This window comes from Punica granatum, chromosome 8 (assembly GCF_007655135.1).
Source record: "Punica granatum isolate Tunisia-2019 chromosome 8, ASM765513v2, whole genome shotgun sequence".
Lineage (NCBI taxonomy): Eukaryota > Viridiplantae > Streptophyta > Magnoliopsida > Myrtales > Lythraceae > Punica > Punica granatum.
The window spans coordinates 19,871,690-19,942,795 of NC_045134.1; the positions used below are offsets into that span (position 1 = coordinate 19,871,690).

Sequence of the window (71,106 nt, forward strand, 5' to 3'; positions counted from 1 at the left end):
TTCATTCCCTCCTTCATCTTCATGAGCTTCATCATTCCCTTCTTCATAATCTACAGACCATCTCCATTTACCAATATCATCATCCTTCAAATAAGCTTTTAGATACACATGCATAATTTCATGTTTGACCCCAAGAGCAGCCATCTCCATAACCTAAAAATCAGTATTCATCTTTTTCAAACCCACATCCAAACTGTTATTAGGAACCACATACCACATTCTCTTTGGTGGCATGTAACCAAAGTCATAATGTTCCTTTAAGCTCATGTCATGACATTTTATCTTGATCAATAGGTATTACAATTTCAGTCCCTCTAACATCACTTGAGGTTGAAATTGCATGTAATCTCCATGATGTAAAGCCAAACCAAATTATGTTCCCATCCTATTAATATATATTAAGCAATGCACTAAAACCATTAAAAAACTAACCATACATATTATTTTAGCAAAGTCAATAAAAAATGAACAAGTAAGACACTTAAAAGGGAAGAAGTTATTGCAAGTAATTATATTGATTTAAGAATTCATGCAATATTAAATATACTTAGAAATAAAAAAAATGATGCTAAAAGATTTTATTTATATAAAGTTCATAAAAAACTTTTAAAAATTCTATGCGAATCTAAAATAAGCTCAAAATTAAAATAAACTACAAGTAAATTTATATAAGGATTCTTACCATTTAGGAATAAATATATCATTTTGAACTCAATTAATTAGATTTATTTTATTTTTGCAATTTTCAGTTCTATAAATCTATAAATCTATATACAATATATAATAGCAAAACAATGAGGAAGCCACTCGAATTTCCAAATGTACAGTTCATTATTGCATGACTTCTCATTGGCCTTATGGAAGTAGCTTCACCCACAAGTCCCTGTCATTAAATATTTACTTCGATTGTTGCAAAATCACACATTAATTCCCACATAAATCTCAAATGACGTTGTTTATTTAAGACATTTCAATCCAAACATGTCTTCGACACAGCTTTCACTTCATTATTATTTTTATTATTCAAGTTAACGACCCAGTATTGTAAAATATTATAATATATAGAGGTATGTGCGTCAAAGGAATTGTTGGATAGGTAATATGTTGATTTTTTTCATCCTTTCGGAATATAAATGATATTAATGTAATTATCGAATGTTACAAATAAATCTTTTAATATGTTCTCCAATCAATTTATTTCCCTAGGATATCCCGAAGTTTTTTATATTAAATCTTGTGAACGGATAAAATCCTAGATTGAAAGAATTTTACCCCTTAGTGGTATGACTCGATTCAAACTTGATTAGTCGAGCCCCATTGATTTTCAGATATCGGAGCACATCCTGATAAAATTTTAATTCATATCAAGTTAATTAATCTCGATCAAAAGTCTTCTCGGTTGAATAACTAAGAATCATTAGTTTATATCTAATTAATCCATTCCCTCCTGTGTGTATTGACTCTTCTGGTATTTATACATAATAAAAATATAATTGCAACACGATCAAGGAATGATTAATGTCGTCATTCGAATTTCGTCAAAAGTCCAAATTCTTCGTCAGCTTTTGGTTGACCGCTTCTCAAGTCGCCCATGGGAGATAACTTTACCTCCGAGGTATAATTAATTATTATTTCTTGAAAAAAAAAGAAAAGGGGAGGCACGAATTGTTTCAGAATATTAATCGTTGATAAAAAGAGGGTCGGAAACATTTCCTTAGCATGAATAAATGAAAGAGTTTTGCTATTTCATCTGATTCGACACTTCCGAATCAGAGACGAGTGTGCGATGAGGTGTGCAAGGAAACAAATATTGCCCGCCACCTTTAATTGTATCAGAATATTAATTGTTGATAAAAAGAGAGTCGGAGACATCGACTATTCCTCAAGAGCACATACGATTTTCATTCGGTATTGCACGATTTAGAAATATTGCCCGCCACTTGCCTTTCCTCCTTCCTACACCATCGACCTCGCCAACCACCGAAATATTGCCAACGGCCATCTCTTCCCTACAGACTTCTCTTTGAGCGTATCACTCATTCTCTAGCCTTCCTTTTCTCCTCTTCCCTACACCACCTCTGTATGATCTTACCCCTGCTGCTTTTAAATTCTCCCTTCACTCTCAGTGTATTTCGCAAAAACGTCACACGTTTTGTGTAGGTGGAGGGGTGTGAGAAGTTTTAATGTTAGTTCACCTCGTTTCTCTTTGTCACTTCTAATTTTCTCAAGAGTCAAATAGGTTGCTCTGAGAAAAATATATTAGAAAAATAAGAAATTTAGGTTTATTGAAAGGGCATAAATGGTAGTTACAAGTACAAAAGCACACAATTGTTAGTCTTAAGCACGTGCCGAAATATTTTGATGAGTACAAACTTTTGATATAGAGTTGTTTTTGTCTATATGAGTCTTTTCTGAAGGGGCACGTTGCAGTAATGTCTTGTATCTGTTAGGGGTATTTTAATAATACAAAAAATCGAAAAACAATTAGATGAACTAACTCTTTTATAAGGGTTATTATATTATATAAAATATAACCACGTGAAAAAGTACGTTGTATATTGGGTATATTTTATATGAAAAAGTAGATTAATTATAAAAATATAATTGAAAAAACATGTAAAGGGATATGAATGCATATTTTTAAAAGTTACTTGATATTTTTTAAAAATAAAAATTGAGAGACATTTTAAGAAGTTTTACACGAATATATATGTTAGTTATATACATGTAGATAATTTTTATAGAAAGGGCACAATCAGTAGTCATATGTATGAAAAAGAGTGAAGAGTTTCCACCCGAAAATGCATTTCAATTATAATAATTGCAGCAAAACATAAAAAATGTGTCTAGATATATTAAATGGGAAAAATAGACATTTTAAAGAATGTCCATGTACTGAAATTTTAAAAAATTAATAAACACTATTATGAGTTTCACACTTTTATATATGTTATAAATGATAGAGTAAATTAATGATGTGGTCATGGAGAGATGTATGTTACATCAAATCTGCTCTCAAAAATTTTTTTACATCAAATTTAATCTTGAAAAATTGAGTGTACATCAAATTCAACATTTCGTCAATATTTCTATTATTTAAACGGAAATGCTGATGCGTACCTAAAAGTGCTACGTGGCACACAATGATTGGACAATAAAAAAATTCTATACTTTTATGTGTGTATATATATATATCTCCCCCGTCCTCCGCCTTCCCCTTAACCCACTCCTTCCTCTTCTTACCCTCCCCCCACTGTGCCCTACTCTTTCCACCACGCCTAGAATCTCCCTCACCCCCCCGCCGCAACCTCACCTCCACCACCTCCACCAGCATGACCACTATTACCATTGATTTGAAAACTACCGCTTAGCACTTTAACAGATATCAGACCACATCCTACAGTTACTAGGTTAGCTATGATGATAAATGATACATAATGGATTTGGTGACCGGCGGGAAGTCGGGGGACCGGTGGGGAGGATTGGGGAACACCGGGGTGGATAAAGAGGAGGAAGGGGTGGGGTAAGGGGAAGGGGAAGGGGCAGCGGATTTGGGGGGAGAGAGATTATATTATATATGTATATATGTATATGTATACATAAAAATATATATGTATAAAAAATTTTTATTGTCTAATTATCGTGTGTCACGTGACACTTTTATGTACATGTCAGTATTTCTGTTTAAAGTTAACAAAAATATTGATGGAAGATCGAATTTAATGTACACTTAATCTCTCAAGGTTCAATTTGATGTAAAAAAAATTTTGAGGTTAGATTTATTGTAACATGCATCTCTCGATGACCAAATCATTAATTTACTCTAGATTATAGAGTCATAGATATATACGTGGAATTATAATAATGGTAGAAAAGGTATGTGTGAGAATTTATTATTAAATTGAGTAAGATGATAAAAACGTAATGATTATGTTATTAAATTGTTGTAAAAGTAATGAATAGTTGAGATAATTTAATTTTAAAAATTTGAATTGAATGGTAGTTAAGAAAATGTATATAAGAGAATTTACTGTTATATTGAAGAATATAATAAAAAAGTTATGATTATATTGTTAAATTGAAAAAAAAAAGTAAAGTGAAATAGAATAGAATTAAGTGAAATATTTTTCACTTCACAATCAAACATAGCATAAGCCACTTAATGAATTTTATTGCCATAAAGACCTATAACTTTCTTACGACCTCTAAAGCTTAAATATATAAAATTTTCTGGCGAAAAACAAACAAGTCAGAGAATTGCCTAGCCCGCCAAAGAATTGGTCCAACACAGTTAAATGAACCCGACCGACTTCATGCTTGGAGGACGAGAATCCAGGCGAATGTTTAATACATATCTCTTAGTTGGTTTTCTTTGTTTAAACGAGCCCGACCCATCTATATATAATTATAAAAGCTGAAATGATACGTTAAATAATGCCACATACAACATAAGTGGTTTATAATTGAGTGACTCTTGAAGTTCTCATCTATCACAATGTAAAAAATGACGTAATATTATGGAGTCACATCATTATTATAGAATTCTAATGGCCTATTTATTTTCACGGTTAAAATCACAAAAACTTTAACTTTAATTTTAACTCAACCCACTGCACAATAAAATACACATTTTCCAAGTCAAAAATTTTAACTTTAACTTTAACTCAACACAGTACAGAACATTTGTCATTTTCCAAAATCAAAATCAAAATTACTTTAACTCTGAAATCAAACGCACCGTTAAAAGCTCTTAAAGTTACTAAAAATGAAAAGTAATCCAATATAGTATTCGAAATAAATTTAAAAATAATTATTTATTTATACGTGTTTTTAGCAGATTCACATTAACAAAGCATAAATTTTCATACTAAATGAATAATGGAAATCTAACTTTTTTAAGCATAAAAATATTAGTTAACTATTTTATAGCACATCATCAATTTATCGAGAAACCAAAATTAAGAATTTTAATTGTAAAATTAATAAAAAAAATAAATCATAATTAAATATCAACTTTTTTTTTTTATAGTTAACTCTGCTAATGTAATTATGGATAAATTTTTATTATTCGTCAATATTTTATATAATTTATAAGTTTATACCATCAATAGTCGGCCATCTTTTCAATACAAGGCCACGCATATGGGCGGGCCCTCCATCTTGTTAGACTGAAACTGCTACTTTTCCTATGGTCGTGTTATTTTTTTTTTTTCAATCTCTTTTTCCAATTTAAGCCACGTAAAGATGTTTTCGGAGCTTCTTCACAGATTTTCTCTTCAGAATTTCCACAGTACTACTGATTTGTTCCTCCGCTCTCTGTCGATCGCGAAGCCCGAAATCGCCGAGGGTAGTGAGGTGCCGATGAGACGGCGATACCCTCTCTCGTAATCGTAAGCTTGCATTTTGTTCCAGGTTTTGGTCTTGTTTGTTGTTTCTGGTCTCGACTTCCTCTGAGGCTAGGGTTTCCCCTTATTGCTTGTTCAATTCATGTTTCACTGGCTGCCGGGATTGTTTTGAAGATAACAGACAGTCAGAAGCTGCATTTTTTGGAATTGGTGGTTTTTTCCTTTTTTATGATTGGAATTTGTGGAATTGTTGATGTAATCAACCAGGAAGTGGGTCTGGATTTCGAGGTGTTTGGAGGTGGCATTTTGGGGTTTTTCAAGTTAGGATTTTGCTCGAATAAATGCGGCTAGTTCGGTGATTTTGATAAGGGAAGGCAGGGAGCACGATTTGCATAAGTGCCCCACATTGTTGAGCCTTGAGCGATGCTGCACACCCGAGGAGCTTCGAGGGACGTCTGCGGTCTACTTGCGGTTAAATGCTGTAAAGTCTCTCAAAGAAGTGAGACTGAAGGCATTGCTGAAAACAAGCACGGTTATGGTTGCCCTTTTCCTGAACAAGTGTCTTCTGGGCATCTAGAGGTGCACTTGCTTTGGCCCTTTCAATAACTCTCTTTTGAGTAGCTAAAAGGGGTAGTTAGGACCTAATCTCAATCTCAATGGGTGCAGGTTCATAGTCTTACAAGTCCCAGCAAGGATGAGTTCTGTAGAGCTCTTGAGTCATATAAACCGAGCTTCGTGTACTTTCGAGGGGAATATCTCGAGGATAATGAAGTCGGCTCTTTGGTTTTGGGAGGGGTTGATTATACTTATCCTGAAGCCATATCCGAGCTCTTTCCCACTGCATTACCTGTCGGTGTAAGTACCATCATTTGTTTTCCCCTGGGCTTTAAACTGTGACTCTATTTGCACCACCAGAAGCTGTTCAGATTAGGATACCCGGCGCTCTGTTCTGTTGGAATTTCAATTATCCCAATAGAAATTATGCACACGAGGAGCTCAAGATTGAACTATCTATGTGTTCTCCAGTCAAAACCTCTTTATCTTGCTTCTAATAGCGGTTTGCATGTTAGATTTGGTTAAATGCAAGCCTTCTAAGTTATTAAGTGTTGGTTTGTCTGTCAAACTTTAGGTGCACTACTGGTGTTCGATGCGTTTTGCCATCTGACTAGTGTCAAACTTAAACCGTTTCTAGATAAATGAGTTTATTATGTTAGGTGAAGAAATTGAGAATTAAATATCCCCAGATACCAAAAGAGAAGCTAACTGAAATTTATCTTTCGCTATAATTCCCACTTTTAAGTGCATTTTAAGTTCAGTGAATTGTTCTTAAAGGGCGAACAGGAGAATCTAGGATAGTTGACTTCAAGCATTTCTGTGCAGGTCTATCTGGAAATCCCAAATGGAGAAGAACATGCAAAGGCACTTCAGTCTAAGGTTGGTCTACTTTGTCAATAACTTAATCGTCACATTTTAAGTCAAAACAAAAGGAGTCATATGGCACCTTATGTGTTCCCTCTTTCCCCAATTTGCACTTCTACTGGGAAAACGTTGATCGGGATGCGTTCTCTATGCAGGGGGTTCCTTATGTGATATACTGGAAGAATTTCGTTCCCGCTGTTGCTGCTTCCCATTTTTACTATGCTTTATGCTCATTACTAAGGAGGCAAGTTCTATTTATCTCATTTTTGGCTTTGTATTGAAATTCTCTAGAAAATACCCATACTTGTTATTACTTTCATTCCTAGTTAGATCTTCATTGTTTTCTCTATCTGTGGTACATGTTGGATATTTTAGTATCTGCTTGGCTGTGGTAACCTATTTACAATCTTTTTTTTACGCATTTTCTTTTCTTGAAAAGCACAAAAGACAAGAGTGTGGAAATTTCTCATATAGTTTATATTTAATAAATAATTTATTAAAGAGAGAAACTGGTATCTAAATGCATTTTGTTTCGCGCAGAATTGCAATGTAAAAGGTCTCTCATGCTATTGTTTCTTGTACAGTTCGGCTGCCCATATATGGGATGCTTTCCAACTTGCATATGCATCCTATAGGTTGTACTGTCTTCGGAAGCTCAATGTCTCTTCTGAGGATGACAACTTTGGAATTCATCTTCTGGGGAATGCTCCAGAAATTGATGTTTTTACCCCTGAGGTAGAAGTGGAGGAAGACAGAGAAGGCTCTCTAAGCACTCTCCCAACTATTAAGATACATGATGACGAAGTGAACGTAAGGTTCCTTGTCTGTGGAGGGCCATGCACTTCGGTGAGCTTAGATGATTCATCATGTTGCTGTTATGTTCTTTAGTTAATTTTCTTTTTGGGTTAAAGTGGAAATTCCTTCAAAACTTAGCAATTGCTAAAGTTAAAAGTGACTTTCTCCAGGATGAAATATCATTAGGATCATTGGAGGATGGCCTCAATGCCATATTAACTACCGAAGTAAGTACGAAGAACAAAATTGTCTGCATTAATTCTTTATTTCTTATTGCATTACAAATTACATTAGTTAACATGTCTCTCTTGGCATTTTATTCTTTTCATTATACTGTAATTTGGTTCATTTAACATAAAGGAAATGAGGTCAACAAATATTTAATATTTACTAGATTTGGGTTGCTAATTTTCTAATTTTAGTGCACGTTTTTCACTGCCCGGTGAGTTCATTATGTTGCTTAGTTTCGTCTGACTAAAGTGAAATTTAACATTGTCTTGTTGACCTCATCTCAGATACGTGGCAGCAAACTTATCGGGAAGTTTAGGTATGTAGTATCTTCAATCTACTCAATGTGAATCTTTAACATATATATGATATGTTATTAATCATATAATACTTGGATGTGCGACTGTTTGTCCAGTGTGCTCCAACCACTTATTCAGACAGAGACATTCTCTCGTGACGTTGTGACCATGCGATGTGATGTATCAACCAGCAGCTGTGCACATGTCTCGTTCTTGCTATCGGGTAATGCACAAATATGCTTCGACGATCAGGTATTCCTGATAATATGAAACTTTGTGATTCGAGTATTATGAAACTTTCTGGATCTGTGTGATGATCTTAACATTTTGTTCTCTCTCTCTCTCTGTCTGTCTGTCGATCTCTCCCAGCTGCTTGAGAACCACATTAAGAAGGAGATTATCGAAAAGAGCCAACTGGTCCACGCCCCTACCAATTTTAATGAAAATAGAGTGCCAACCTCTGAGCCTAGATTATCGGCTTCAGTGGCTTGTGGGGCCAAAGTCTTTGAAGTTATCATGAATGTGCCAGCATGGGCTTCACAGGTTACATTTGATGTCTCTGCAATACTTTTTCATATCTGGATATCGTATAATCTGATAAATATTCTTTAAAGAAAAATTTACTTCGCATCTATTATATATTTTGGGAAATGATGTAATGTTCTTCTGACCCTTTTTTTTATTTTATTTTTTTTAACTCACGTAGTGTATCTTTGTAGGTTTTGAGGCAGTTAGCCCTAGATCCATCTCATCACGGCTTGGTTGCTCTGGGTATTGCTAGCATCCAGGGAATGGCTGTTGCCTCCTTTGACATGGATGATGCTGAGCGCCTCCTCTTCTTCTGTTCGGCCGAAACCGAGGACAGTGTCTCCCCGACTGATTTTGGTCTCTCCCCTAGGAGCACCCCCGTTTGGTTGAGGCCTCCTGTTCCGAGCAGGAAGAGACCTGAACGGAGTCAAACGACGAGCCCTCACTTCAATAGCGAGCAGGCATGTTCAAATGGGAGTCAAGAGGATGGGGAGAAGAGCGAAGGGAGGGACTGGGCTCGACAGAGGCTGAAAGCGGCTGCTCTGAGGCCAATTCCTCGTATTCATCCTCGTAAGATACAGCTGTTCCTACGGACCTCCCAGAGAGATGGATTTGATGAGGGGCAAGCAAGAGATGGGTCGGCTGTTCCACCTGTGAGGCAGAGGGTCATCAGGCCAGCCTCTCTGGCATACCGGAGATCATCTGCCAAGTCATTCCAGTCTAGGCAGATGATTTCCCTGAATCCCTTGCCGCTAAAGAAACACGGGTGTGACCGAAGTGCAATTCAGCATTGTTCTGAGGTGAGCTTCTAATTGTCTGTATATTTTTAATATTAATGAGATTGCATTTTTTTCTTACGCAAATTAAAAAGTTCCACCCACTTTTTCTTGGATTGCTGACGTGTCAATCTATTTCCCGTAATAATATGGCTGATGTGACTGGAGAATGAATTTAAAAAAAAAAAAAAGGACCGATTTTGTCCTTCATTTCACGATGCTGGTAGTTTTGGCACGAAATGATGAGTAAAAGCTTTGGCCCGGCATGAATTTGCCAAGAGAGCTGAACCTAGACAAGACCGGAGTCAACCTGTTTTAACGATTTAACAATTAAAGTAGTTATTGAAATGGTTGACGTCACACTTTTCTTCTGGCAGGAGGAGTTTTTGAAGGATGTGATGCATTTTCTGACCATTCGAGGGCATTCCCGCCTGATACCTCAAGGTGGGTTTGCGGAATTTCCTGATGCCATACTCAACGCCAAGCGTCTCGACCTGTACAACTTGTACAAAGAGGTGAGAGTCATCTTATATAATCTAGCGTCATTACCTATTTTTCCTTAGGTTTGTGAGAACAAATGTGCAAGTGAAAGACCTAAAATTTTCTTAGGTGGTTTCAAGAGGAGGCTTTCATGTGGGCAACGGCATCAACTGGAAAGGCCAAGTATTCTCGAAGATGTCCAACTATACCACAACCCATAGAATGACTGTACGTCCCATAACAGGAAGATCAAAGCAGCTTATATCTTGATAACTGTTTCTTTAGATACAAAAACAAATTTTCTTTCTTTTCCTCTTGTAGGGTGTGGGCAACACACTTAAAAGGCACTATGAGACATACCTTCTCGAATATGAACTAGCCCATGATGACGTTGATGGGGAATGTTGCTTGATATGCCACAGGTACTTGCTTATTCATTATCTGAAGTGTGAACTTCGTGATAATACCTCTTTAAGGAATTGTAAAATTAAGTATTCCCATGAACATATGATGATTATAATTAATTTGCTTTAACTTCAACAGTGGTGCTGCCGGTGATTGGGTTAACTGCGGAGCGTGTGGAGAGTGGGCCCACTTTGGATGCGACAGAAGACAAGGTCTTGGAGCCTTTAAGGTAATTCCTTGGAAACTGAAGAGGTCGGTAGTTTTCCCTTTGTAATTTTTCCCCGAATACGGGAAGTATGGTGAAAAACAAATTCAATCGCATAAACAGGAATTCATGCTGGATTATGTCGTCTTTTGAATTGCTAAAACATATCTTTTTTGCCGTGCCCTCTTTCCTTTGGGAAGGGAGACTGCAATGATCTCATTCTTTTTGCATGTGATTCCCCCCCCCCCCCCCCCCCCCCCCCCCCCTTTCAGGACTATGCAAAGACGGACGGCTTAGAGTACATTTGCCCTCAGTGCAGCATGACTAACTCGAAGAAGAAGCAGCAGCTTCAGAGACCGACCAACGGGTTCTCTAAGGCTTACTAGGGTTATGAATCACTTCCCTGCTCTTTTCCACCCTATGAGGCCGCAGATTCTGGCAAATGGTGAAAGAAGCAGGTCCCGCATCTTAAACTGTCTAGCAATCCCCGTAAAGTGGGTCATAGTTGAGACTGACGGATCGGAGCAAAATATATATGAGAAATGTGTACAGGGTGCCTCCATTTTGTTCTTAGAGAAGGGGCGAAGGAGAAATAGAAGTTTACCATATTTTTATCGTAGAATGAAGTTTTTGTAATCCCAGAGAACAGCTGAATGAAGTTTTTATTTAACAGTCTGAAAATTAGAATTTTAATCATAATTATTCCTTGAAACTTGGAAATCACGGACCGTTAGCAATTTTATTTGCAATATGCAGTGATTCAAAATTCATTGAAAGTATGTTATAATGGAGGTTGAGTCATCTTTATAATGAGTACTAGTTTTAGTCAATGGGCTGAGAATATTTTATAATTTCATCGAAAAGAAGAAAAAGCATAAGACAGCTATTAATGTATCCCCGAGATCAATTGAGCACCCTTGATAGTTTTACATCGAATGCTTCATCTTCTTTTTATTTTATTAATTTTAGGTACTTCCAAATGCTCCATGGGTTATCCGTTACTACATTTTCTTTCTTGAAGGTGGAAGGTGGAAGACCACTTTTAGGTCTTCTCAACTTCATTCGAGTAGCCTCGACACCAGATTCAAATTAAAATACGCGATTAGGATTCATAGTAAAGCTAGCTTAAGATCAACATAAAGTGTCGAGAGTTTCCTGTCGATTGAGTACATCGTTGTCGACCTCTTGTATACTGCTCAATTTGCAGTGATGTCCGAGGAATTTCCACTTCAATTTCTTGATCAAATTCATGCTCGTGAGACATTTCAAGTCATCTGTAAAAGATGTAAAAAAATCGATTCCGGACTTTCTTCCATTTGCCAAGTTCGTCTCCTCACTCTACATTTTCGAGTTTTACTGTTTAGTGAGATCTAACTTAAGCATCAAAAGGTTGAGCCATATTCCGAACCCCCCCTCCCCGACTCGACTTCCTTCCATGTTCTAAAGGACGAGTAGGACCCCAAGAAGCGATCGACAGATATCTGCAATTAATACGAACTGTTTTCTTTGGTAAAGTAGGCCAACCAAAGTACACACATAACTCGTAATATTTGTTAATACCACACTCACCAACCAAACACCTGATTCAGGATATACATGATCTCATACACATCATCAACCTTTCAATATACCCTAAACGATGTTAAATTACACGTAATTAGTTATTATCACTCTTTTAGAAAAAAATTAAACTAGAAACAGTTCCTTTTTTTTTTTTGGAAAAAAACATAGAGGGTTTGAATTTGTGGGTGGTCGCACCCGCCGGTGCGTAGCTAATCTTAGGGACCAATCCAGCACCAAGGCACTAGGAGTTAACAAGAATCAGCTCGTTGACCGCTGTCGAGCTATATATAAAACTATCCTCGCGGATCGACCTACCACCGGGACATTAGGAGTTAAAAGGGGTTCAGCTTACATGGACTCTCTCGAAGAAGTGGGACTCGAACCTAAGCAGCGAACCGACCCAAGCCTTAACCATTGGACCAGTACCAGATTAATTTGGGAGTACGTAGCAACAAATATTCTTAAATCAGAGAATATCCTTGGTTTGCTGAAATTTGGCCAACCAATCTATGTCTTATCCCTGAAAAAAAAAAAAAAAAAAAGACACCAATCTATGTTGTCCCCATGCAGCTGCTCTTCTTTTATAAAAACCGTTAATTCTTCGCATGGACTTACACACCGCTGAACTAAACTGATCATAGCAAACCAAATTAAGTGAGGATTTGTCAGCAAAGTAAGAGATCAGATGGCTATCACTAGAAGAAATGAGCTCGTGACGGACCTGGCCCTGGCCGTCGTGCTCGCGGCGCTGCTCTTATTCCATGGAGCCTCAGCCCAGTCGGGATGCACGAGCTCACTTTTGGGCCTGACCCCATGCCTGAGCTATGTGAGCGGGAACTCCTCCACCCCGTCCTCGACCTGCTGCTCGAGGCTGGCGGGTATCGTCCAGTCTCAGCCCCAGTGCCTCTGTCTACTCTTCAACGGGCGAGCCTCATCGTCCAGCTATAATATCAACCAGACCCTGGCACTGGCACTGCCTGGAGCGTGCAACGTGCAGACCCCACCGGTCAGCCGGTGCAGCTGTACGATTTATGCTCAGTAAATTTCAACTTGAATCTTAGACTCTGAATTTGAAATCGAACTGTGGTTGATGATCACTCGTATAATTGCAGCAATGTCCCCATCGAGCCCTCCTACAAGTTCTCCCGCAGACGACACACCGGACACTACTACTCCGACTACATCATCAGCGCCCGCCACTCTCCCAGGTATGTGTCTAATTGACTTGAATTCATTTGAAACTTCTCACGGGAAAAAAAAATAATAATCAATTAATTGACTATTAAAAATAGTATAGTGGCAAATAAAAGCCATAACTGCAATTAACGAGCATCAGTAGGAAATTTTTTTTCACAAATCAATTTATATATTTGCAGGAACAGGGTCGAAGACAGTTCCGACCATGGGTACCGGGAACACATCCGATGCGAGCATAAATCAGAAGCTGTCCCTCTGCTCCATTGCCTTCGCCCTTCTATTCGCTCCGTGTCTCTCGGCCATTTTCAAATTTTAAGATTCAAGAAGTAGTTTTCCCCTTATTTGAGGGCCAATGTTCTTGATTGTGATGGTGCCGGGCCGCTAGCCATGATATTCATTCTATTGATTGAGTGATATGCTGCTTTCGTGAGTTGTGTGTGTTATTGACATTGTTTGAGGACGAAGAAACGTCTTGTAGCACTGTCTTTTTATTGATAATAGTTGAACGGCACAAATAATCTCTTAATTATTTTGATATAAAGAAATGTTATAAATATATACGAATTAAAAATTTATTCCAGATGTTAAAGTGTGTCTCGCATTTTCGGATATTTTGCGGACACTCGGAGTCGTGAAGACTCGTTGGAATCGATCGAAGACACCGCATGGAAGAAGAGGGAAACAAATTCATCATAGTCAACGGCAGCTTTGGGGAGCAAAATCACAAAGCCTTACACCTGCTTGGAATGCATTTGACAAGTGGCAGCAATTAGTTTTTTCTCAACGGGCATGTTGGGCGAGTTTCAGCAATACTTGCTGAAATTTACAGAGAGTGGCGGCCATAGCCGTGTATTTTGGGGGGTAGCGGCCGTCCGCTATTTTCTTGCCCGTGCTCTGTTTTATTGGACTGGGTTGTGTCGCCGGTTTGCGCCACTCAAAGTCGACTTTTCCCACATAAATATAACCCTAGTCTCTTGTAATCTTATCTAAGACCAATTGGGGAGAGTTAATGAGATTGAGAGCTTTGTATCAGGGTTATGGTTTTATCGTCTCGTTCGATTTCTTTACCTTTTGTACTTCTTGATCTTTTGCTCATAGTGAAAGCCAAATCCTCCTTTGCTCGTGGATGTTTCTCTTCTCTGTTCATTTTTTCTGTTTCGTTGTTCAATCGGGTCGATTTCTCCAACAAATTGGTATCACAGCTACAACTAGGATTCCACAATCGACTCATTACGAGATGGCAACAACGAAGTTTGAAATCGAGAAGTTCAATGGGATCACGAACTTCAGTCTATGGCAGGTTCAAATGACTACAATCCCGGTTTAAAACAGCTTGAAGAAGATCGTGACGGGCAATAAGCCCGAGAGGATGGAACAATCTGAGTGGGATGATTTTGATGAGAAGGCTTTGTTCGCAATTCAATTGTGCCTTACGAACAACGTGCTGCACGAGGTACTCGCGGAGAAAAAGGCATCAGCTTTGTGGATGAAATTGGAAGCCCTATACATGACAAAGCTCTAGCTAATTGACTTGTGTTGGAGCAACGATTGTACATGTTCTGTATCGCCAAAGGTATGTCAATTAGGGCTCATATCAGTGAATTTATCACTCTCATGAATGACTTAAATAATGTCGAGGTTAAGATAGATCATGGGATCAGGCTTTGCTATTATTGTGCTCTTTACCACCTTCATATAAGACTTTTAGGGAGACCATGATTTATGGTAGAGATAATCTCACGTTCGAGGATTTGAAGGGTAGTCTTTTGAGCAAGGATAAACTCGACAATGAGTTGGGTTCGAGTAGCAAAAGGATGAGCAAGCCTCGGGTTTGGTTGCTAGAGGAAGACGGTAGTCTAAAGGCTCAGGTCGAAACAGATCAAGGTCCAAATCAAGGAAGAAGAATAAATTTTGTTGTTATTGTAAAAAGAAAGGTCATAGTGTGGCAGAGTGCTACAAGATGAAGAACAAGCAGAAGGTTGAAGGCAACTAGAAAGGGAAGCAGAAGGCTAATGTAGTTGATGCTAGTGTAGCCAAGAACAAGGATAATGATGTGTTGCTAGTGACTACGATTGAGAAGTCTAAATTTACGTCGGAGTGGATCTTGGATTCTAGATGTTCGTACCACATATCCCAGCAGGGACTAGTTCTCCACTTATACATCGTTTGAAGATGGAGTTGTGCTTATGGGAAACAATGCAACCTGTAAGACAGTCGGTATCGATACGGTTCAGATCAGGATGCACGACAGGGTCATCAGAACTCTATCATATGTCAAGCACGTACCTAACTTGAAGAAGCATCTTATATCCTTCGGTGCTCTTGACTTGAATAGTTGCAAGATTGCCATCGAGTCCAACGACATGAAGGTATCTCGTGGAGCTCTTGTGTTGATGAGAGGTCATAAGACCGACAACTAATATGTTTTTCAGGGTTCGACGGTGACTGGAGCAATAGCGGTGTCGTCGTGTATTATAGAGTCGGACTCAACTCGATTGTGGCATATGCGTCTTCGTCATATGAGTGAAGCGGGTATAACCGTTTTGAGTAAGAGAGGTCTCTTCCCAAGTCCAAGAGTCGAGAAGTTAGTGAAAGACTCTACTAGAGAAGCATACAGGGAAGATTGTCAAGAGGTTGAGGAATGATAACGGTCTCGAGTTTTGCGGGGCTGATTTTAATGAATATTGCAAGAAAGAAGGAATTGACCAACACTGCACTGTTGTCGATACCCTACAACAGAACGGCATCACGGAGAGAATGAACAAAACTCTACTCGAGAGAGCCCGGTGTATGCTTTCAAATGCAGGCTTATGAAAGGAGTTTTGGGCAGAAGCCGTCAACCTGGCATGCTATTTGGTGAACCAGTCACTACATCGGTCTTTGGAGCTAAAAACTTCAAAAGAGCTATGGTCTAGTAATCCTCCTAATTACTCTCATCTCATTTAAGAGTGTTTGGTTGTCCTGCTTATGCACATGTTAATGATGGAAAGCTAGAACCTAAAGATATTAAATGTATATTTCTTGGTTTTGCATCCGATGTGAAGGACAATAGATTGTGGTGCCCTGAAACTAAGAAATTTATTGTTAGTATAGATGTCACTTTTAATGAATCTGCGATGCTTCACTTAAGAAAGGAGTTGCCTGTTCTTGTTGACACAAAAAAGCAAGGTGTTCCGGGCAAAGTGGAGTTTGAGGCTGGAAGTTCTCCTAAGCAGCAAGAGATTGTTACAAATACTCCATATCAAACAGAGGCTTCATCTAGCTCACATGCATCTTCTCCGCCTCAACTACAAAATTATATGTTCGCTTGTGATAGGGAGAGACAACATATCAATTCACCTCAGAGGCTCAGCTTTGAAAATATGGTTGCATATGCCTTAAGCTTCGCCAGAGCATTAATTCAGCCAATCCTCCCACTTACCCTGAAGCGGTTCAAGCTCCTGATTCTAGCAAGTGGCTTGTGGCAATGGAAGAGGAGATGGAGTCCCTACAAAGAAACGAGACTTGGCAGCTTATTAAACCACCCATTGGGAAGAAGATTTTTGGCTGCAAGTAGGTGTATAAGAAGAAGGAAGGATTGGGTCCTAAAGACACCAAATATAAGGCAAGGTTGGTTGCGAAGGGCTACAGTCAGGTGGAGGGAGTTTATTTTCACAACGTTTTCTCTCCAATTGTAAAGCATACATCCATTCTGGCGTTACTTGCTCTTCTTGCACTACACAGCCTGGAGTTCGAGTAGTTAGATGTGAAGACTGCTTTTTCTACATGGTGATCTGGAAGACAACATATATATAAAGCAGCCTGAAGGCTTCAAGGTTGAAGGCAAGGAAGATCGTGTTTGCCTTTTGAGAAAATCCTTATATGGCTTGAAGCAATCTCCTCGATAGTGATATTTGAAATTCAACTCTTTCATGTTAAGCATTGATTTTGTTAAAAGTAAATATGAGAGCTGCGTTTATTTGCTAAGTTGCCCCTAAGATCATAGGCAAACTGTTTTTTTCCCCAATTAATTATTGAAAATTAATATTTTTCAGCAATCTTAACGGGTGTGGTGTAGCTGCGCCGGGGCCATGTAGGTCCGATGCGACAAGCGAAAGTGGGCTCACATGCACCTGGTGCAGTATAATCTTCCACTTAATGGCGCAAGTTAAAACCCCGACTGGCCGCCAAAACCCTAGAGCTCAAATCCCTCTCGGCTTGTGTGCTTTGAACAGAGATGGCAGAGGCAGCAGACACCCCGATGGAGGAGGGAGGAGAGAGCACCAAAGAGCTCGAGGTGGCTCCTGCCCTGATTGCCGTGAACCCTTCTCAGCAGTCAGTCGTCGTCGCCGTCGGATCGGACCTCCGGGTCTACGACCTCCGGTGGGGTGTCGTTCTTCTCCCTCTTGCTCCACTACACTTTTTCTCGTTAATTGCCTGCAAAATTCGTCGAAAAGGTGGATTTTTTAGTGCTTCCGCAGTTGGAAAAGTCGATTATTCATTTCTTGAGTGACGGAGTATTAACAGAATGTAGATTGAAAGGAAAAAGATCGTAACTTTAGGTGATTCTCGAGCTAAATGTAGCATTATGCAGAGGATGCTGATTGAAATATCAGTAGAATGTGGATTATTTCCGATTTATTTTTGGTCAGATTTATGCAGTTATTGGTCAATGTGATTTCCGTGAGTCTCCTTTTATGTATGTATGGCATTGGTGGAGGTGGGGGGTCAGATACCACGGGGAATCAAGTGTTTACTTTATCGTATGGTGTGGCTCGCAGTGAAGGGTGCGCAGCTTCATTGGTGGATGAATCTGATAAGTCCTTCCATAAGGATTCAATCAGAGCTATTCGTTACGGTGTGAATGGGAAGCTCCTGGTATCAGCTGGGGATGACAAATTAGTCAAGATATGGTCTACTGATTCTTGGCACTGCATCGGCACTGTGTAAGTCTTTGATGCCCCACTATCGATTGAGGCTGTTTTGGTAAATTAATTTCTTTTGTGATTGTAGCTTGGAGTTTTGTGAATGACCCATGGCCTTTATTACAGTGGTCAAATTAAGAAGCTGTTACTTATAATTATCCTCTCCTTCCCTGTAAATGGCTTTTAAGCAGCTCAGAAGTTGTTATTGAGTTGTTACTTCAATTTCCGCATGACAAACAATTGCATATCTTGCTATATCAGCGGTTACTTTTCCAGAGCCTTTAGTTTATTATGAAACTCAGTTAGAATTCTGACTAATATAGTTTGGATAACAGCATAGTAGGTTACTTTACTTGCAACGTAGTATTACACACTAACATCCTCAGTTCACTCTAATAAGTCATGTACTATAAAACAATATATTCAGAGCATTCATTCAGAATTTCATCTACTGCTGTTTTAGGTCTTGTGAGAAGAGAGTGAGTGCGGCTGCAATAAGTAATGATGGTCACTATGTGTGTTTTGCGGACAAATTTGGAGTTGTATGGGTTGTGAATTTAGAGGAGAAAGATGGGACATTCTCCTTAGTCAATGAAAAGGCAGCACCAATGCTCTCCCACTATTGTAGCATTATTACTAGTTTGGTAAGTCATTCTTTAAATCTTCATTGTTTATCTTTCCCAATAATTTTCTTCTCTGTTCTATTTATGGTCAAACTCTTTGTTGTCCAACTTACTGGAACTATTTCCTAGGCTATCATATTGCGTGCTTATAACATCCAAGGATGTTCCTTTTAATTATAGTATGATGTTAACAGATCAATTTTTTTTTTCGTCTCTTGTTATTGTTGTTCATGATGAAAGCTGGGATACTTTTCTTGCTTACCACATGTATACTTGTACTTTCATGTGCACCATCTGCACTGTATAGTGGAGCGGAATATCCCTTTTATGTCTTAGTATTGTGATGGTTTCTCACCAAAATTTTTAACTGTTGCAGGAATTTTCACCTAGTGGATGCTACATTGTGAGCGCTGATCGAGACTATAAAATTCGAGTTAGTCTATGCTCTCTTTTAATCATGATGGATTGTTCCCTTGATATTCTACTCTTTTAATGGGGAATCCTGTGTTGATGATAGGTTACTGTAATGCCCAAAAGACCATTAAATGGAGCTCATGAAATTCATTGCTTCTGTTTAGGCCATTCAGAGTAAGTATTCACCTCTTTCAATGGTGTTTTTCATATCGAGAATAAAAATATGATAAAATTAGAGAGAAGTATGGAATGCTTCTACTCTTTGAGTAAGGAATGCTTTGTCCAAGCCTTTTAAATCTTAACAATTATTACTCCAGTGGATTTGGTTTCCACTGTTGGTGTTTGTAGACCTTTACCCACTATTTGGATGGAGGAATTTGGAGGGAATTAGGGGGAATGCTTCCAAGAGTTTATTCCAAACTCCTCCATACAAATTACGAATATTTTTGCTTGATACAAGAAAGATCCTGTAAAAGAGTTTCCAATTTGAATGGAGAGGTTTGGAGGACTATCAGCCTCTCTCTGTATCCTTTCCCCTTTCAAATCCTTCCATCCAAACAAAAAGCTTTAGGATACTCCTGAAAGTAGATTTTGGATTCTTTCATGGAACCAACTGGCTCTCTGCAGGTTCGTTTCCTGTCTTGACTTTATCTCCTCCCCAGATTTTCAAGAGGGGTACCTTGTCTCTGGAAGTGGGGATTCAACAGTAAGTAAAAAGAGCTTTAGAATTGTTGAAGTTGCATTACCTTTTGCATGAGGTTTTTCTTTCTGAACAAGGACTGCTCGAAAGGGTCGTAAAAGTGATAATTTGTTTGTAGGTTCGCCTTTGGGATATTATGTCGGGTTCTTTGCTGGATACTTGTGAAGTAGGAGCAAAGGTACTTAGACATATACTTCTCTAAATGGTAATAACTAAGTATGACCTCGAGATAGTACCATATATATTGGTTTTGATGTACTTTATCAACTCTATTAGTTTAGCATATTTCAATAATTATAGTCGTAAACATCCATGCTATTAGCTGAAATTTTTGTTAACAATCTTCAAATTGATGTGCAATTGACTCATGATGACTTCTTTCAAGTACTGGAGTCTTCATTATATTACTCTCGTTGTTTTACGCTCTAGAGCTTTGATCCTTGGCTCGTTTTTCACCTTGACTTTCTTTCTGAAGGCAGGACTTATAGATTCCATTGAGAGAGAAGAGGAACAATTCTGCGCTGTTACTGATCTATGTGTTGTCCCAAACAGTACACTAATAGCAGTAGCCATTCAGAGGTAGGTTCTACGAATTTCTGCTTCAGTTGCTTGCTGCATCACAAGTTTTCAGTTTAGTCATGGCTCTAATCCTCTTCGACTTAATATTTTGTAGTTTCAAAGGGATAGTACTGTTGAGTTGCAATGTTTCGGCCAAATCAGTTTCTTTCACGAAGGTAAAGGATTTTTCATTTCCAAATGGTACAGAACTTTAATTTTCACATCCCAACCATTTCTCCCCAAGTTTCTGCTGGTTCGGGATCTTAAACTGTCAGCTCCTTTATGTTCTCAAGTACAAACATGAGATAATCCCCATTTCTCAAAGCTGTAAACTACTGCAGGTGGTCTCCATTACAGGAGAAACTTTCAGCCCAACATGCCTGGGGATGAGCTCCTCAGAAGATCTGCTGTGGATGGTCATGGGTATATCCAAGTTACCGGGCCTTGACTGTTCTTCTCTGGTCCGAGTTAGGGCTATGTCCGGTTTTAAACGTATTAGTGAAGGAGAGCCCATTATGCTGGAAGATAATGAGATGCCAGGAGGACAGAAACTGCTCGAGAAGTTGCAGGGAAGCGTTTCAATTGAGGAGAGCGTCTACGTGGCAGCTTCAGAGGCCCTGAAGAAGGCCATGTCAAAGCTGCTGATCAAGAAGCATTACTCTGTCGAGAATCGAGAGACCAGGAAGAGGACAAGGAATGATAAGAAGTTCAAACAATGATACAAGGAGGACAACTTAGTTGTACTTCTAGTATGTTTTTTCCTCTCCTTAAAATTTTGTTTACATCTTTTGGATCATATCCGTTACCCGGTCTGTTAAGAGGCTCACTGACTTGCATGGCATGTAGTTTTAGCTATTTATTGTAAGTAGTTGTAATTCCTTGTCGTTGCAAATCGATGTCATTCCACAGCTTTGGTAGTTGAATTTGTTGTACTATGGAGCTGTATTGTCGTTCCTCATTACTTTGATGGCCCGGACCTAGCTGGTGCTGAGTGACCAAAGTCCAGGGGCCTCAGTATAGCCTATACCGAGCTCTACAAGCTGTGGAAGTGTTAGTACAACAGACTTGAGTCAGAAATGTATCACGTGAGAACTTATCGAGTACTTGAAACTTACTCAAAGTAGGAAATATCACACATATTTAGATACTCGTACCTATCCTGCAAATTTAGGTACTCGAGCCTCTTCGATGAGAATGGTCCGATATACTATACGGTACCCACGATTGCAACTAGGTGAGGACAGTAATTGTCAAGGGACATCCAAATGATCATAAAGGGAGAGAAATAAAGAAGAAAGAAACACAGAGAATTTCTCTTTTCCCCTCTGGGCTCCACGTGATGATTATTGCCATTGTTGATGATAAGTATCATTCAGTCACAAATTTTGATGACTTTGCCAATGGCCCACTTCCCCCCTCATCACATTGGGAAGAATTGACATTGGAAAGAAATTCAACAATTGAAAAAAAAAAAAACTTATCTAATCCATACTGATTCAATTTTTGGAGATTTAAAAAAAGAAAGAAAGAAAGAAAGAAAGAAATAGAATGGAAGACAATTGATGTATGACAAGTACTCTTTTTTTTTTTTGAAGTCTATTCAAACATTTTTCAATGCTCATGCCTTATTGGACGTGCTCCGTAGGGAAAAAAAAAGAATATGATGCGTCGTCTGGCGGCCTATTCTTGGAATTTCTCTTTTTCTCGGTGAACTATTCCTGAATTATTATATTTTCACTTGTCAAATTTGTCACCTTATTAATTATCATCATCTCCTATAGCTGGAGACAACTCTTTGTTTGATCAGTCCCCTCTGAGTGTCCAGCAACACATAATAGAATCTGATGCCTGTTGCTACCTGTCAATTAATAATAATAATAATAATTGGTTTTTTTTTGTTTATTTTCTGCCAATAAATAAGATAAGATAATTGGAAAGGATAAAAAGTTAAAGATAGGAATCATAAGTACATGATAGGGTCCACATTGCAACTTTATTAGTGCAATATTATTGGTATGAAGGGTTTAAATCTAAGAAGAGTTTCTTAGATTTAGTGGCTCTTGTCTTTGAGTATACTTGATCACATCAATAAGTTGTGTAGCTTTTTGCTCTCTTAGTTTATATATATATATATATATATATATATATATATATGCCCACAAGAGGAAATAATTCTCCATGATTGATGCACTATATTGAAGTATTAAAAAAAATGAAATATAAAACAAAGATTATAAGTTTTGCAACGGTTAGCACTTAGCAGTTAACATGTTTATGAAAATCATCTTCTTCTTTTTTTCCCAACATATACCTTGGTATTCGGAAACTCAATGGATTTTGATTAATCTAGTTCAGGCTAATTGGTCCAAATAAAAAGTAAAACTCTTCCAATGAAATATTTTCTTCATTCACAAGATTTGTACACGGAATCTTGTTTAAGGAGAGTAAGCGTCGAACTGCTTGAACCAACTCTTATTTTGTAATCATTAATATATTTTAGATATTAATCTATCTTTCAACAACTCCTATTTATAACACAAAACTTGCAATTTGAGTTAATTAATATTAGTACGTGAAGTTATGATTTTTTTAATATATCTAAAGAAATGCAACAAATAAACCAATGAGAAAAAATTAATAAACAATTAGGGGTTGTTATGAGTTAACATATTATGGAAGAAATAATTTGTAAAGTGATTGGGAGCTATTAAAACCATACGGAAAAACTCCTCTTAATATTATAACTTTGATTATATAATATCATCATATAAATTTATGATTTTGAAATACATCTAAAATAATGCAACAAATTAAAAAAGGAAAAAAAAAATTTATCTCATGAAAGACGAGGACGTCCTTTTATTAATTATTAAAGTATAAGGAAATTATTTTAAAGAATTTGGTTTAAAATAAATAGAATTATTATAAGAATGCTTTCAACCAGAGAATTCGTTGAAAGCTTGTCTTGAACTGATTTTGCCATAAAATTATTATTTAACAGAGGTAGATATATATCATAAAAAACTCTATTAATTCTCTAAACAATCAGAATTATTAAATAATTTCAACTTCACTATGTGAAATTCTTAATTTATAGCATCTGATCATGTTCTTTAATTTATACAAATTACATTGTAAGTTGAACATAGAAAGTAAACACGCGAGATGCACGCGACGTATGACTAGTGAAGGAGAAAAATTGGCGTGCATATGGTAATTCTTCTAGGCCAGCTAGGCCTAATTAGTGAAAAAACAGGCGTGGACCATATCAATCATAGTTACTCTTTGTTATAGATTTCACATAATCGACAGTGGGATTTCAACAATTGATTGTTGTGATCCGGACATGACGAGCCCCACATGTTCTTGTAATGTTAGACGGATCCAGGGTTGATGCCATAAAAAAGACGGTAGGTAGTAGCAGCGATTATTTATTTACCGTACTACTATTAGGCATTTTTTTTACCATGATTTACCCCAATCTCTAATACTATGTTCATAAACTGAGGTAGTAACCTTAAAACGACATTCTAATTATTTCTCGCGAGAAAAAGACGATGAAGAAATACATATTTTTTTCCTCTCTGATTAGCACTACTCACCATTTACTTGAAATCAAAAGATATTTTCTTTTTTAATAATCAGTTAAACTTTTCATATCCCTTTATTTAATTTCTCTTTATTTAATTTCTTTTATTTTTTTATCAGGTCAATGGGATCATTGGATGAAAATATAAGAATTTTGAATTCCCAAACTCCTATTTATAAAATATTAATGATTAAATTTTTCTTTTTTGGTAAGTTAATCATTTATATTTTTTTTCTTATGAAAAAATAACTTGATTAACTTATGCATGCACCAATGAGCGCCAATTGTCTATCTATTGATGGGTCGTAGGCCGCTGGGCCCACCTTTTTCTCTACTACACAAGTAGGTGGGCCGATAAAAGTTAGAAAAGGACAAGCCCTTTTAGGGCCTACAATGTTGATGCTGGTCCATGGGCCCACTGCCCCTTGCATGGGCTGATTATTATTGTGCCCTGTTCAGTGGGTCCCACCTGCAGTCCCAGCAGATGGCGACGCTTCTCTTTTATTGATGACTTTTTTTTTTTCCACATAGAAGAATCGATCGATGACTTGATGACAAATACATAATATGGAAAAGAGAAAAAGATAAAAATCCCTTATAATTTGAGATCAGGATAAATTGGATATTGTTCTTTTGTTTGGGATAATTAGTTCATGTAGTTTGCTCTGTTAAACATAAAGAGTCACGCGTTAATTTTTTTTCATTGTCAGTCCTCAATCTTTAACTTTTCAATCATTTTGATTCTAAATTTTTTTTATCATTCATATCCTCAACTTTTTATTTTATTTCATTTTAATCCTTAAAGAAAATCGAAAGGGAGTAAGGGGTCGAGGCCGCCAATCGGCGACCCCGAACCCTCCAATGAGGTTGCTGGTACCCATAGAAGGCACCGACGACCTCGGTCGAGGGCTCGGGGTCGCCAATTGGTGGTCCCGACCCCGAATCGATCGGGGATTCCGAGTCAAGATCCCCTGTCGATTCGGGGTCAAGGCCGCCAATCGGCAACCCCAACCCGACCACCGAGGTCGCAGGCTCCCTCTGTGGGTACCGGCAACCTCGGTGGAGGAGTCGGGGTCGCCGATTGGCGGCCCCGACCCCTCATTCCCTTTCGATTTTCTTTAAGGACTAAAATGAAACAAAATGAAAACTTATGGATAAGAATGATAAAAGAAAAAGATTTAGAACCAAAATGATTAAAAGGCTAAAGATGATAACTAAAAATAAAAAAAATTAACACTGTAACTCTTATGTCTAACGACGTAAACCACAGGAGGACTAATTGTCCCAAACAAAAAAATAAGATACGATTTGTCCCGATTCCAAACCATAAAGGAATTTTTGTCTTTTTTCCTATGAAAAAATGTGAAGTTTGGACCCTTTACTTTTGCTCTTTAACACAATGGTCTTTATACAATCTTTTAAATTTCAATTTTAGTTGTACTTGCAATCATTGCTTCTTCTCTTTTAAAAAAAAATAGTTAAGGATTTTTTTTTAGACTGACATGATAAATCTATGAATAATATGAACTTATATGTAAAGGCCACTTAAAAAAAACCTTCTAATAAGTATTTTTATTTTTGTAAATATTTATCTTCATTTTCAGGATTCTGTTTTTAATTTGGATACTTCATAATTTACTACATCCTTCCCATCAAACCCTTCCTTATCACAATTTAATGAGTAAATATAACAAAAACTAACGAATTTTTACTGTACGTTAGATTATTTTACTGCACCAAAACCTTTAACTTATTTACTCTCGAACTACATAATATATATATATATATATATATATATATTCCAAATTTTAGTAAGATAATAAAAGATCTCCTTAGAGGATTAAAACTAACATTCTACTCATAATATGGCAGCTCATACAAAAAATACTATGATACAGTGTATGCATCGTTCAGGATTCTTAACACCATTGGATTTATACTTATCAGTGGGCCCCGTATTGATCTAACGGTGGTCGAGATGTCCTGAACGGTACATGCACTATACAGACGAATTTTCCGGGCCAGTTCGGGCGAAAAGAAATTTATGCATTGTAAAGTTGGTGCAAAAGTTAAGACCAAAGGGATCAAAATAAACTTTAGCATTAGTTTGTGGGGTTTCCATTCCATGGAGAAATGTCATCCGCTCCTTTCATTGGGCCCACAAGTTCATTAAGGAAACAGTGGGCCCTGCGGCCCACTATTTGATCAGAAGAGGAGAAAACTTCTTTTTCTCCCCTTCTTAAAAGAAAGAAAAAAGGAAGACGGCAACAATTTATTGACAAGTGTATCCGAAAAGGAGCGAAGTGCAATGATACATGAGAGTAAGTGGTTCTAAATTCAATTCTCATCAGTCGAATTTCTAGATCTTTTTTTCACATTTTTCATTTAGTTTACTAAATTTAAGCTTTTTCTTAACCGAAAAAAAGAAAAGAAAAGAAAAGCTTATAAAATTTGGGTAATTACACTGGTGGTCCAAAAAATTTCACTAATGTATCAAGTTGGTCAAAAAAGTTTTTTTTGCTACTTGATAGTACAAAATATTTCAAAAGTGTAACATGATAGTACAAACCGTTATCTCACCATTGACACCATCAAGCGAAGCTGACGTGGCCGAAAAGTGGCCGACACGTAGTTCTGATATGTTTTTAGGAGTTGGTGGAACGTTACATGATGGTTTAAACTCTTTTGAAGTTGTCACTTAATGGTCCAAAATGTTTTACAGATGTAACATAATGGTACAAAATATTTCTTTAATTAACTTAAACGTCCACCCATGTCAATGGCGAAATGAAGACGTCAATGGCAAGATAACGGTTTGTACTATCATGTTACAACTTTGAAACATTTTATACCATCAAATAGCAAAAAAAACTTTTTGAACTAACTTGATACATTAATGAAACTTTTGGACCATCAGTGTAATTACCCTATAAAATTTGAATAGATAATATGAAAAGGAGGGAAAGAGAGAGATACATATATACATCCTAGAACTTGATGGCGACAAATACATAAATACGTGAACATCGATAAGTGTTGCCACGTGATGGTGGGCTCACATTGCTTCGTGTAATGAAATTATTTATATAGAAATTTGTCTTTTATATTCTCCGGAAAAGAAATTGCAACTATTGGAAAGTTGCAAAGAGAAAGCAATCGTAAAATGTTTGGAGTACTAAGGGAAAAATTGTTTGCCAAGACATTAATTAGCTACTCGACGTCAAGTTGATTGAGCTCGTGCACACTGAATTAGAATCGGGATTTGAAGATGTAGATTAATCAATTTAAGGAAATTAAAAAAACGTAAAAAATACGAAAAAAGAGTACAATACATGGGAAAATTCAAGTTATATTATATTATATTATATTATATTATACTATACTGTTATTTTATTTCATCGAAAATTTTAAATTGTAACTATTTTAATTCTTTTTTTTATAATTTGATTTTGTAGGAAACTCCGCTCTTATTTCATTTGGTCATTGCCCATCTCTTACTTACTCTTCGACCTTTATGAAAAAATTTCCTAAAAATGGGACACTTTAATTTTACTTTACTTTTTTTTGTTTTGGCTGAATAATGTTACTTTATTTTACAAGTGTCAAAGTTCTGTCGAAAGAAACCATAACTCCCATTCACCAAAAAACCATAATTCTCGTGATCTAAAAATTTTTCTATAAAAATCAACATTGATATTAAAATAAAAATACATGCGCTAGTATATATCTATATATATAATATATGAAAAAACTTAAAGAGTAGGATGTGAGCATTTGATTTGAGAACTCACAGCTCTTAGTTAAACGTTGTTAGTGACTCGAATCAACTAATTTGATAACTCTTAGCTCCTTATTAAAGCATCTCTTGAGTTGGTCCATTTAATGGAAATTCAATGCATCTTGACCGAAGCATATACTAGTATTATCTTCAACGAATGTGAGAAATATGTCCAAATAATTTTTATGTGATAATATATAATTTAAAATTTTAAAATTTAAATTTCTCAATAACAAAAAGAACTACTCGAATTACGTGATATTCTTCGAGATTAGTGTATTAAATTCTCTATAAATACTTGATAAAATTTATTTTACCAATCGTCTTTCTATTTGCTATGCATTTTCCTACATCTCTACATGATATCTCCACTTTTCTTAAGTACTTATACATATTATAGGATTACAATCTATCTATAAATATATTATTTATTTAATATGTCTAGAGTACATATATATTTATTGTTATCATGATTTTACTTAATTAATTATCTTTTTTTTATCTATATTCATTTATAAGTCATATAATTTATTATTTATTTTTACAAATAAAAATTTATCACGCAACACTCAAATTTCAACTAATTTTTTATAATTACATAATATGTGTATATATATATATACATATAATTTATAAAGAGCACTGGTCCCGGTTACAACTAGTCAGATCTTTTCGACTTTCGTGAGACTCAAAAGTATAGCACATCATTTGCAAAAAAAAAAAAATTATAGCATATCATCTACCCTATCTATCATCTATAATCGATCATCTATCCAAACTAATGTAACTCTCCAGTTTCGGGCAATATAGGGAGAATGGTAAATTATTTAATAATTTATTTTTATATTATATATTTAATTTAATCCTTAACGAATAAAATAAGGAAAAGAAAAAACTTTGTTTCTATACTTATTTTGTCTTATTAGGCGATATAAAATCAAAAACAAATCTATTATTTAATTCATAAAAAATGAAAATGAAACTATCGGTCTTATTGCCTTCTCTTTTTTCACCTGATTCTCCTCATTACGTTTCTCACCAAAAATAGAAAACCAAAAATTGAGAAATATATATGTTACTTTGCCTTTCAATTTAAGAGAAATTTCTTTTTTACTTTTAATATAATATTCCATCCTCAATTTCATTATTATTATTCTCAATTCGATTTTGTGCTTGATGTTGTTAATACAAGAGATTTTAAGTTAAATTTAATTATAATATAAATAAATCGATATGAAAATATATCAAATCGCGACATGCACACAACTAATAAAATAATCAGTACATGCACGGGAAACCTACCTAGTTTTAAAGAGGTTAATTAATTGACATTTAGAAATGAATGATTAAATATGGGGAAAAGTAATAAATAAATAATTGACATTTAATACAAATAGTCTCCCCCAACAGTGATGTTTTATAATCTTTTTATTTGCTGTCGAGGACTCAAGGATGCAATGTATTATTGAACTTAAATCCATCTTGGCATGTGAAATCTGCGAACTGCGAATAAAATATCCGTTTGATTGAGTGCATTTGTTATATACCAGATTATGACGAAATGGGATTATTGAATGAAAAGAAACTAGATCAGATTAAATTATATCAGTATGTGACTTTTGCATTAGGATATCGACAAATAAATTAAATATTGGCAGAACTTTGTTCTGCCTTTGATCACAATCTGCTTATCCGAGCAAGTTATTGTTATTTTAGAAGGACTGATTACGTGGGTTTCAAGTATAACATCATTTCTCTGAGCTAGAAGATCGTTCTGTAACATTATATATATATATATATATATCATGTATGTATGTATTGCAGAATTAAACGAATAGCGAAATCGAGAAGAGAGATTTGGCACTCCTCCCAATTATGAGCGACACTCTGAAGATTCAGAAAAAAGTGGGTGTAATACACTGCATTCGCAAGCTATACAGCCTAAGTAATTTAGAACCCCAGGTAGAAAAATTAAGAGGGGTTTAATGGATTTATATAAAATTAAGTACCATAATCCATTAACTTGAGATTTTATATTGGAGATGAGTTCAATCATTTATAAGTTCATTGAAAATTTTACATGGTCACTGAGTATGTCATACTTTCGCGTGCTCGTGAGGTCTCACGCTATGCTGGCTCGAGCTTTTAAGTTGGAGAAGGACTCAATCGCTTATAGGTCCGGTGAAAATTTTACAGAAACATTTTTTATTGGGTTACTAAAATGGCCAAGCTAATAATTAATCTATAAAACAATTAAGGTAGCACCTTATTTTTTGATTATGTAGAAGATTCATGGGGTTAATATAATAAAATAGAAATATTAATAGATAATAAATAGGCATGAATAATTTCATCATAAATATTGATCCTGCAAAAATCTTAGTTGACAGACGAATGTGTGCTCTACTGCTCTATATCCTTTTTATAGTAACATCTGGTTGTTGATTAAGTAAATTTATCTTTGATACAAACACATATATATATATATATATATATATTGCACAGCCTAGTCCAATTCATCTCCAATTTGAGTCGGTTGTGCTTTTTTTCTCGATATTAATGAGGATTTCATCCATTAATTAGAAAGGTACAAGAGAAAATGCTCAAAAAAATTATAAGACAAAGGACAGAGATGGAACTCCTTAGCTAATCACAAAGAAAATACAAGGCGAAACTCACCCAACAATTCAGCTTAAACAATGTAATTAAGACCTCTAAACCCTTGATTTAAATCTACTGCCGACCATAAGGATCTTCAATGAAGACTGGGATGGGTCCTACGATTCATTCGATAATCCTTCTTCAATTCAAACGTTTGAGGAACTCCGAGGCCTTGAGTGTACATTAGCGTTATATTGGACCTACCATACCGTCGAGAAGACTGCAAGTAAAGCATCTTGGAACCTCTGTGTAGCCACCAGAAGGTCGAGAGTGGCTAGATCTCATTGGAGATGGCCATCTCCAGGCGGATCAATGCCAAAAAAACTTGAACATCTAGCTTAGATCATGGTGGAGTTGCTTGAATCTTTGAAGATTCAAGTAGATACGAGAGTATCGAGTAATGGATTCTCAAGGATTTGAGGCACCATATGAGCTGGAGTCTGCAGCTGCTTTCTCGAGCATTGGTTATGTGGAATTCAATTGGTCAGAGGTCTTCATTGTAGGGAGCAAAAGCAAGGTTCATGGCCACGCACTGAAGAGGGAGGGAGAAGAAAGCCAAACCTAAGCTAGTCACTGGAGAGGGGGAAGGGAGCTAGACTAGGCCGGTCGGACAAAAGCCACAGAGATCTCTGGTGGAGGAAATAAATAACCACTGGTGAAGGGGGTGGGACCTTCACATCGAAGAGGAGGGGACACGGCGCCAGACAGGCCTTGCCGGGACTGGACGGACCGATAAGGTGATTTGATCCAATGGAATATCTCTAATGAAACATGAAGTCATAAATTTGAGCTTGGCTAGGGCAGGGATAGGCGGGGTGATGCAATCTCACGGTATCGAACGCTCTTGTCAATTAAGAACAAGAATGAAATACTAGTTTATTACCTCTTCTAACGATGTGCTAATCTCGAGTATATACTCGAAGGTTTAGCATGGTAACAAAAGATAACAAAGCACCCAACTCCTTGCGAGATCAAATCTTACCCGCAAGATCAATTGTCAATCCTAAATTATAGGAAATTATTACGAAAATAGAAAATAATTAAAAATACAACTAAAACGGATAAGTTCCTAGTTGATGTATCGCGGGTTCGGATGGGCTCGGTGTCGACTCCTCCTGACCTCCGGTGTCAAGCTGGTCCCATCAACTCCTCCCCCCTCAGGTCGAACCTTGTCCTCAAGGTTCAAGGTTGGAAAGTGCTGCTTCAGGACCTCGACCGGCTCCCATGTCGCGTCCTCGTCTGGTAAGGCATTCCATCGAACCAAAGCTTCCTTGGTGCGCCCCCCGCCATGTGCGACCCATCGGTAGTCCCGAACATCAACAGGTGCTAAGTCGGGAAGGCTGTTACTCTCGTAAGGAGGGAGTGTGGGCTGCACGGCTTGCCCCTTGCCTACCCGTCTCCTCAGTAGCGAAACATGGAACACGAGGTGAATTTTTGCATAATCTGGTAAGTCTAACCGATAAGCTGCTGTCCCGACTAGCGCAACAACCTGAAATGGCCCGAAGTATCGGCTAGTGAGCTTTTGATTAGCTCTCTTGAACACTGAGTGTTGCCAGTATGGTTGGAGCTTCAAATACACCCAATCCCCGACTTCGAACTCCTTATCCCAGCGATGTTTATCGACGGTTGCCTTCATGCGGTTTTGAGCTGCCGCGAGGTTGGACTTTAATTCCCGCAATATCGCATTCCGAGCACGGAGCTGCTCTTCTACTTCATTGACAGCCGTGGAACCGGGCTCATACCCCACCAACACCTGCGCCGGTCTCCCATACACCGCCTCAAAAGGCGTCATAGCAATAGATCTTTGATAGGTCGTGTTATTCCAATACTCTGCCCATGCCATATAGCGTTCCCACAGCCGTGGTTGATGATAGACAAAATAACGCAAATATTGCTCGAGACATCGATTAATTACCTCCGTCTGGCCGTCGGTTTGCGGGTGATAGGCGGAGCTCATTTTTAGCTTTGTGCCATGAAACTTGAACAATTCCCGCCAAAACGAACTCATGAAGATGCGGTCACGGTCCATGACGACCGACTCTGGAATGCCATGTAGCCGCACGATCCCCCGAATGAACACCTCGGCTATCCGCTTTCCCGTTCCACCCTCAGCTACTGTATTCACCCTTGCTTCGACTGCCATGAATAACTGTGTCCCCAACGTCACCTCTTGCTCTACTGATCGGGCTTCCACTGCCCTCGTCCCCTCCGGAACCGCTCCCCTCAAAATGTGCCTCTTACCCTTCGTCCTGAATTCCATTGTCATCTCTTTGTAATCCGTGACTGTCGGACCCAATTGTTCTAGCCACGACACCTCGAGAACTACCTCTACTCCGATTACCGATAAGGCATAAAGAGTTACCTTGAACTCAACTCCCTGGACCCCAAGGATGACTCATTCGTATCGTCGTTTACACACCAGCCGCTCGCCGTTGGCTACCCGCACCGTAAATGGCCGTTGTCTTGTCTAGAATAACCGTAGTCGCTCTGCCACCGGTGGGCCTATGAAATTCAGGTTTGCAACGCTGTCCACAAGCACCTGGATCTTATGTAGCCCGATTCGCCTGCTAAACCGCATAGTCTTGTGGTTTACCTGCCCCGTCAATGCATGAATCGATATGTGCTCGGTTTCCTCCGTTAGTGGCTCCTCGATCGCCTTCCCCTCGTCCTCTTCGACAACCTCGATTACCATCGCTTTAATTCCGCTGCACCTATGTCCATGAACGAACTTCTCGTCACAATTAAAACATAAATTCTGCTCCCTACGCCGTTGCGTCTCCTCCCATGTTAACCGGCGAGTTGATCCAAGATTAGCTCGTGGTGGAGGTTGGACAACTTTTGCGCCTGCTCCTTCAGTTGCGGTCCTGAAGCCGGACCAGGCTTAACCGCTCATTACTCTCTGTGCACGCTGCAATTGCTCGTCCTTCCTCTTTGCGAGCTCGATAGCGGTTTGCAAATCTTTCGGCCTCCACATCCGCAGCTCTCCCGCAATCTCCTCTTATAACCCGGCCATGAATGCACCGAGTAGCGCACTCAGGTGCCAATGACGGAAAGTGTTCATTAGGCGCTCGAACTTCCCCAGGTACTCCCGAGAATCCCCCTTCTGTCGTATCTTGTTCATAGCCTCATTGGCGTCTTCATATTCTGACGACCCTAACCTTACCAGCAATCCCTTTTCGAATTGCCTCCACGACATCCTCTTTCGACGGTTCACATGGTTGAACCATTGCCACCATTGATTCGCCTCTCCCTCCAGGTGGAATGTCGCCAGCCTCACGTGTTCCTCCTTGTCTACATCTTGCGCCGCAAAGTACTTCCTTGCGCGGTCTAACCAAACGCGCGGGTCCTCCCCTGAAAATCGTGGAAACTCCATCCTCACGCGCCTTAGCTTCTTCGTCCCATGCCCTGACCTATAGCTCTGAATCGAGCCCTCTGCCTCAGAATTTGAGTCTCGGTCCTCAGGCTCCGATCCGTGACTTGTAGCTGCCATTGATGATGATGAACTGCTCCCTCTGTGGTGGTGGCCTCCCGACCGACGCCGAGAGCCGGATTGCTGCGACGACACGACCGCGACAAGCTGGTTGAGTCGCCCCCTATCTCCTCTACAGATTGTCCGAGCCTTTCGAATCGTTCCCGATTCGTTGCATTGTCGTTGCCGAGACCTTGATACAATCTGTGCCTCGCTTTGAGCTGGGTCCCTTTACGATCGTGACCTCGCTCTGATACCAATTGATGCAATCTCACGGTATCGAACGCCCTTGTCAATTAAGAACAAGAATGAAATACTAGTTTATTGCCCCCCTCCAACGATGTGCTAATCTCGAGTATATACTCAAAGGTTTAGCATGGTAACAGAAGATAACAAAGCACCTAAATCCTTGCGAGATCAAATCTTACCCGCAAGATCAACTGTCAATCCTAAATGATAGGAAATTATTACGAAAATAGAAAATAACTAAAAATACGAATAAAACGGATAAGTGCCTTGTTGATGTATCGCGGGTTCGAACGGGCTCGACGTTGACTCCTCCTGACCTCCGGTGTCAAGCTGGTCCCATCATGGGGGCCTGAAGGGTCAATGGTCATTAAAATTTTGATATTTTTTTAAAAAATTATATATTATTTTTTAAAATTTTTATAAATTTATTTTATCCGTTCTTGTGATTTGGTAAAAGTATTTTATTGCCTCTTAGCGACCCTAACCTCAAGATCAAATTATGAGTCCCTTCCACTATTTCGAACTCCCAAATTCTTTTAAGGGAAGTGTTATAAATTCTCACGCATAAAGAAAACAAGATTTATCCTGTTGCTTAATTAGAAGGATCCATCTTGTCCAAGTCATACTATGTAAAAGGTTGAAGCTAAAATGTTCAATGACGTTATAATCGAAAAAAAAATGTTCAAAGGCGTTAAACTAAACCCCGAATAGAAAATGAATGACATCTATATATCTAATTGTTTAACTACTATAATACAAATGGAACATATATATATATATGTATATGTATATATTCACCTTCCTAGAATTGAATGCGAGAGATGAGTATATGTATGTCTAGTCCGACTGATCAAATCATTTTTAACTCCAATACAGTCCTAAATAAATTATGTTTGTTCAATCACAGTATCCAACTCAGAAAGGTCTAATTAGCTTAGTTTCCCACTCTTATTCTATTTCCAGACAATCACTGAATATTACTGCTCCCATTTGCTCAATGGCTTTAGCAGTCCGAGCACCGGACTAGAAAGCGGTAAGCTAAGATGGAGACTCAAGGGACCGGATCGGTTGAGGTCGAGAAGAAACTCCGAGGACTACTCTTGTCCCCTTTATTAGTTATTGAGGATTTCTATTTCATCATACTATATTCATAAGCCTCATTTATATTCGAGAAGACCATGTCAAAATAAGTCCCAACAATAAAATACATTATTGATGATATGAAATATTGGCCAAAAGATGATGACACTAAATTAGAGAAAACAAAGAGATGATGGTAACTCTAATTCCTCAAATAATAATAATAAAATTCATAATTTTGTTGCTTATTATCATTTATTTTCTTTTACCATTTAGTGAAGTCGCATATAGGTTCAGCATATTTGCTGTGGACTAATCCCGTTTAAGCGATTTAATTCTGACCGCAATTATTTCGAACGGATCATGAATATCTACTCCGAAAATAAAATCAGTATCCGATCGCTCAATTTATCGTACGTTTTCGCGGTTTATTATTTAGGAGTAAGGTTAATTTTGTTTGATGATGATAGATGTGTGTTGTCAAAACAACTGACTTTCATGCACACGCCTCCTCTCTCCTTAAATGGCACGTCCCCATTCCCAATCCCCATTCTTCCCCTTCCCCTCTCCATATCATCCCATCATCTTATGCCCACTTCCTCCTTCTCTCTCTCTCTCTCTCTCTCTCTCTTCCCCTCCGGAGTTGCAGAGATTCTCTCGCCGATATCGCAGAACTGTACCAACTGAATATCCCGCGGACCCAGGAGAAGAAGAAGGATAAGGAGGAGGAGGAGGAGAGAGAGCTGGGCGGACGCTTCGCAGTACAAACTGCCATTGTCCATTGATCTCTGCTGCAAAACAGAGCATATGTACGGACTGAAGACCCCTCCTTGCTAGAGCCTGTACTGCTCTCGACGTTGCTCCATTACAGCAGTGGAAGAGATTGATCAGCTTTGTTTGGAAGAAAACGGGGAGAAAGGTCGGAGCTTTCGATGATGAGTTCTGTGTCAGTCGTGGAGGCTACTGAGTTTTAGAAGGGGAAGGAAAAACAGAGCAATTGCGATTGAGCTATAGCAGTGATGCTGAGGAACAGGTCTCGGGCAGTGATCGGGAAGCAATCTTTAGTCGCCGATCATCACCGCTCATCGCAGTCCTCGCCGACCCGGAATCACCGCCGGAGTAGAGTGTCCTCGTTCTTCGGTTCGGCATTCGGAGGTTTATCCTCGCCGTCGGGGTTTTGCTCCGACCCGACTAAGCCGATGATGAACCCGGCTCTGATCCTCAACGTGAACCCCTTCTCCGCTCTCAGAGCCGGCCTGCCCGATCAGTTCCCGGGAGGCAAGAAGCGCTCCTGGGAAGATATCGAGTCCCGGGGAATCGGCCTCGCCATCGTGGACAAGTTCGAGAAAATGCCGGACCGGAAGCACCCGACATCCAACAGCAATCTGGTGCTGTTCGGATCAGCGATGAGAGTCCGAATCCCCCCTTCTCCCGCTCCGGCACTTGAACACCCAGAATCCCCCACCGATTTCGGGATCAAGACCCGGAATTCCCATCTCTCATCCCCGAATTCTCGCACGCGAAGCTCGAATTCCCCTCGGATTTTGACGGAGTGCCTCTCGATGAGCGAGATGGAGCTTTCCGAGGACTACACTTGCGTGACGTACCACGGGCCGAACGCCCGAACAACTCACATATTCGATAACTGCATCGTCGAGAACTACTACAGTAGCGTGTTGCCCGACGAGCCGAAACCAGTGCAGCCGAGTTTTCTGAGCTTCTGTTACACATGCAAGAAGAGTCTCGAACAGACTAAAGACATTTACATTTACAGGTAAAGAGTCCATTCTTTCCTATTTGGTAAAAATGTAATGATTGATTTCGATCACTACCAACAATGTTTGAGCTTATTCGATTACGGGGGTCCCTTGTGATTGGCGTTATGTGCATCAAGATTGAAGCTTTTTCGTCCTAAGAGGCTTTCGAGATAACCGGTATTTCGTTATCGCATTGCAGGGGCGAGAAATCCTTCTGCAGTCGGGAATGCCGCCACCGGGAGATCGTGCTAGACGGTGGAGAGGATGTAGAAGCAGCAGCTTGATTCGATTAGTTCAAGAACTCGCTCATGATCACCCCCCCCCCCCCCATCAAGAAAGCCTCAACCGAGGATTTTGTCGATCATTTTAGCATGACCCAGCTGGGGATTGCCCCCATTGCTGGGGACCAGACGGGTTGAAGGTCCATAATTTTTCTTGATTTCTGATTGGATTTTGAATTTTCTCCACCTTGCAGATAGATAATGGATAGATAGATAGATCAGAGGGAGAGGGGTTAGATGTTTTCCGTGATGAGTTCTTTTTGGGAATTCTGAGGTTTCCGGTCTTTTTTTGGCTCACGGCAGTGAGCTTCCAATGGACGGCTGGCATGTTCTGAAAACCCATCCTCTGTTCTTTTTCCCCCCTAATATAAATAAATAAATGAAATAATGGCAGATTAAATTAAATAAATTAAGATGGAAGATAGATATTTGCTGACACGATAAATAAAGTTAAAATTAAAATAATTTGCCAAGATTCCCTTCTCTCTCTGATCGATCATCCTTATCCAGTCATTTTTCTGCTCCAATGTCCAATGTCCAACTTTTTTCTGGGTTGAGTAAGCTTCTGGGATTTGTTAGTCGATTGCTTCTGTTTTTCTTATTATATATGGACGTCTTCTTCATCGGGATTGACTTTATCGATAGATCAGGCTGAGGTAGATCCAAATTTGGGGTCATTTTCGACGCACAGTTCCCCGTGATCCCAAGCAAAAATCTTTATACTTGTGCAACTCATCAGTTGAATATCATTACCGTGACTAACTGAAGAGTCGTGCCGGGCTGCGGAGTCGTGTTCTATCTGAGACCCTTGAAGTCGAGAAGGAACTGCGGTAAAAATTTTATAGAAAGCTCCGATCGTCAATTGGGATGGGCTTGTACCGGGATGTTAAGTGAACCAAACTGCTCATGAGTTACTCGAGATCGACATGATGAGAACTCGAACTCGATTTGGTGTTGTCGAGCTCGAGCCGATCTTTTCATCTAGGCAAGCCCAAGCTCGAGCTCAATGGTACTCGGCTCGTCGACCTTGCGAGCTTACTCGAGTTTCTATGTATATTTATATATATGTCCTTTTATTAGTAGCTTTACCCCCAAGCCCATATTGTATGCTAGTTCCTACTTTGACTTTCTAGATGACCTCGATCAAAAAGCTAGAGCTTGACATGAGCTTAACCAAGTTCGTTAATGATTCACTCGATCTAAAGTGAACAAGCTCGAACAAGCCGAGCTCGAGCTACTCAAGTACTAACCGAAGCTCAAGCTCAAGCCTAGGCATTAAAGCTCGACCGAGCTTTAAGCTCGAGTTTGCTAGAACAAGCTGAGTCGAGCTCACCTATAAAATACTCAAACTCGAGTACACCCCTAGGCCATATCTAAACTCAAAGATGGATCTAAACCCGACTTCATTAAAGATGATCTGTGGACGAAAAACGATCTAAAAAATTAGACTCAGACGAGGAGTAATGAATCAATTATTGATTATACCTAAATCTACACTCATCCGTTTACCTCGCTTAAATAGGTGAATGAGACACCAAGGAAGGGTTTTTTTTTTTTTTGGGCCAAGACAAGGAGGGGGCTATTGGCTTAGGAGACCAATTGTCCCATCTTCCATCTAAATGTAAAAATACTAAAAGGCAGTTTGGATTCAAAATTTTAATTTAATTTTAATTTTAATTTTGATTGTGAAAAAAAAAATATGATTATAAATTTAACTTAAAAAACGTGTATTTTTATTGTGTAGTGTGTTGAATTAAAATTAAAATTAAAATTTTTGAATTGAAAAATATATATTTTTGTTGTGTAGTGTGTTGAGTTAAAGTTAAAATCAACTTACTCTAAATTCAAACGGGACATAAGCCTCCATGTTGGCTTATGTTACCGGGACTTCAGTCACCTCGATCACCCGAAAACCGCATCACAAGCAACCATCTGGATCCTCTGAAAATACGATTAGATGATGCAACTTAAAGAATTCTTTCTTGTGTCTGGTAATCTAATATTACGAAGCAAGATTTAAGAGAGAGAACATACATCAAACCCAGCACAACATAAATAAAGCTGCAAAAGGAGCACATGTAGTTGATGAACAACTTTGCTGTCTACGCAGAACAAACTAAACAAGCACAAGTTTAGATCCTAAGACAATAAGATTCAAGCTAACAGCTAGACATCAACTAAGACACTGAACTAACAAGATTACGAATCGAACAGCGGTCCCGGACAACAGTTGCCACCGGGGAAGAAAGAGACCATGCTCAACCAAGTATGTAAATATCCGAGCTACAAGTTTGGCCTCTCTGCAATCTCCCAAGAGCTCCCTGCATTGTTTGAGAAGGGTGAAAAACGTCAAAACACAATAACTAAATCAGAGAAAAGCTTGAAAAGAAAATATGGAACAAGAATTACCTTGCATACAATGCAATGCCATCAACAATCTTCATGGAAAAGTATAATTGAGGGCCAAGGCACTACCCACAGCAGAAATAAGGCCAGGCAGAAAGAAACTGGTCGAGACTTAAGGCGTGAGAGAGTGACAAGTCAAGCTGTTGAATGGGCAGGGAACTATTAATCTATGACTGCTTGCCCTTCCCACCTTTCCCTCTTAAAAACCAGAAAGATGGTGAAGGAGGCAAAAGAGCAGACAGAGGATGAGATCCTAGGAAAAGGAAAGAACGGTGTTATCCTTTGTGAAGGTTATGGATAGCGGTAATATCTCAGTAGTGAAACCAACAACCATCAGAGGAGTTACGAGAGGATGCATCAACTAAGAAAGCCTAATTTGGATCTACTATGGAGATCGGTCAACGGAAATTGGAGGAAGGGGGGGTTTACTAACCTACAGATGTAGAGTAAGATTATACAGCATATACATAACTTCTAGAATTAAAGGACTCTAGTAAGAAATCCAACACAAGACCGGGAATTGTATCATCCATCAACTTTGTCATCCCAACACTGACGAGAACAAGTTGCACAGTCAGAACAATTCCTAGACTTTCCTGATTGGAACTCTTCCCCCTTTCCAGCCTAAGAACCTTAGGGACTCGTATTCCTTGGCCAACTTTTTCCGGAAATTGAAATCCCTAAAAAGAACAGACAAACAAGCAAACTTGCATCTCAATTCCCACCCACCATATTCTGCCACTACGATAGGAGATAACTTAACAACTAGAATCTTAAGTGCAAACATACTGAGAAGGAAACCCGACCATTCGCTTATATACAACCTAGTAAGACACTAACGCACATGAAAAGAAACCTATTTACAACACCCCCCATCCCCATCACTACCGAGGGATGTCACTCATCAGATGGCTCGAGATTGAGAATGCGACGCAGGGTCTTGGTCGCAGAGTCAGCACTTCGGAACAAATCTTTGGAAGCAAGAGGAGGACTGAACCCCCTAACTGGAGAGGCGGGAGCAGACTTTGAAATTGGGTGGACAGAAACATCATCATCAGAAGCTAAACTAGGCAGATCAAGGGACTTAGTCCTCTTAGGCAGTTGCAAGAACTTAGGAATCGGCAAGGAGCTCGGCGGGGGCGAGTTCGAGTAGGTTGGACCCGCCCACCGCTCGGAGAAGGAGAGACTCCCATCGAAGAACCCTTCATCAGAAAATTTCTCACAGCAGATTGGTTTAGCACTGATGGGGATCGGGCTACTCCTCCGGGCAGGTTTAGAGCGACCAGGTTCAGCGGAAGGTGGAGTGGCAGGTGTTGCCGATGGAGGGGTCTGTTTGGTAACTGGGATAGTCGAAGCCCGGAGAGGGGTCGGAAGGATCCCGTCTGCAGCATGAAAAGTTCGGCAATTGATCTCCTGGAGCTTGTTGGGGGGAGAAGAATTGAACCTTGCTAGACCCTCTGATCTAGATTCTGTGGGATAGTACTGATGCTTAGGCTGAGCAGCAACAACAACAAGGGTCTCCATGACTCATCCGAGGTAACCTAGATCCAGAAAATTCCGACCCTGTTGACCACTCACACAAACAAGAAAAGGACAAACCTTTACTATATCGAACTTTCAGAATACACAACAAAATTGCTGCAATCAACATTTCATCACCACAACTCATGCATATTCCTTTCAAATCCGACACACCCAGAACCATACTCGATTCAAATCCGGAGAAGAACAGATAAAAGGCAGAAATCACAAAACCCCAAATAAATGCACGACTCAGCAAACAGACAGAAACAGACATGTCGGGCAACAAACAGCAGATCCAAACAAAACCCCAGATCAGAGCCAGCAGGAAAAGAGAGAAGACCAGTTCAAACATTCGATTACATCATGTCCTGTGCTTAAGAAAATGGAATGGATGGTGGGAGGAAATACCAGAAAGCCGCGATTTTTAAAGTGAAGCAGAGTGTGATAGTCAGATCTGCTGAAGGGAGGCAGTTTTGCGGATCAAAGGGAGTGAAGGGTCGAGATTGAGAGAGGAGAAGAAGGGGGAGGTGAAAGCAGTTGAGAGGAAACAGAAATGGTGGGGGGAGTGGAGATGGAGATGGAGGAGATGAGAAGGAAGAATCCATCGGTCTGACAATGACTTTAAAAAGCTCTCTTCATTTCAATTAATTAATTAATAAAGGAAAACCAAGTACATTTGATCGTTTGGATATTTTTTTATTTTAATCATTTTTTTTTTATTTTTTTTATTATTTAAATCCTACACCTTTAATTACTTTTTTATTTTAACTCTTTTTATTTTTCTTGATTCGTTTTTATTCAATATATTTGATTGATTTTCTATTTCGTTCTTTTATCATGTTTTTCATCAGAAAAGATTTTAACTTTAGTTCTCAACCTTTTAAAGTGATTCTTTTACTTTAATTCTTTTTTATTCAATTTTTTCTTAATATTAAATGTTTTATTTCCTATGCTTTTATCATTCAAATTCCCATAAAAATGTCCACATGATATTTTTGAAAATTATAAAAAATTTTATTATTAAAATTCTATAAATAAAATAAAATCTATCGAAATATATTTTGAGAGTGATGATGGTAAATCGAGAGGAAAAGAGATGGTTGTAGCCGATATGGGACGAAGTCGGACACCACCACCCTAGGAGAGGTCATCTTAGACCTATACTTTCATCAACCATTATACTTTGCAACATCATTTCGTGCATCAAGGTTTACCATGTTCTTACTTAATGTGTCACTACCAACCTCATAAGTATGATTCGTGGCTATCGAACAACAATCGTCTTTACTTTTTTTTTTTTTGTATTATTCCATTTCGTTACTCGCAAATTTTAGTGTCGATTCTCCAATGTAAACCGCCACTCCCCTGTCGAGATTGCCCTGTGACCTAAACGCTAACCCCTGCTCATTCTCTCGAGTAGGTTCACAACCTTTCTTTTATTATTTTGATATATTTTGTTTTAATTTTGAAATTAAAATAATAATCTTTTTAAATTTAAAAATGCTATGTGGGCATTTTATTAGAATTCGAGGGATAGAATCATAGCAGTATAAGAAACAAAACGTTTAATATTAAGAAAAATTGAACAAAATAAAAGAATTAGGGTAAAAAGTAACTTTAAGAACTTGAGGAATAAAGTTAAAATTTTCTCTAATAAAATCTCTGATAAAATGAAGAAAATAGAAAAGTAATTAAAGGCATTTGATAAAAAAGAATTAAGAAAAACGAAAAATGACTAAAATAGAAAAGTATTTGAAGATGTAAGATCTAAACGATAAAAAAATTAGAAAAAGAACTAAAATAAAAAAGAATTCAAACTTAAAGGACCAAATGTATAGTTTTTTCCATTAATAAATGATAGTAAATATCAGTCTTCATTTGAACTCAGACCCTGAAGTTTCCTCTTCGCTTCAAATTCCTCCCTGCAGTTTTGAATCTCTCAGTTCTCACCCGCTGTTGGAGAATCTGTCTAATCTCACCCAAATTGCGTGCTGTCGCAACTATAGAATTAGAGAGTACATCACGTTGGGAAAGCATTGAGGGGCAAACAAGAAATTCAGCTTAGTTCACCTCGTTGTGGAAATATTAGGTCTAAACTCTTGTAAGCTCTCAATTGTTAATAAGTATCTTTTACTTGTTTTAGTAATTGTGATAGAGTTTTTTGATAGATAAAGTTAATGGTGCTGCTGGATGGCCATTTCATTTGATGTTATTGTTGATTTCATAAAAGATACTCATCTTGTAGATGGGTTTATGAGTAAGACACACTAAAATGCGGTGCCAATATAGTATAAAACGTCACACATGACCTTCTGCAACTTTTTTTTTTGATCTTTTTAAATTTAATCTTCATAAATTTTTAATAGGTATGTAGATTTTTTATGGCCATTAAAAATAATTTTATTAATTTGTGAAATTAATTGATAGAAAAGAAGACATGGTGTGATTGTGAGAGAGTTGAGAGATTCAAAAGAGGAGAGAGAGAGATTGAAAATAGAGAAAAGAAATTGTAGAAAGTAGAGTTGACAGTAATCAAAAGAATTTACTGATTGATTTTTTTTCATTAGATAATTCTTGTTTTACGATTTCATTTTCTACTGAGCTATTGAACCCATGCGTTGCACAGATTTTATAAAGAAAAATTATAAAGAAAATTTATTACGAAATGCAGATATTAAGACAATTATTAATATGACTTATACACTATATAAACTTTAATAGAAAAAATTTCATACCCACATTAGATAATATTAATTTAAGAGCTAATAAGCAAATAATTTGTGTAAAATATTTTATAGACATGATCTCAATTATCAATTCAATTTATAAGAAAATAATTACAAGATTCAAAAAATATGAAACTCTTACCTTTAGTTAATGAAAGAAATATTAATAGTCATAGATGATATAAAATTTTAACATTTAGCTATTTTCTTTTCCTCACTCATATTTCATAAATTAAGTTTTGTAAATTTGAATAATTTTAGATAAAATGACTAATCACATCAATGAGAGATAATTTAATTTCACTTTTATAAGGCTGAAAATTATTATTAAAATTAACTAAGTAAATTTTGTAATTCTTAATTTCTTTAAAATCATGTATATTTATTTAATAATAAATAGCAATCTCTTATAAAATAACAATAAGATATTAGAAATTTTTCTTTAATATTTCTTTTAGATATATTTTTTTAATTACAATAATAAATAATATGATTCAACTTCTATATAACATATTAATTTCTTGAAACATGCACTATTCTAATCCTCTTTAATAGGGTGTGGTACAACTGTATATATATAGAGATGACAAATAAAAAAAACCCGATATTCCGTCGCAAAGTCCTCTGCTATAAGTAATATTAAATATATATTTGCTAGGAAAAGCCTCTTAAGGGGCAATCTATATATATATATATATATAGTTGTATCTAATGTAATCAATAAGGTTATGGGTAAATATTTATTATAGGGTTCCTCTATGTCAATATCTATGCAGTAAATAAATAGGGTTCCTCTATGTCAATATCTCAGTGACCAAAAATGTGGCCGGAATATTTTGATGAAAGCACCGAACGGAATTCTCATAAATTTAAAATTGCCCGCAACTTTCTACCGAAAAAATTGCTCCCAGGTATAGAATAATCGTGCATAGCACAAGCAAGACCTTTAATATATTAAGGGGAAGTTCCAAGGCAAATTCTATGGTTAGATAAATCATTTTGTGTCTTCAAAAATTTTCCTAGACTATTTTCCTTCTTCAAATCAGTGATTGTTTCCCACAATTTTATTTTCAAAAGTCTCCGTAACTCCATCAAAGTGTCAAAAGCATCTATATTATATTTAGTTCAATATTATATTATAGTTTTATGCTAGTATTAGTTATATTAACTTATATTATGTTTAAGTTTCTATCTATTTTTAAACATATTTTTAAGTAATTCTATGTTATCGTACCCCAATATAGTTCGAAAATGGGGAACAGACAATTTCCAGCGTGGCCTGCGAGTCCTGTTTGTGTCTGTTTGGGCTTCTTGTAATTGGATTGAATTTATTAATGAATGAAGGGCTACACCGGATTCGATCCAAATACATGCCATTGTGTATTTCATATCTTCTCTTCTCTGCTCTTCTTTTTCGTAGATCTTCTTTGATCTCACTTTTTATTTCCAAAACCGCTCATGCCACATATATTTTAATTGATTATGACCATAAAATTAATTAAGACTATAATGTAAAATTTGATATCCATTAACTTTCACTTTTCCATTCACATTATCATATTTCATTTTCGTCTCTCTCTCTTCCACACTTTGTTCGAGCACGGTTATTCGAGCACGGTTCTCCAAGTGTCAGCAAAGATCTAAAAATTACACCCGGTTGATTGAATGCCCCGTGGACATCGAATTATTGCTATTGACCGAATAGCTTTACCAAAACAAAGTTGTTATGGACTGGACCAATTATAACGGTATAAGATATGAGATTTGTTGCATTATTACATGCGTAACTAAAGTATATTTTATAAATAAAATGACCTCTCCACGTAATAGACTAGTAATAGACTAGTTTTCTGGATCGAGCTATTCCATTTTGTCAATAACGATTAATATCAAAGTAAATCTCAAAGTCTGCCCACGCAGTGCCGGCTAGAGCGTATCAGCCATGCCAACATGCCATCACTAACGCCCTTGAGGGGAGAGGAATGTTATTTAAGCCAGCATGATGCAAGACTTGCCTCTTATTGATCAATGAAAAACTGATGTGGTATCTATAAACTAAATGGATTTTCCTATCTAATAAACTAGTTCTTTTCTCGATGTGTATGTTGGCAGCCATAAATCAAATGAACCCGACTAATCCAACTCGAGTCCGGTTGATCCACTAAAGGGGATAAAACTCTCTTAGAATGGATTTTCTCTATTCATAAGACTAAAGCCAACAACTTTGAGGAACAAACGGAGAATCGCTTGAATCAACTCATGCTGGTTAATAAACTAGTTTTTTGAATCGAGCTTCCTCTCTTTAGTCTAATAACAATAGCCTGAACCGGAAAATCTATTCCAAGAAACCGAAAATTGATTGGAACAGGAAATATGAAGGAAGGGATTGGACTCCTTGGGCTTATACTCCACTAAACCGCCCATCAATACCTTCCGATTTTTAGGCATTCACAAATCACAAATAGTCAACTACATACATATAAGCATTAAAGCTCATAGCCAACTCTAGCATCGTATCCCGGCATATCGTATCCCGACATATTTTAGGACGTCGAGAGACGATTGTAACTCATACTTCAAAAGTGTACAAGGAGGAAGATGAGAAGATATACAATACAAGAACTAGAACAACACGATTGCTGATATTGTTCAGTTGAATCTCACCACGATGCATGAAATATCGTCTGCGCTCTTCCTCGCCAGGGCTTCTCTGATCAACTCTTCGGCTGCTTCCTATGCATCTGTCACCTCCATGATGCACTCTGCTGCATCCTGATTCGACATCACCTGCTTGATGACAAATAATCCCGTAAACCGCAATGTATAGTCCCTTTCATTTCTATATCTAAATTCTTGCATGACATAGTATATAAACTAGTGGCATGTTTGGTGCGCCTGAACTCAGCAAGCACAATGCAACTGGCCCACATCAATATTATTTTTGTACATTCGATTTAATCAAAGCCAAACCAGCCATAAAGCAGTTAATGTCCAATGTTCAAAAAAATTTACCTTCCACAGGCCATCACTAGCTAGAATGATGAATTCTGAATCTGAGTCGATGTCCTCAACTGTGATGTCTGGTTCTGAAGTTATATGTTCCTTCATCTTCTCATCCCCAAAAGCCCTTGTCATTGCAAGTTGGACATCCACACTCGAAACATTCCCTTTTTGATCAATCGAGATAGCAAAAACGACTATCAACTGATAGAACTCCGTAGAGATTGGAGCCGCATCGGGTATAGGGAAAACTAGCTCACCTGGCTTTTTCAAAACGAATCCTCCTTTGCTCTCTACTAGCTGTTTCTCCTTCTCCTGCTCATGATCAACTGTTATCTGCTTAGCCTTTCCATTCAGACACAAGACTACATGCGAGTCCCCAACATTAGCCACTACAAGCTTTTCTCCATTTACCAGTATTGCAGTGATTGCTGTCGAACCTCCTCTAGAGCCCACCATGCTCTCCAGAATCTCATCATCCGTTTTCTTATAGGCCCTCTTTATAGCTCTCTTTGGACTTGTCCAAACGTCGGGCTACATACAATTCAAGTTGTTACATAGAGGAAGTCGAGGTGAAATATTATAACAAAAAGTGCACAGATGATGACATATTTCAATTTCATACCTCGCTTAGTATGTTATCAAACAGATGGCCTTGCGAGTACTCTTCAACCTTGCGACTTGAATGACCATCGAAGATGGCATATAAACCCAAGTTGTCGCCATTTACGATCTGGTTCTCTGCCACGATGAAGTCTTCCATTCCGTGGGCCATTTGCCCTTCAAAGAGATGATATCCATGAGTAACTCGGCGACGAGAATCCCGCTCCACTTTCTCATGTCCCTCGCCACCCTCCTCCTCTTGCTCTTCATCATAATCATCCTCTTCTTCGACATCATAATGGAATTCATCCGCAGCTTTCCTTGTTAATATTGACAACAAGGTCACGACTTGGGAATGTTATAACAAAGGGTCCAATTGACTTTGCTCATGAAATATCAGCTCGTATCAATTCCATATTTAACAGATCAATAAATTCTTTCTTCTTCCTAGTTATTGAATATAACATCAAGCATGTGTGACATTCATTTTTTGATGTTCAAGAATCATCAGGAGTAACATGTTTTGTATTATGCAAAAAAGTATTCACCTTTCTTCTGGACACAGTTGCATCAGCTTCCTTCCGCGATCTCCTCTCCCAATCACAAGTTGACAATATGTCCCGAGTTAAACAATGGAAAAACATAGGATTTTGATATTGTAATGAATGAACACACTATGCTTTCTCAAAGAACATGTTGGTCTACGAAGCTTCATCCTCAAGATATTTAAATTGTTCTTTCGCCCGAATATGGTAATGGTCATATGCATTGTAAGGAAGTACACAAAGATGAACATAAATCAAAGAGTGTCAAGAAGCAAGATGAAACAAAGCACCTTCATTTTTGTGGGAAGACAGACGAGTTGACTCTGGGTAGGGCAGTAGTTGAAGGCTATCTTAGGGGAGCAGCCACCGAATAAGAGGGAGCTCGAGGAGGGCAATGAATCAATGATGGTAAACTGGGAAGAGATGAGGTATGGGGGGCCAACACGTGTCGTGTTCGGAAGAAACTTTATCTCTCCAATTTCTAGATAGAGAAAATGCTCTCTGTGCATGTTAGTAAGCTAATGTGCATGTTGTCCACGTGTCCCTTTTTCTTTGTTCTCTATAGTTGGTTCCCGGAATTATCCTTCTCCCTTGGCCTTTGTTGAGGGTTTAGCGTTGCTATGGCCTTTCCGACGGCAAATCTGGCTGGTAACTCTTCAATTTATGGTCTCAATAGTGGCTTGAAAGCTCTAGGTGCTGCATAGAGCATGGGTTCAATAGCAAATCTAGTCAATAGCTCTTCAAATGGTGACGTGAAGGTCTCAGGTGCTACACAGAGCAAGGGAAAGGTTCCGCTAAACTAGAAGAAGGTCTTCCCACAAGTTGATCAAAGTGTAGAGTTCTATGATGAAATGATGGGCTCGGCATCTGTCAAGCCTCCGATGGAGCGTGCTCAAATTAGTGTCCTGCAATGGACTAAAAACTTGGTGGGTCAGTTTATGGGAAAGGCCCTCGAGTTTGGGAAAGCGTTGTCAACTGTAAATTCCTTTTGGGGTCGAAGGGGGCGTGTTCATGTCAGTGCTATGGAGAACTTGTTTATCTTCCAATTTCCAAATGAATAGGTTATGAGGTGGGTGTTGGGAATTGGTGTATGCCCTAGAGGCAATCTATAATTAGTTCTGTAATATGATATCTATTTCATTATATTACGAGGCATATCTGTTATTGTGTAGATTGCGCTAAATATGATTTTACACAATAATGTCCTTGGAATAGTAGGTTCAATAGGCATCAAGTGTGACTTGATTGTGAGATCCTATAATTAATGAACATTATTCCTAAATGTCCATAGTCAAAGTATTATCGTTAATTAGGACAACGATAATACGGTTAGACTAGTGTGAGTGTTGATTGATGACCAAGTCTCATAGGTCATGGATATGGAGATATCAAATCACACCACATGTATACATTAAGAGTAATGTGTATAGGACTGACCCGCCATGAGATTGCTACATGGTTTGTTACGTGATTGTCATTAGCATATCTCAAAGTGACTATAGTGTAATGGTCCTTTGACTTGAGGTCACCATGGATTCCTACATGTAATGTCATATACTTTGATACTGTCAAACGCTACCGTAACAGGCTGGTTATAAAGACAGTTATTGGGTATATCACAGAGCATGGAGAGGAATGTGAGTAACCAAGATAGGGTTTTGTCCCTCCTACAAAACGGGAGCGATATCTCACGGCCACTTGGTGGTTAAGTCTAAAGTGTATGCATACCCAAATGAGTCGATATAACGATATCGATTTTATTTGTTCTGATAGACTTACCGGGTAAACCAAGAAAAAGAGATATTGAGCCATACAAGGATGTCATCGACCATGCCTTGGGCTCAATAGAGATATAGAGGACAAATGGATTATATTACATGGTAAACGTAAGTCACAAGGTTCGTCGAGAAATTGACTTTCCGATTACTTGAGTAATAGTGATGCATTGCTAGATGCCGCTCATGTTTGTAATATTGAAATAGAGATTTCGATATTACTGTCAACGTAATTGGGAACCTACAGGGTCACACACTACGACTAAATTGACGAGATATTTGAAATAATAAAAACGTCTAATTGAGATTAGATGATTTATGGTGTGACCGATTAATCGGATATTTAATGAGATTAAATTTGTCGATTAATTAGACTCGATTTATTAGATTAAATGGACCAAATTGATGCACGATTAATATGGTAACACATGGCTTTTGTTTGGATGGACATGTGTATGGACACATGTCACTTGGGGACACTAATTTCCTTCATCCCACATCGGTCATGGGAAAAGAAATTGTCTCCCCATTTGCTTATAAAAGCAGCAGAAGAGATGGATTCAAAAAAGTGTGTGTGTGTATGCTTTATAGTATAATGTGTATGCATATATATATATATACGTGCAGACATATTTATATACATATATGATATGTGTATGCATATAAGTTTATATTAATATAATTTGGGTTGAATTGTTCAAACTCAAATTGGTCCATTAGTCTAAAAATTTCGGGTGTTGCATCGGTGTTTCTTTCGAGTGTTGGTCGCTAGCACCGCCGATCTCGAAGACTCGTCGACAAAATCGGTGTGGATACCGGTAGAGGCGTCACGCGTGGGACGCTCGGTCGACTATATTAAATATTCCAGGTACGCTTTTATTTACTCTTATTCTTCTAGTAGGTCTTGGAATTAGTTTCACGGGTAGGAAATTTTGAATTTCTGTTCCTTTTTCGCTTCCGTTGCGCCCCGTGAAACTAGCAATTGGTATCAAAGCCTAGCTAGTTAGAATCTGAGTAGATAATAGCATAAAATATGATTTTATGCTTGGTACTGGTATGATTATGTTTGAAATTTGCGGTGCATGACTGTTAGACATGGACTATGTCCTAGTTGTGTTAGTATAATAGTTATACGTGTGGACTATTATGTAATAGTTACATAATAGTGTATAGTGAGATCGATTAAATGTTAATCAAATCCCTCAAAATATTAAGTCCATATCCTTCCACCGTGTAACGCTCGTCAAGACCAAGATCGATGAGTGTGTAGACCTTGCCTTCGCAGGATGCCCTTATCTATCCTTGTAAGACGTTGTGTTTACCAGTGGGTCGGACTTAACTGAGCAAGCCTAATAGGATTAGGAGTTCAGAGGCATGTAGTTGGGCATCGATCTATAAGATAGATTTGAATAAGGAGTTATTCACTCAACTAATCAAGAGTTGCATGTGATGCAATTGGGAAAGTGAGTTCCCTACCTAAATAGCCAGTTCTGGGTGAATCAGCCCTCGCTGACTCAGAGCTTGGTGAGATATGGATCTTGAGCTACTATGAGAATGATATTCTCTGAATCAATGTTGAGGGTCATTGATTTGATATAAATAGTGGGAGCAATATTTATAAAGTCCTCATTAAATATTGATGTGTCATAATACTTATTTTGTATATTTCTATGGTAGTTACCATGGCAGGGAGCACTTCTAGTACTTTCTGTTTGCGATCCGTCCTTGATAAGGACAAACTGTCAGGGAATAATTTCCTTGGTTGGTATCGAAACTTGAGAATTGTTCTCACCCAAGAAAAGAAGCTATATGTCTTAGAGCAACCTCTTCTTGCGCCACCGCCTGACGATGCCCCCCAAGCTGAGAAAGATGCTTATAGTAAGCATCATGATGATGCCGTAAACGTCGGATGTCTCATGTTAGTCACCATGGACTCGGAGCTTCAGAAGCAACACGAGAACATGAAGGCGTACGATATGATCGTGCATCTCAGGCAGCTCTATCAAGAGCAGGCCCGACATGAGAGATTCGAGATCTCTAAAGCACTTTTTCAGGCAAGGTTGACTGAGGGTAGCCCAGTGGGTCTTCATGTACTCAAGATGATTGGGTACGTCGAGACTCTGGGAAGACTGGGATTTCCTCTGGGTCAAGAGTTGGCCACAGATTTAGTCCTACAGTCGCTGCCCAGCAGTTATAGTCAGTTCATTATGAGCTATAATATGAATGACTACAATAAACCATTGCCTGAACTGCTTAGCATGTTGAGAACAGCTGAGCATGATATCAGCAAGGGGACGTCCGTTCTAATGGTCCAAGGGACCAAAAGAAAAAAGGGCAAGAGCAAGAGTAAAGGCAAGAAGGCTAAAGGTGCATCCAATTTTGACTTGGGTGCGTTGAAGCCTAAAGCCAAGGTGGCGAAGAATGATTACTGCTTCCATTGTGGCAACACTGGACATTGGAAGCGGAATTGTAAGATATACCTGGAAGAGTTGAAGAAGAAGAAGGGAAGTGAGACTTCCACTTCAGGTATCCATGTTATAGAGATTAATGTATCTACTACTTCTACATCTTGGGTATTAGATACCGGATGTGGTGCTCATATTTGTGGAAATATGCAGGACCTAAAGGACAGTAGATCGTTGACAAAGGGCGAGGTGGACCTAAAAGTTGGAAATGGAGCAAGAGTTGCTACATTAACTGTAGGGACTTATCACCTAGTTTTACCTACTGGGCTTGTATTAGATCTTAACGACTGTTATTATGTACCTGCTATTAGTAGAAACATAATATCTGTTTCTTGTTTGGACAAGAAGGGATTTTGTTTCACTATAAGAACAAGTGTTGTTCTATGTACATGAATGATGTATATTATGGCAGTGCACATTTAAGTAATGGTCTGTATGTTCTTGATCTAGATACGCCTATTTATAATGTGGAAACCAAACGGCTCAAATCTAATGATTCGAACCCGACTTACCTCTGGCATTGTCGTTTAGGCCATATTAGCGAGAATCGCATCTCTAGACTCCATAAAGATGGATTACTGGACTCGTTTGATTTAGAATCGATCGAGACATGCGAACCTTGCTTAATGGGGAAAATGACTAAGGCCCCTTTTACTGGAAAAGGTGAGCGAGCTAGTGATCATCTGGCTCTCATACATACTGATGTATGTGGACCAGTGAACAAGCTTGCTAGAGGTGGGTATCTCTACTTCATTACATTTACTGATGATTTCAGTAGATTTGGATATGTGTATTTGATGAAACACAAATCTGAATCCTTTGAAAAGTTCAAAGAATTTAAGAATGAAGTGGAGAATCAGTTGGGTAAGAGCATTAAAGTTCTTCGATCAGATCGAGGAGGTGAATATTTGAGCTATGAGTTTGCTGACTATCTTAAACAGTGTGGGATTTTATCTCAACTAACTCCACCTGGAACACCACAGTGGAATGGTGTAGCTGAGAGGAGGAATCGAACTTTATTAGATATGGTTCGATCTTTGATGAGTCATGCAAACTTATCTGACTCCTTCTGGGGATATGCTCTACAGACAGCTGCTCTCATATTAAACAATGCTCCGTCGAAATCAGTTGAAAGGACACCATATGAGATGTGGTATGGGAAACGTCCCAAGATGTTTTTTCTAAAAATATGGGGTTGCGAAGCTTATGTGAAGAGATTGTCTTCGGATAAGCTTGGCCCTAAATCGGACAAATGTTACTTCGTGGGGTATCCTAAGGAAACTCGAGGATACTATTTCTATAATCCCATCGAGGGCAAAGTGTTTGTCGCTCGAACTGCGGTATTCCTTGAGAAAGAGTTCTCTCCAAAGGAACTAGTGGGAGGAAATTAGAACTTGGGGAAGTTCTACCACAAAATGACATTGACCAATCGACGGGCGATGTTGCAGAACAAGTACCACAAGTTGTTGTGGCACAATCTTCTACACAGGTGACACAGGAGCCTCGTAGGTCTAGTAGGATACGTCATGAGCCCGAGAGATATGGATTTCTCGTGACTCAAGACAATGACGTATTGCTCATAGATAATGATGAGCCTACAACCTATGCGGAAGCCGTAATAGGCCCAGACTCTGAGAAATGGCTGGAGGCCATGAGATCTGAGATGGAGTCCATGTACACTAACCAAGTATGGACTTTGGTTGATCCACCTGAAGGGGCAAAACCCATTGGGTGTAAGTGGGTCTTCAAGAAGAAGACTGACATGGACGGTAATGTGATTACCTTTAAGGGCCGACTTGTGGCAAAAGGTTTCAGACAAGTTCATGGTGTTGACTATGACGAAACCTTTTCCCCGGTAGCTATGCTTAAATCCATCAGGATCTTGCTTGCAATTGCAGCTTATTATGATTATGAGATCTGGCAAATGGATGTCAAAACTGCTTTCCTGAACGGGAAGCTCCTCGAGGATGTGTTTATGACACAACCTGAGGGTTTTGTCGATCCACATTGTGCCGGAAAGGTTTGTAAGCTACAACGGTCTATTTATGGACTGAAGCAAGCTTCTAGGAGCTGGAATCTTCGTTTTGATGATGCAATCAAAGAGTTTGGTTTCATCAAGAATGAAGATGAACCCTGTGTTTACAAGAAGGTAGTGGGAGCGTAGTAATCTTCCTGGTGTTGTATGTAGACGACATACTTCTGATTGGGAATGACATTCCTTCCCTACAGTCTGTGAAGACTTGGTTGGGAAGGTGTTTCTCTATGAAGGACTTAGGCGAAGCTACCTACGTGCTAGGTATCAGGATCTATAGAGATAGATCCAGGAGACTGCTTGGCTTAAGTCAGAGTGCATACATAGATAAAGTGCTTCGGCGATTTAGCATGCAGGATTCTAAGAAAGGGTCGCTGCCTATGTTACATGGCATAAGCCTTTCGAAGGCTCAGTGTCCTTCTACTCGAGAGGAGAGGGACCGCATGAATAGGATTCCATATGCGTCAGCTATTGGATCCATCATGTATGCTATGTTATGCACTCGATCAATGTCTCGTATGCTTTGAGTATGACGAGTCGATACCAATCAGATCCAGGTGAAAGACACTGGATTGCAGTAAAGAACATCCTTAAGTACTTACGAAGGACTAAGGAGATGTTTTTGGTATATGGAAGCGAAGAAGAGCTCGTTGTAAGAGGTTACACCGATGCTAGCTTCCAGACCGATAAGGACGACAGTAGATCGCAGTCAGGGTATGTGTTTGCCTGAATGGAGGTGCTGTGAGTTGGAAGAGTTCCAAACAGGAGACAGTAGCCGATTCTACCACAGAGGCCGAGTATATTGCTGCCTCTAACGCTGCAAAAGAGGCCGTTTGGATCAAGAAGTTCGTGACAGAACTTGTTGTGGTTCCTAGCATCGCAGACCCAGTGGATCTCTATTGTGACAACAATGGAGCCATTGCGCAAGCTAAGGAACCCAGGTCTCACCAGCGATCCAAACATATACTCAGACGCTTCCATCTCATTCGTGAGATCATCGACAGAGGAGATGTGAAGATATGCAGAATACCAACAGATGAGAATCTCGCAGATCCACTTACGAAGCCTCTTGTGCAGCGCAAGCACGAGGCTCACACTAGATCTATTGGCATTAGACAGATGCCAGATTGGCTCTAGTGCAAGTGGGAGATTGTTGGGAATTGGTGTATGCCCTAGAGGCAATCTATAATTAGTTATGTAATATGATATCTATTTCATTATATTACGAGGCATATCTGTTATTGTGTAGATTGCGCTAAATATGATTTTACACAATAATGTCCTTGGAATAGTAGGTTCAATAGGCATCAAGTGTGACTTGATTGTGAGATCCTATAATTAATGAACATTATTCCTAAATGTCCATAGTCAAAGTATTATCGTTAATTAGGACAACGATAATACGGTTAGACTAGTGTGAGTGTTGATTGATGACCAAGTCTCATAGGTCATGGATATGGAGATATCAAATCACACCACATGTATACATTAAGAGTAATGTGTATAGGACTGACCCGCCATGAGATTGCTACATGGTTTGTTACGTGATTGTCATTAGCATATCTCAAAGTGACTATAGTGTAATGGTCCTTTGACTTGAGGTCACCATGGATTCCTACATGTAATGTCATATACTTTGATACTGTCAAACGCTACCGTAACAGGCTGGTTATAAAGACAGTTATTGGGTATATCACAGAGCATGGAGAGGAATGTGAGTAACCAAGATAGGATTTGTCCCTCCTACAAAACGGGAGCGATATCTCACGGCCACTTGGTGGTTAAGTCTAAAAGTGTATGCATACCCAAATGAGTCGATATAACAATATCGATTTTATTTGTTCTGATAGACTTACCCGGTAAACCAAGAAAAAGAGATATTGAGCCATACAAGGATGTCATCGACCATGCCTTGGGCTCAATAGAGATATAGAGGACAAATGGATTATATTACATGGTAACGTAAGTCACAAGGTTCGTCGAGAAATTGACTTTCCGATTACTTGAGTAATAGTGATGCATTGCTAGATGCCGCTCATTGTTTGTAATATTGAAATAGAGATTTCGATATTACTGTCAACGTAATTGGGAACCTACAGGGTCACACACTACGACTAAATTGACGAGATATTTTGAAATAATAAAAACGTCTAATTGAGATTAGATGATTTATGGTGTGACCGATTAATCGGATATTTAATGAGATTAAATTTGTCGATTAATTAGACTCGATTTATTAGATTAAATGGACCAAATTGATGCACGATTAATATGGTAACACATGGCTTTGTTGGATGGACATGTGTATGGACACTGTCACTTGGGACACTAATTTCCCTTCATCCCACATCGGTCATGGGAAAAGAAATTGTCTCCCCATTTGCTTATAAAAGCAGCAGAAGAGATGGATTCAAAAAAGTGTGTGTGTGTATGCTTTATATGTATAATGTGTATGCATATATATATATATACGTGCAGACATATTTATATACATATATGATAGTGTATGCATATAAGTTTAATTAATATAATTTGGGTTGAATTGTTCAAACTCAAATGGTCCATTAGTCTAAAAATTTCGGGTGTTGCATCGGTGTTTCTTTCGAGTGTTGGTCGCTAGCACCGCCGATCTCGAAGACTCGTCGACAAAATCGGTGTGGATACGGTAGAGGCGTCACGCGTGGGACGCTCGGTGACTATATTAAATATTCCAGGTACGCTTTTATTTACTCTTATTCTTCTAGTAGGTCTTGGAATTAGTTTCACGGGTAGGAAATTTTGAATTTCTGTTCCTTTTTCGCTTCCGTTGCGCCCCGTGAAACTAGCAGTGGGTTCTTGAGACAAATCCATGGAATGTAGATAAATTTTTTCTAACTTTGAGGGAGTTGACACCGAAGTTTACAGTGGAGCAACTGGATTTCAAGTCAATGCCGATTTGGGTGAGGCTTAGCAAAATCCCTCTGCAATAATTTCATCCTAAGGGTATTAGTTATTTAGCTGGTGCTCTCGAGAAACCTTTATATATGGACGAAAACACTACTTTGTGTTCTTGATTGGATTATGCAAAGGTTTGTTTAGAATAAGTGCTGATAGGGAGTTGTCGGATGTGTTACTAGTAGATGGCAATGATGATTTTGTTGTGGAGGTTCTTATAGATATTCCTTGGCTGCCTCTAAAATGTTGTCATTTTAAAGTCCTTGGCTATAATTGTAGTTAGAAGCAAAGGACTCGAGCTAATACTAAGGAAGATCTAGTGGAGGAGCAAGTTGACCATGGTGTTCAGGAAATTACAAAAGTAGTAGATAATGCTGGGACAACCGAGGGGGGCGTAGATGAAGCTGGAAAAGAGATGACCGAAGCCCAGGAAGTGCTGACTTCTATTTCTCCCAATGGTCCTGATAAGGTTAATATGGAAGGCATAAGTATTAAAGAAAAGGCTGAGAAAGCTAGTGAAGCAGCATAGGATAATAGTACTACAAGGGAAGAAAATCAAAATGTTAATTTTGAGGAGAGCTCGGATGAAGAGGTTGATATTGTCGAGGCATATTAGGTTAGCTGGAGAAAGCCCAAGCATGCTGATGCAGGTGTTCATCCGGTTGTTCTAAAGATACAAGGTAGAAGGCTGTCAAAGTCAAAGAAGAAAGGAAAATTGGGCTCTCGTTTTAATTCCCCCGGATGAATATTGTTACTTGGAACATCAGGGAGGTTAATGACCCTCTTAAACAAAGGATGGTCTTGAAACTAATAAAGGACTAAGGGTGGACGTGCTAGCTTTATTGGAGACTCGAGTGAAGGAAGGCAATGTAGGTGGGATCTTGGCCAAGTGGAAAGACTGGCAATGGCTCAATAATTATGATTGTGCAGGAAATGGACGGATATGGCTATTATCTCGTGAAAGAATCATAATCTCGCTTCTCAACAAGACATCCCAATTCATACATTGCGGATTGGATCTCCCTGAAGGAAAGGTAGAGTATATCTAACTTACATATATGACTTGAATAATATGATGGAGCAGAGGGTATTGTGGAAGGATCTATGTTCTTTGGCTAGGTTTGTAACCGGTGGATGAGCTTTATTGTGGGGCTTCAATGTGCTGAGGGAGCCTAGTGAGGTGAAGAATAAAATTAGGATCGTAGAGTTAGAACAAAGAGTATTTTCCCTCAAAATTGAGCTAGACGCTATTTAAATGCAGACGATGGGAAGCACGCAATCTGCTGATGCTGTCCAAAGGGAGCTTGAAGTCATAAGAGTATATTTGGAAGCTATTAAGGCTGAGGAAAGTTATTTTAGACAAAAATCAAGTTGATTGGCTAAAACTTGGTGATCAAAATACCAAGTTCTTTCAAAGATCAGTCAAAGACATGAATTCCAGGAATACCATCAAACTGCTTTATAGTGCTGATGGCAGGAAGTTGGAGAGTATGACATTAAAGATCAAGTTGTTGCTTTCTACAAAGCCCTTTTAAGAAATAGCTCAAGCTCAAAAGCTACTACGAAGCAGATCTCATGTTTTATTTAGAAGAATATGCATCATTCTATAGAGCACATTCTGGTTGCTACTATCACTGACAAAGAGATTAAGCAGGCGTTGTTTTCCATGGGTCCTGATAAAGCCCTTGGTCCTAATTGGTACTCCGCGTTCTTCTTTAAATTTTGTTGAATATTGTTTCTACTGATTTTCATGCTGCTGTGCATTATTATTTTCAAGCATGGAGCATGAGAAGAGAGACAAATTCCACTATAATTACTCTAGTGCCCAAAAAGTGCAAGAAAAATCTTATTAAGGATTTTAGGCCAATCTCTTGTTGCAATATATTCTATAAATGCATTACCAAAGCCCTAACAAATAGGATTAAACAGGTGCTCCCAGAGATAATAAGCAAGAATCAATCTACTTTCATCAAAGATAGACAGATTAATGATAATGTTCCCTTGGCGCACGAGTTGGTCAGAAATTAGCACCGGACCCATATTCTTCCCAGATGTGCTATGGAATTTCTATTACTTGGTCAGAAATTATCACAAGGCTTTTGATTCTATTACTTGGAATTTTTTGTTGAAGACTTTAAATGGTATGGAAATTTTCAAGCAAGTTTATAAGCTGGATTCAAGGATGCATCACTTCCCCCTTCTTTCAGTGGCTGTCAATGGCTCGCTTGCAGGTTCCTTTATGGGAAAGAGAGGGGTAAGGCAATGAGATCCTTTATCACTATACCTTTTTTTGATTGGAATGGAGGTTCTTTCTCGGCTTCTTGACATTGCAGTTGCTCGAGAGAGGGTGAAATATCATCCTAGATGCAAATCACTTTCGCTCACTCATCTTTGTTTTGCTGAATGACCTATTTATATTTTTCGATAGATCTGAAAGCTCGACAACAGCTATTGTTTATACTTTGAGTGTCTTCTACAGGTGATTTGGCTTGAAGCTTAATCAGGACAAAAATGAGTTATATTATGGAGACATGGAAGACCAAAAATTGAGGATTTTCTGCACTATAACTGGGTTTAAGAAGTGAAACTTACCTGTAAGGTATTTGGGCCTTCCTCTTACTTTGGTGGAAATGATCACGCAAAGGATAAAATGTTGGACTATGAGACACATTTCTTATGCATGGAGGATTCAACTTGTGAATTCAACTCTATTTAGTATGATTTCTTATTAGTGTGTGCACTTTATCTTGCCAAAAAAGGTTATTCTTTTAATTCATCAAAAGTGCAAATCCATTATCTGGAAGGGTATAGGTGAGCACAAAGGCAGGGGCAAGGTGAGTTGGAGTGAAGTCTGTTTGCCTAAACGAGAAGGAGGCTTAGGTATCTGGGTTATAGAGGATTGGAATAAAGTTTGGGTTTTGAGGAGTCTCTGGATTATTTTGACTAATGCAAGTTCATTGTGGGTCGCTTGGGTGAAGCAATACCTAATCAAGAGAGGATGTTTTTGGACATTAAAATGGGGATTGTACCTAGAATTGGAGGAAGATCCTTTAACTTAGACTTCTTGCTAGGCCTTTGTTTAAGAATAATGTAGAGGATGGGTCAACTGTAAGTTTTTGGCATGATTGCTGGCTAGTTATGGGACCTTTAGCCCTGTACTGTACTCGGGGTCTGCAGTGTTTTTCTACCATAAAGAGTCATGAGCCGGTTTGTCGTGTCCTCAAGAATGGCATTTTGCAATGATCAAGGAGCATTGATCCTCAGTCTGTGGAAGTAAAGTGCTTGGCAGGCACTATCACCCCTGTATTCATGGACCATGTTATTTGGCTCCCACATAAATCTGGAATCAATACAACAACAAGTGCATGGGAAAGTCTCCAAAGTAAAGGTTCTAAGATTACATGGCGAAAAACTGTGTGGTTTGCTGACCACCTTCCCAAGGCTTCTTTCATTGGTTGGTTAGCTATTCTTTACAGGGTAAGCACTAAGGATTGAATGCTTAAATGAGAACTGTCCATTCCAACCCCTCAATGTGAGTTTTATAGCAACTATGAGGAAACAAAGATCATCTGCTCTTTGGGTGTAAGATTACTGGGGAGATCTAGTGCAGCTTATTATGTCGAGTGGGTCATATTAACTTCAATGGTTTTAAGCTTGAATGGCAGGTCACTTGATGTTATTGTACAAAGACTCCTCTAGACCATATACATTTACATGATATAGAACGAAAGGAACTCGAGAATATTTGAGAAGAAATTAGCAAGCGTAGCAAATTTGGTGCTTTGTGCCATTGAGTTTTTGCAGATGAAATTGTTATCAATCCAAATTTACAGTTTAAATAACCTAAATCTTCTATAGGTCAAAATTTAATATTTTCTTTGAGTTTGTATCTTGGATGAGTGGACTCTTGCATATATTTTTTGTGCAATGAAAATTACACCACTTATCAAAGAAAGAAAACACGTGTCGTGTTCGTGTTCGTGTTCATGAGAATATGTGGAGTGTGTACGTCACTGCTCCTTCAGATGGCAGCAGGTGGCAGCAGAGTGACAGCACCAGCTGTCAAATTCCGGGAACGTCAGCAGATGGGTCATGTGGCCTGGCCACAACACCATCATCACAGGCCCAGGATCGCCGCCGAGAATCTATGGCTGGCCCGAGAAGGGCGAAGAGGGCAGATAACCCGCCGGTTTGTAAATTTTCCGCGTTGCATCAAATGCAACACATAATGCAACCTTTCTCCAGATAGACATTGAGCCGGTGTATTCTCCGACCTTATTGTCCGAACAGTGGATGCAACCTTGCTCCAGAAACCGAATCTGCAAAAATTTACATTTGATTTCAAAAGTTCAAGTGAATAAAACTCTATGCGACGGATAATTGCATTGTACTAAATGAACACATGCCGGTCATGATTATCATAGCTGAGACTAATTACGTTTGGACATCGACCTAAGCCTGAGATGCTTCCGGTAGAATTTGAATTCTTGCACTAAAACCCGCCTGCCAAAAGTTAATTTGATCATTTTATCGCTGACCCACAATCTCGTGGTTGATACAACATGTATGCTGTGGGCACCACTTATTATCGAGAAGTCTGATGAGTTTGCCGTAATCCAAGTACGAGGTGGGTGACGCATTAAGGAGTAAAGCTATCATCATTGTGGTTTTCTTTAATTACAAAATTCGAATTCGGGATTTTAATAAAGAGGAAAAAAAACGTCGAACCACTCTAATGGTACAATTTAAATATTTTTTTCGATTATAAAAGAGGTTTAACACCTACTGCAATTTAAGGTTGCGTTTGGTTTCATAGTAGAATTTTAAAATCAGATTTTGATTTTGATTTTGAGTGGTATAAATGGGGCTCACCTTTGACTTTGTATGAGTTATGTTGTTTTGTTGTGGGAAAAAGTGATATAAATGGGGCCCACTCTTTGACTTTGTATGAGTTATTTTGTTTTGTAGTTGGTAGAATTAAGTTAGAATTGTGATTATAAAATACAATCGCGAAACCAAACAGGCCGTAAATATTTTTGTCGATGGTATGTGACAATATAATTTTCCAAATTTTCCCCTGAGAAGGTGAAGCTTGCAAATATATGCACATCAAGACATGAAACACCGTCTGAACATGGAGAGATAAAGGCGGTTAAGATCGGATGTTTACGATGAAGCGGTGGCTCCTTTATCTCCTCACCTCGATCCCTCCAAATCCCTCGTCTCTTTTGCTTTCCCTGATATGCAATAGAGCGATACCTTTATGATGACGATGATGATCACATCGCACGTAATATAAAGTATATACGAAGATAGCCGATTTGCACCTTCATATGGTTAGATCATCTTATTACTACTCGAGAACTCGTACGATGCGGACTGGGGATATACACATCACATATTGATGTGTAGAATAATGTTTTGCTTTCACAAACGTTTTGTAATTATTTTTGTCGTAAGGATAAGTTTAAGTTTTGGGGAACTGGACACAGCCCACATATTCTCGTACTACGCGAAGTGTATAATTTTATGTCGACGTGAATTGATTCAAGTAGTCTGGTACCATAAGGTCTCAGATTCGAATTTTGTGAATAAAAATAATTATCGACTAAAAGAGTTTTATTTTCATAAATGAACGGATCCATTTGAACTTGTATTAATATATCAGGATCCTTGTTATTCCTTTTCTTTTTGACTAAGCTGATTAATCTCGATTGTAACGGAAAAAAGTATTATAATTCATTCATTTTCTTTTCTTTTTTTACGTTGTCTAATTAATTCCGTGTTCTACTTTTATATGGAGCATGAACTAATTTTTCAAGAGACACAATCAAGTCACCTAAATTCAGGACAGGATTACAATGAGCCAGGGGCAACCTCAGAAACCCCAGGACAGTGGGGCATCAACCTTCAAGGCGGCTGGCGAGTTTGCATCGAAGCCCGTCGGCTCGAGGCAGATTGTGGATGATGAGTTTGTAAGCCAAGAAGCCCCCGTGAACGTGGCCTTCCCCACAGCCCATGTGGATCGCGATGAGATAACCATTGGCGAGGCACTGGAGGCCACCGCCTTGTCTAAGACAGCGCAGAAGCCTGTGGAGCAGAGCGATGCTGCAGCAATCCAGGCAGCCGAGTCGAGGGCCACTGGGAGGAGCGAGACGATCACTGGAGGAGTGGCCTCTGCAGCCCAGACAGCGTCCATCCATAATCTCCGCCCTAAGCCAGATGAAGCTAAGACCAAGCTTTCGGACGTGCTGACAGTAAGCTAAATTTTTATTTTACCACATGATGCTATCGTGTACGCATTTTATGTAACTAACTAGTGACCATCAATAATAGACTTCTTTACTTGTACGTAGAGAAGAAGGGGATTATTGAAATAGTATCGATTTTGTTTTGTTCCATTTGAAACCACATGAAACTTAGTCAGAACCGCGAGTGTCTCCTTAATCTTGCCGTGCAGGGCGCGATGGACCAGTTACTGGCAGATAAACCCGTGACCCGTGAGGATGCTGAAGGGGTTGTGATTGCAGAAGCGAGGAATAATCCCGCCATGGTTACTACGCCAGGTGGAGTCGGGAAATCAATGGCGGCTGCTGCCAAGATGACTCAGAGGAAATGATCTCGAGCTATGTCACAAACAACATACTTTATAGCGTGCACAATGTATATGCTTTTAGCATAATAAATAAAATAAGAAAAAAGGAGAGGCATCTATATGTAAATTATTTCTTTGTCGTTGAGTGAATATATGTTCAGTTGGCATGTGAATATAAAGAGCATCATTCAGGATAGCTTGTTACAATTGAAACTTTATTACCTGATATATATATTTTTCTTACATATATCTTGCTTTGTAGTTTGCCCTGGCGTATCAACCGTGAATCCTACTTTTTCCGAATTGAAAATGTTTACCTTTCCTATTGTCACTTGTCTGTTGCTTCTACTGATTCTTTGTTATGTCGACTCTATATAATTTTTGTAGTCATCTTTTACTGATGATAAGCAGAGATTTATAAAAATAAAAAATAAAATTAGTAATTGAAAATGAGATTCTCTGAATTATCACTATAATGAATCCTTTCTTTCTCATTAAACAGTTTAAGGGCATACCCAGTGGCAGTTGCGATCATTATTGGAGGGTGCGGCTCTTTTTTTCCTTTTTCCTATCTTTGTGTAATGGTCAGAGTTTGTTCAGCTCCTCTGAGGTAGTTCCAACAAATAGACGATTATTGCCATTGAAATGGGTTATCGATGGAAAAACTTGATTGGATATTTAACTCGTATAGTTTCTCCAGCAGTAAGTAAGCTCGGTGTGGTACGTAGCATCTTCTTCAAAAACTATCAGGAGTTGTAAACGTGTCGGTTCACGAAGTTGTTCGAGTACCATTAGAAGCATGGTTGTCAGAATCGCGATTCAAATTGTAAAATCATATTATTCTACTATTCAAGGCGGGGTCACCGATTCCGATTCTACGGGGTGAGTCGGGACTGTGGAATCGTGACCGAATCGCGCGTTGAGTCGTAGAATCGTAGAATCGGGCCGATTCTGCGATTCTATGTTCAGGCCCAGTTTAGCTCAAGTCCGGGCCCGGAAGCGGGCTGAAGCCCAGACTCGAAGCCTTCTCCCGCCCGCCCTTTCTTCCTTCTTTCCACTCGGATGAACCGTAATTTCTCCCATTGCCCCTAAATCTTCGAGTCTTCGATGAAATCTTCCATCCACCTGCTTGCTTCTACGAGCTTCGATTGACGGTCCACCACCTACTTCTTTCGACAAGCTAGCTTGTCCGAGCTTCCAGTCTTCCATCCACCTTCTCTAGGTGGCAAAGTTGCGGTTACTTTCTCGACTACTCCGAGCTTCGACCGGGGATAGGGCAGGTATAGTCTCCGATTCTGAGCTCTAATCTCCCTTCACCAAACTTCTTGACATCATTGATTGTGATATATCGATGAGAATTCGATTTCTCAAACTCGTGTTCATTCAAATTAATAGCTCTGCAGCCTCCGTTGCCTTTGCTTTTCTATTTCACTTCAAAATTTTGATCAACTCTTTAGAGGAAAGAGTGGGCTTGGTGGAGTCACGAAACAAGAAAGAATACTGATTGCTGTGAGCCTACCCAAATTCACAGATGTATTGTGACTAAAAATACGTTTGGGTGTGTTCTGCTTGTCTCCACGTCCCATTCTCTTCGACTCTTCATCTTTGGAAATATTCTAGTCACATAACAATAACTGACATAACTCTTTAATATGGTCCGATCTCCCCGATCACGATGTCTAACTTAACACCTAGACCTGCCTACTCATGCTCACTGTGCTTCTTGTTTTTCCAGAAGAAAATGGTAGCAGCTTGGTCCTCTAAGTGATGATTATCCTATACAGAGCAAAATTGGTCTTTTACTTTCCAAGGTGTTTAAGTTCAATAGCGCTTTTACTGAAAATGGTTGTTAATTGCTGAGCTTCCAATATTCAACACAAGCCTTGTTCCTGATCATCTAAGAAGAGGGATATCTTTAATTGTTTTCTGCAATTATTGGAATTCGTTCTTTCCTTATCTTTATCAAACTTGAGGATTGTACAAGATGGATGCTAGCAGAGTTCAATTACATTAGTTCTCCTTTAATTGTGGTTTTTATTTGAATGAACAAGAATTGATTTTTTTTACTCATGAAAGTATGTTACATATACATATGTTTTTTTTTACTTACAGGTAGAATCTTACGATTCACGATTCGAATTGCGATTCATGATTCTACGACTCTCGACCGATTCTAGATAGAATCGCGATTCTGAGAACATTGATTAGAAGATTCGGCAGCTGGTGCAACCCTTCTTGCTGGTTTGACCCACTTAAACTTGGTTTCTTCGAAGAATATGAGAAAGTTATGATGATCAAGAATTTCTCATTCAAAACTCGGTTTTCTTCATAGGATATTTCAGAAAATTAAGAATGATCCAAATTTCTCAAAAAGATCATAAGTACGCACTTGATTCTGTGTTTGATTTTGATGTCAATTTGGCCATGCCTTTTTTAACTAGTTCTATATAGGACGAATGTTTATTTGGCCATTTAATCAATTTAGGTGTCAAATATGCCACATGAACATTTTTGCATATGCAGTATTTTAAATAAATCCTTTAATCTTCAAAAATATAATAAAATTATTAATTTCTTTTAAAGCGACGAAACGATCAATAAGAGGCGAAAAAAGGAGGCAGTGGTGGCCTGCTGCGGCAACCATCTCCCCGGGAGGTTGCCTTAGGCGAGCCACCCCCATATACCCTCCAATAGTGGCTATGTTTTTACTTCTTGAAATTGAAAATAAAGAAATTTACAAATGCCATTTACATACGGCAGCAATTGTTAGCAGCCACGTTAATGTAATTTAACAGCCATATTGATGAAACAACAAAATATTTATCTCCTCATAAACGATAACTAGAGTATGTGACCTCGCTACGTGCGAAATAAACATTACTTTAATTTAAAATTTTTTATCCGCATGAACGATGGTGTTATATAATATCATTAATATTGGTCATGTGCATAAGCAATTGCTTTCATATTTTCAATCAATCCCGATTTTGATTTTCATGAAAAATTTGTTAGATTAATGATAATTGCATTTTATTTTTGCGAGTATTTGATAGCCGTAACTAATTAAGACTTGGTTTGGGAGTACTGTTGCTGAAATAAAAGTGTTGAAGTATAATTACTAAAAAATAAGTGTTAATTTTTTTTATTACAAGGGAGGCTCATAGGCCTAGTACAATAAAATAGAAATGCTAATATCTAATAAATGCGTATAGTTCTATAACAAGTATCCAACGTTCAACCTCTTAATTGGCAAACGATGGCATGTGCTACTGTGTTACACTCTTTGATAAATAAGTGTTGATTTTATAATAAGCACAAGCGTTTGTAGGTAACAATTTGGAACTGTTGAAATTAAAATTAATGCTTAAAATAGAGAATATTTATAAGCAGTTTTTGTGAGCACATATCAACATGATGGAGAAAATTACATTTTCAACCGCAGAAATTAGTCAAAACCATGGTTGAATTCATCAAACACTATTTCTGCTGAAAACTTAATAAAATAAACACTTATTCAATGCCACCGCACTCTCAAACGAAACCTAAGCAAAAGTGCAATTTTTTTAATGGAAAGAAAGTAGTCGAATTTTTATGATTTTTTTTTCATAAAATGGAGAATAAGAAGGAATGGGGTTTTATGATTAGATCAAACTATAGAAAAATTAAAGTGATTATAAAATGAAACTCTTACTTAAATAATAGTATAAGATTAGATAAGATAATATTGAAAAAAAAAACCAAGCCAAACATTACGCCAAAAATAAAGAATCAAAATGCGTACATATTCCTTTTTCAAAAGTAACAAATCATACTGATTTCTATTGCCTGCTTGGTTAAATTTTTTTTTTTTATGGGAACAAGACTTTTAACTTGATAACTTTCGGCCGGTCATGCAATTTTTTTAAAATTCTTTTTTTCGATTACAAAGAAGACTCATAGATTTATAATAAAATTAAAATGGAAAAATATAGCTTATAGGAGTCTTAGTGGGAAAATCAGAATCTCTATTGGTTTAGATCGAGGATAATACAAGTGTACTAAATCCGGTGCCATTGCACCAAATCTTTTTTTTTTTCAATTTTCTCGAACTTCTTAAACGAAAAACAAATGTGCTTTATCATAGCCAACGTGGTCATGAGGATATATGTAAATAGCAGCTAATGTTGTCTCCCTGCCAGCAAGGATAGACAGAGGGATGTCAGTTGCCTCCTCAAAAATTTTGATGCTTTATGAAAATTTATATATCATTATTTAATTCTAATAACTTACTTTTATTTTCGCTCTCTAATTTGGAAGATTTATGTTCTTATTCACCCCTTTGAGGACCCATCCTCCTCAATCTAAATCCAATGTCTGTCCATGCTTACCAGTACTGTATATGTAGCTATTTATCTAATCAAAAGTTACTGTTGCAAGTGCCAACTTCTCAAAATTTCTATATTCCCAAATGTTAATTTTTGTCACTTGAGAAAAGGATTGTGTTTCAACAATATTTACTTTCGACTTGGAACAAAGATTTTCAAATTCGATTGTCATCAGCGGGGCATCCCTTACCCTTTATTTCTCCTCACAACTTATTCCGTCTCGATAATATGGTGAGAATAAGTTGTGAGGAGAAATAAAGGGTACGAGATGCCTGACTGATGATAATCGAATTTGAAAATCTTGGTTCTAGGTCGAGAGTGAATATTGTTGCAACATAACCCTTTTCCATATGTGCATCTCTACAATATATAATCAAGTGACAAAAATGAAGATTTGGGAAAATAGAAATTCGGAGAAGTTCACACTTGCAACACTAACTTTTAATTTAATAAATAGCTACATATACAGTACTAGAATCGCCCTAACTAATTTCAACTACGTATAATCAACTACGTAGTGGCGAATCCAGGATTCAAAAATTAGTGGGTGCAACTGCTCATCTTTTTTTGTCTTGAAAGATATTATATAGATAATATTTAATTTTATAATAGTACTAGAATGACTCTAACGAATTTCACTTGTCACATCTAGAAAAGCAAATATTTCATCTAATAACCTGAATCTCAAAACTGCTAAAAAAATTTGTCAACCATTTTTCCAAATAAAAACTATAATTTTAATAGTAAAAACCAGAGTTCGCACCATCAAAATAGAAATGAGAGGGTTTGTAAACCATGAGCTGTCACTATAACACCAGCCCCAATCTGTCAGAACTCTTTTATTTATCTAAACCAATTGCATGTTTTAATACTAATCTACAGTATTTACTTTTCAATTTATATTTATTTTTTATTTTAACAATTTTAATAAAAGTTTCGACAAAATTCCACTGGGAAAAAATTGCTTTTTTTTTAACTTTTTTGAAAACTTGTGACAATTTTATTAGTTAAGTTTCCGACCAATTTATAAAATTGGTTGTAGAAAATATTGCAAATAAGACTGTAATAAAGGAAAACTAAGCCCATTGAAATCTGAATATATTAGCATCCTAAATTGTTTTCTCCAATAAAGGTTTATGAGATATTTTTTCTTTAATATTTTGAACTTTGAGCCTAACTTTTTTCTTCTTTTCACATATAAGAGAGAGTAAAATTTACATACGATTCCCAAAGTTTCTCAGCACCCAGTTAGACCAAAGCGAAATATATCCGGCAAATATGAGTAGTCCAGTAAAATACTTTAAAATATACCAGCAAGAATTGATTCAAGCGGTTTGGTACTTGTTTCCTTAATTAAAATCTTGGATTCGAGTCTTGGAAATAGAAAAAATCCTTGATTGGGAGAGCTTTACTGGACCGATCCGGCTCGAATTAGATTAGTCAGGGCCTGTTGGATTTCTAGATACCAGGGTACACACCGAAAAAAATTTATTGGGGTCAATTGATTTTGGAATTCCATTAAAAACAATGTGGATCCTCCCCTAGCAAAGAGGATGTACTCGATGTCGCGTTCCGAGAAAACTGGAAGTTATTAGCTTGGTCCTCAATGCATGCCCTAAGCAGCAGATATACAAACCATGCAGATTTGCAGACTCCATAGGGAGTAAATTTAGTTGCCGACATCAACAAGCTAACCAGAAATAAGGTCCGCTGGTCTTACCAGGAATTAACCTGTCGAACCCCTTAGCGTTCATCACAATTTTTCCCTCTTTTTGGGAATATCAACAAACTTCCACTAACGAGCAACAACCTATCATCATCAACAGCAATCTATTTTCGGCGAGAATATGCTATTCTTTAGTCTATAAAAAACACTAATCCTTTTGAGGGGGCATTTGGTTCATTATTAAGTGAGAAGTTTTTCGGGGAATCTAACTTTCCATAGTATGTTACAGTGTTTGAGCGCAATGGTATATGCTTTCGTCTGGTAACCAAGTGATTATATATTTGATTTTATTGTAGGACTACCCGTCCCGTTTTATTAGCTATTATAATTATAATTTGTATTTATACTATGCCTATTGGCATCCTTTGTAAAAATAATAATAGTAATAACAAAATAACCTGGTTTCTTTTTCGAGTTAAAATTGTATGACCCTAATTGGTAAAACTTTTACAACCAAAATGCTAATAGTATATTATATTATCATCAATACTTTCAATAATTTAATATATTTGTCAAACACAATATCATCACGTTTCGACTGGTTCATCAAGAATAGGACTATATGTGAATTAATGTAATTTTACACGCACTATAATTCATTTTTTATCTCAAAATTTCGCACGTAGGACATGTTCTTTTTCTAGTGTATCCTTAGTAGATAGTTGGGACAACGGCCACAGAGCATAATTTCGAAGCCATCAACAGCAGAGGCGATACCTGACTCATGGTTTTCAAAAATTATATTTAACGGCCTCTCAAGAATTAGGAGTAAGTCTTTTTTTTTTTAAATCGAAACCGGCTCGACCAAATGGTCCTACAATTGAGCTAAAAAGAAAGCTCGACCGTTTATTGTTCTGAAGCTTCACGAAAAGTGAAAATCGAAGCCAAGAATGCATTAATTAGCGGCGTCCCAGACATACAAACAACCATCTAATCAAGTTTGTGAATGTGTGATTGGCAGATCCATTAAGGATGGTTTTATGCGTGTGTGATATCCACATATATGTAAATCGTGTATGTTGCACAGTGTGATTAAAACAACCATATCAATATATAGATGATTACTTCACGTGTGTATATTTATACATGTTCTTTATTATTATTATTA

General features: G+C 38.2%; 6 protein-coding genes and 1 pseudogene across 9 annotated transcripts; 5 read left to right on the forward strand and 2 right to left on the reverse strand.

Annotated features, from left to right (window-relative positions):
- The first annotated feature begins 5,212 nt into the window (after positions 1-5,212).
- On the forward strand, positions 5,213-11,203 carry LOC116188534 (AT-rich interactive domain-containing protein 4-like). The gene is made up of 16 exons (XM_031517957.1): positions 5,213-5,390; positions 5,613-5,924; positions 6,012-6,200; positions 6,726-6,779; positions 6,920-7,008; positions 7,349-7,610; positions 7,730-7,786; positions 8,075-8,106; positions 8,203-8,338; positions 8,456-8,629; positions 8,806-9,414; positions 9,768-9,905; positions 10,000-10,098; positions 10,192-10,292; positions 10,414-10,504; positions 10,753-11,203. The coding sequence occupies exons 2-16, from the start codon at positions 5,769-5,771 to the stop codon at positions 10,864-10,866; spliced, it is 2,301 nt and encodes a 766-aa protein (XP_031373817.1). The 5' UTR covers positions 5,213-5,390; positions 5,613-5,768; the 3' UTR covers positions 10,867-11,203.
- Positions 11,204-12,651: 1,448 nt separating this feature from the next.
- On the forward strand, positions 12,652-14,270 carry LOC116187378 (non-specific lipid transfer protein GPI-anchored 2-like). Of its 2 annotated transcripts, none has more exons than XM_031516041.1 (3): positions 12,652-13,081; positions 13,156-13,251; positions 13,420-14,270. In XM_031516041.1, the coding sequence occupies exons 1-3, from the start codon at positions 12,729-12,731 to the stop codon at positions 13,568-13,570; spliced, it is 600 nt and encodes a 199-aa protein (XP_031371901.1). In that variant the 5' UTR covers positions 12,652-12,728; the 3' UTR covers positions 13,571-14,270. The 2 variants fall into 2 exon arrangements, with proteins under 2 accessions (XP_031371901.1, XP_031371902.1); XM_031516042.1 differs by having other exon boundaries at positions 12,654-13,065.
- A 3,124-nt stretch (positions 14,271-17,394) lies between these two features.
- Positions 17,395-21,380, forward strand: LOC116189472 (tRNA (guanine-N(7)-)-methyltransferase non-catalytic subunit wdr4). Of its 2 annotated transcripts, XM_031519145.1 has the most exons (10): positions 17,396-17,602; positions 18,001-18,165; positions 18,608-18,788; positions 19,144-19,200; positions 19,285-19,355; positions 19,809-19,887; positions 20,000-20,059; positions 20,357-20,460; positions 20,555-20,615; positions 20,781-21,380. In XM_031519145.1, exons 1-10 carry the CDS (start codon positions 17,457-17,459, stop codon positions 21,156-21,158), a joined length of 1,302 nt encoding a protein of 433 aa, XP_031375005.1. In that variant the 5' UTR covers positions 17,396-17,456; the 3' UTR covers positions 21,159-21,380. The 2 variants fall into 2 exon arrangements, with proteins under 2 accessions (XP_031375006.1, XP_031375005.1); XM_031519146.1 differs by lacking the exon at positions 20,000-20,059 and having other exon boundaries at positions 17,395-17,602.
- A 14,420-nt stretch (positions 21,381-35,800) lies between these two features.
- On the forward strand, positions 35,801-37,926 carry LOC116188338 (FCS-Like Zinc finger 8-like). The gene is made up of 2 exons (XM_031517621.1): positions 35,801-37,039; positions 37,222-37,926. The coding sequence occupies exons 1-2, from the start codon at positions 36,285-36,287 to the stop codon at positions 37,304-37,306; spliced, it is 840 nt and encodes a 279-aa protein (XP_031373481.1). The 5' UTR covers positions 35,801-36,284; the 3' UTR covers positions 37,307-37,926.
- Positions 37,927-39,261: 1,335 nt separating this feature from the next.
- LOC116188361 lies at positions 39,262-41,855 on the reverse strand. 2 transcript variants are annotated; one of them, XM_031517661.1, is made up of 3 exons: positions 41,642-41,855; positions 39,713-41,272; positions 39,262-39,624 (listed from the first exon to the last, which is right to left on the reverse strand). In XM_031517661.1, the coding sequence occupies exon 2, from the start codon at positions 41,231-41,233 to the stop codon at positions 40,607-40,609; it is 627 nt and encodes a 208-aa protein (XP_031373521.1). In that variant the 5' UTR covers positions 41,234-41,272; positions 41,642-41,855; the 3' UTR covers positions 39,262-39,624; positions 39,713-40,606. The 2 variants fall into 2 exon arrangements, with proteins under 2 accessions (XP_031373521.1, XP_031373522.1); XM_031517662.1 differs by having other exon boundaries at positions 39,713-41,282; positions 41,642-41,840.
- Positions 41,856-46,470: 4,615 nt separating this feature from the next.
- Positions 46,471-48,133, reverse strand: LOC116188822 (annotated as a pseudogene).
- A 14,846-nt stretch (positions 48,134-62,979) lies between these two features.
- LOC116187376 (late embryogenesis abundant protein D-34-like) lies at positions 62,980-64,104 on the forward strand. The gene is made up of 2 exons (XM_031516039.1): positions 62,980-63,570; positions 63,774-64,104. The coding sequence occupies exons 1-2, from the start codon at positions 63,175-63,177 to the stop codon at positions 63,930-63,932; spliced, it is 555 nt and encodes a 184-aa protein (XP_031371899.1). The 5' UTR covers positions 62,980-63,174; the 3' UTR covers positions 63,933-64,104.
- Positions 64,105-71,106: the final 7,002 nt, after the last annotated feature.

Bases quoted from the DNA above. Each gene is read 5' to 3' on its own strand.
- LOC116188534 (XM_031517957.1), top strand. From the start codon at position 5,769: ATGCTGCACACCCGAGGAGCTTCGAGGGACGTCTGCGGTCTACTTGCG. The intron at 10,293-10,413 runs GTACTTGCTTAT...TAACTTCAACAG, and splicing joins TGTTGCTTGATATGCCACAG to TGGTGCTGCCGGTGATTGGG. The intron at 10,505-10,752 runs GTAATTCCTTGG...CCCCCCTTTCAG, and splicing joins AAGGTCTTGGAGCCTTTAAG to GACTATGCAAAGACGGACGG.
- LOC116187378 (XM_031516041.1), top strand. From the start codon at position 12,729: ATGGCTATCACTAGAAGAAATGAGCTCGTGACGGACCTGGCCCTGGCC. The intron at 13,082-13,155 runs GTAAATTTCAAC...GTATAATTGCAG, and splicing joins AGCTGTACGATTTATGCTCA to CAATGTCCCCATCGAGCCCT. The intron at 13,252-13,419 runs GTATGTGTCTAA...ATATATTTGCAG, and splicing joins AGCGCCCGCCACTCTCCCAG to GAACAGGGTCGAAGACAGTT.
- LOC116189472 (XM_031519145.1), top strand. From the start codon at position 17,457: ATGGCAGAGGCAGCAGACACCCCGATGGAGGAGGGAGGAGAGAGCACC. The intron at 19,201-19,284 runs GTTAGTCTATGC...TGTTGATGATAG, and splicing joins ATCGAGACTATAAAATTCGA to GTTACTGTAATGCCCAAAAG. The intron at 19,356-19,808 runs GTAAGTATTCAC...GGCTCTCTGCAG, and splicing joins TTCTGTTTAGGCCATTCAGA to GTTCGTTTCCTGTCTTGACT.
- LOC116188338 (XM_031517621.1), top strand. From the start codon at position 36,285: ATGCTGAGGAACAGGTCTCGGGCAGTGATCGGGAAGCAATCTTTAGTC. The intron at 37,040-37,221 runs GTAAAGAGTCCA...ATCGCATTGCAG, and splicing joins AAAGACATTTACATTTACAG to GGGCGAGAAATCCTTCTGCA.
- LOC116188361 (XM_031517661.1), bottom strand. From the start codon at position 41,233: ATGGAGACCCTTGTTGTTGTTGCTGCTCAGCCTAAGCATCAGTACTAT.
- LOC116187376 (XM_031516039.1), top strand. From the start codon at position 63,175: ATGAGCCAGGGGCAACCTCAGAAACCCCAGGACAGTGGGGCATCAACC. The intron at 63,571-63,773 runs GTAAGCTAAATT...CTTGCCGTGCAG, and splicing joins AGCTTTCGGACGTGCTGACA to GGCGCGATGGACCAGTTACT.